The following is a 72,089-nucleotide window of genomic DNA, read 5'->3' as shown; positions in this document are numbered from 1 at the left end:
TTTCCTTTTCTTCTTTGCTTTTCGCTTCTCTTCTTTTCACAGCTATTTGTAAGGCCTCCCCAGGCAGCCATTTTGCTTTTTTCCATTTCTTTTCCATGGGGATGGTCTTGATCCCTGTCTCCTGTACAATGTCACAAACCTCATTCCATAGTTCATCAGGCACTCTATCTATCAGATCTAGGCCTTTAAATCTATTTCTCACTTCCACTGTATAATCATAAGGGATTTGATTTAGGTCATACCTGAATGGTCTAGTGGTTTTCCCTACTTTCTTCAATTTCAGTCTGAATTTGGCAATAAGGAGTTCATGATCTCAGCCACAGTCAGTTACTGGTCTTGTTTTTGTTGACTGTATACAGCTTCTCTAACTTTGGCTGCAAAGAATATGATCAGTCTGATTTCGGTGTTGACCATCTGTTGATGTCCATGTGTAGAGTCTTCTCTTGTGTTTTTGGAAGAGGGTGTTTGCTATGACCAGTGCATTTTCTTGGCAAAACTCTATTAGTCTTTGCCCTGCTTCATTCCGTATTCCAAGGCCAAGTTTGCCTGTTACTCCAGGTGTTTCTTGACTTCCTACTTTTGCATTCCAGTCCCCTATAATGAAAAGGATATCTTTTTTGGGTGTTAGTTCTAAAAGGTCTTGTAGGTCTTCATAAAACTGTTCAACTTCAGCTTCTTCAGCATTACTGGTTGGGATATAGACTTGGATTACTGTGATATTGAATGGTTTGCCTTGGAAACAAACAGATCATTCTGTCATTTTTGAGATTGCATCCCAGTACTGCATTTCAGACTCTTTTGTTGACCATGATGGCTACTGCATTTCTTCTAAGGGATTCCTGCCCGCAGTAGTAGATATAATGGTCATCTGAGTTTAATTCACCCATTCCAGTCCATTTTAGTTTGCTGAGTCCTAGAATGTTGACATTCACTCTTGCCATCTCCTGTTTGACCACTTCCAATTTGCCTTGATTCATGGACCTGACATTCCAGGTTCCTATGCAATATTGCTCTTTACAGCATCAGACCTTTCTTCTATCACCAGTCACATTCACAACTGGGTATTGTTTTTGCTTTGGCTCCATCCCTTCATTCTTTCTGGAGTTATTTCTCCACTGATCTCCAGTAGCATATTGGGCACCTACTGACCTGGGGAGTTCCTCTTTAAGTTTCCTATCATTTTGCCTTTTCGTACTGTTCATGGGGTTCTCAAGGCAAGAATACTGAAGTGGTTTGCCATTCCCTTCTCCAGTGGACCACATTCTGTCAGATCTCTCCACCATGACCTGCCCATCTTGGGTTGCCCCACAGGCATGGCTTAGTTTCATTGAGTTAGACAAGGCTGTGGTCCTAGTGTGATTAGATTGACTAGTTTCCTGTGAGTATGTTTCAGTGTGTCTGCCCTCTGATGCCCTTTTGCAACACCTACCATCTTACTTGGGTTTCTCTTACCTTGGGCGTGGGGTATCTCTTCACGGCTGTTCCAGCAACGCGCAGCTGCTGCTCCTTACCTTGGATGAGGGGTATCTCCTCACCGCTGCCCTTCTTGACCTTCAAGTGGGATAGCTTCTCTGGGCCCTCCTAAGCCCACGCAGCCACCGCTCCTTGAACGTGGGGTAGCTCCTCTCGGCCGCCGCCCCTGACCTTGGATATGGGGTAGCTGCTCTGGGCCGTTCCTGCGCCGTCGCAGCCTGGCACTCTCGGCCGCTACACCTGACCTCTGGACGTGGGGTAACTCCTCTTGGCCGCCGCCCTTCGGGCATAGGGTCCTCCCGGCTTCTGCCCCTGACCTCGGACGTGGGGTAGCTCCTTTCGCCTGTGCCTAGCGCGCCGGTCGCAGCCGGCGATGCTTTTACTTACACCACCTCAAAAGGGATCCCAACTATTTTTGTCCATTATTTTATTGCAGGTTAACTAAGTCTCAAAATACTCAATACAAATAATACCTTGAAGACAAAGGGCCAGCCAGAAAGGAAAGGGACTTGAGTGTACCTGGTCCTGGCAGGTCAGCACTCAGAGGAAGGTACAGAGGACAGGCACCAAGGAACAGCTCTCTGTGAATGAGGAGTAAACTCCACACTGTGCTCAGTCGCTTAGTCGTGTCGGAATCTGTGACCCCATGGACTGTAGCTCACCAAGCTCGTCTGTCCATGGAATTCTCCGCCAAGAGTACTGCAGTGGATCGCCATCTCCTACTCTAGGGGATCTTCCGCACCGAGATCCAACCCTCGACAATTGTGTCTCCTGCACTACAGGGAGATTCTTTACCACTAGCACCACCTGCAAGGGCAATCTTTACACCAATGAGTGAGAAACTGTCTGTGGGGCTGTGCCCATGTCAGAGAGCGGAACCTGGAGGCAGACCTGCTCCGATCAGCCAGCAAACACACCAGCCTGTAGGACCACCGGGTCACATGGCAGCGTCTCAAACATCTCCCCCTTTTGGGGGGCGAGCACAGCCTGGACATTGCTTGTGTAGAACCCCACTGCCCAGCCATGTCTGCCCACGTGTGAGCACCAGCAGGACGCCACCCACCGCCCCGCCACCAGGTCACCCTTCCCATGTTTTCTTCACTGCTTCCTCAACTTGAAGTTTAAAGAGATTGCTGCAGATCTGTAGGTCCACCCCTGTTCACCCCCTCTCCCCCGCCCACAACTTTGATAGGACCTCCTTCACTTCATCAGGCCCCTAAAGAGCATCTGAGCAGCATGACGCACCTGGTACATAGGGACAGAAGGAGGTGGGACCCTGTTACCCCTTCGGTTCTCCCCAGAACCCCTCAGCATAATCCTTGCTTAGTTCCTCTAGGAAGCAGGCTAATGTGTTTCATGTGAAAAATAAGCTTTTCTCCACAGGGTCAAGTAAGCCTGACTCTGTCCATAGATGGGGGATGAGTGATCCCCCTTGCATCTGAGGGGATCACACTCAACCCCTGTGCCAGCTCTGAACCACACCAGGGAATGCAGCTCCCACCTCTTTAAAAGTCTCACAGTATTTCCTGGACACAAAAGATAAACCCCATGGAGTTTTTTACTGCCCCCATTTTCCTATTATTTTCTCGTTATCTAGGGATTGCAGAGTCTTCAGATTGGCATTACTAAATTCAGCACAGGATTTCATCTGATTTTCATCTTAAACTCCTCAAACAGCTTTATCTGTACAGAGAGGTTGTATGAAAATGATATGAAAGATGTCAAGGCATTTGCTGATCAAAGAGGTAATTTGCTAAAAGTAGACTTCCATAAAATCTTTCTATCTATTTGTGGTTTCAGAAAACCCCTTGGTTTTTCTTTCAGAGCAAAAGCTACCAATACTCATCAGAAGCCAGTTCATCTCGAGGGTGTGATCGTTCTGAACCATAATGACAATAGTTTCCTTCCTCCAAATTGTGCTTCTGCTTACCCTGCAGTCATGCCCCATGGAGAGGGGCTTCAAGGTAGACCAGAAGGCTCTGCAGTATTCTGCCAGATACATGGTGAACTTGACCTAAGTCTTGGAAGAACATCTATATTGTGTTCAATTGTCTCACTCATAGCTACATAGGGAAAAGCACATTTCGGTGTTGAAAGTTCACCTTAACTAATAACTGACAACATTTTTATTAAAGTTAGGGTGTATCTATACACATATATATACACACACATAGTTATATAAACACGGATAAAGCTTCTGTCTGGGGCCTAGCACACAGTATATGCATTTCCCATCTATTTTCTTATAACTGCATCAATTCCATTAGACATATATAATTGATATGTTCGTGCTGTAGAGGAATACAGTTTCCTGCTTTGTGGCTTCAATGATTAAATTTTGAGGAAAGAAAGAATATATACTAGCTATTATTATTACTACCACCATCATCATCATCATTTTCCTGTTAATTATGTCTCCTGAAACATTTCTCAATGGAAACTGGAAACGTTCCCCCAGAACTTCCTTTCCTTTTTTATAAAGCCCCGGGTAGAGTTTTTAATCAATACTGAAAATGAAACCTCAGCTTTCTGCAGGCCTTGATGTTTTAGGACTCTTTGACAAATTCACCACCTTCCTACTGATTGTTCTCTTCCCCAGCATTATTCAGAAATGCCAATTAGTTTCCTCTGAAATCCAGCTGGTCTGATAGAAACTTGTGAATGTCCTTGTTTCCCTGGTGATGCCTAATGGATTTCTTTGCGTCACACAAGGAGATTAAATGAGGCCTCCAGAGAACTCATGCTACCTCTAGATTTTGGTCAACCAAGAAGATGTTCTCCTGGGGACCCATTAAAAGACCAGAGTGTTCAAGTCCAGAGCCTAGCTGCTTGATAAGGAATGGTAGCTGCTTACTCTCACAACAGTGCTTGCCCTGTAATCTGAATTCTGTCCTACACAGAATGGCATTTGTCCTGCAGCCTCATATTATCACTCCCTTATGAATCCCAGAAGGGACTATGCTTTCCTTCAGCATCTCTTTGGACCAATTTAAAGACTGAGATCACGACCCTTCCTTTTGTCTTTCCAAGTAATGATTTTCAAAGCCACTTACTTCATTTTTCATTTGACATGAAAGGAAAAACAAGTGCTGTTTAAAATACTGGTTGGACAGGTAATAAAATCTGTGACTCATTAAATCCATACCTGATTTCCTGAGGCTATCCCAAGTCTGAGCAGCTACATGCAGTGAAGCAACTTGACGGTCTTTACCCTTGATTGTTGTCTAATAGTGCAAAGCACTCCTCAGTTTCCCTGATTACATTATGCAGAAAGATTGCATCAAATGCATCCTGTGTTTTTGGATAGTTGTAACCTCTAAATGAGTCTGAGTGAACTCTGGGAGTTGGTGATGGACAGGGAGGCCTGGTGTGCTGCGATTCATGGGGTCGCAGAGTCGGACACGACTGAGCGACTGATCTGATCTGAACCTCTAAAATGGTGGTACCTTGGATCATGTGACGAGATCTTGCATCTTGTGCATTACCCACAAAACCATTTAGACAATTTCAAAGTGCCCATCACAGGCCGGTGGGAACTGGAGATCCCTTCCCTGGCCGCTGTGGTTTTGGAAACCCATCTCTGCCTCCCCCATCCCCCTACTTGTCTTTACTCTCTTCTGACAATTTCCGTGACTTATACCACTTGTCATCCCGGCCCAGCTTCCCACCACGATGAATATTCTTTCTTGTCTTTGCCAGTGTTTTACTGCAGACAGGAATAGGCACGCTATAATTTCAGAAACTAGACATACATAAAGTTTGGAATGCCCAGCCTTTAAGGATAATTCTTACTTATTCCTTCACATCCTTCAAGTGGATCTCTGAAGGAACCAGCTTATTTCTCAGTACAGAGTCAATTTTCGTGGCTCACCCAAATTACCCAGTTTACCCTTCCCTAGTTTGAATTTGCATTTCTTCCATAGCCCAAGAAGTCTATGCTCACGTTTGAAACTGGAAACTGGTCTCTTCTCCTGGGTCCTCCTTCATCACATCATTTTAGAAACCTCATATCATGTAGCATCTAGCAGGAGTTCAGTAAACATTTGCTGAATGTTCCAGGACCTGTAAGTTACATCATAGAGCAGGCACAAACAAAATAATGGTTGGGTTGGTCATAGCACTTGAGAAAGTTAAAGTCCCTTTCATGCAAGACACAAACATCCAGAGACTAATGTAGCAAATGGCAATGGATCTAAATAATACCAGATGTGAAAGATGGGAAAGATCAAAGGGAGCTGAGGACCTCTAGAAATATTTTGTGAAAAGGAATAGATTTAAGCCAAATTTGATCATATTTTGATGGGTGCAGAGGAGATAAAAATTCAAGGGAAGAACAATTCAAAAACCAGAGAGAAGCAGAAAGTAGTTTGAAAACTAGTTATTTAACTTACTAGATGTCTAACTTTGGAAACAAGCTCCCTTATTCTCATTTTTCTCATCTCTTAAATAAAAACAATAGTGCTTACTTACATTGTGGGTAGTTGTGAGGAGTTAATAAGGTAATTTACGTAAGATTTAACACAATGGCCGGTAATTATAGTAAATAGTAACTACCATTGTTGTCACTGCTGCTGCTTTTACTAACAGAGATAAGTCTTTAGACAAGGAACACTACCAGCCTGATGAATGAAATGTTTCAAGCAGACCACAGAGGAAAATAAAACCAGTGAAGTAACATGGATGTGAAAGTACTTGAATGCGACTGAGAACGCAGAAAATTGACTCTGTAAGCATGAACTTATTATATGCTCTTGAAAAAGAAATAACACTGTTTCTACCTGAATTGTTTTTTAGAGTGAACTTTATGACATTGAATATAGGGAAAGAATCTTACATTATCTGAATATCTGCTAAGTGATCGGTGTTTTGACTCACACGATCACATTTATTTTCTTGTAGCTAGAACAAGTGCTAGGATTAAAATCCATGCATGTATGATCCCAAACCCAGTGTCTTTCTAAAATGCAATGCTGTCTCCTTACCTGAAGGTCATTTATCAGATCAAAACTTGAGCAGGGATCAGTAAAATTTCATGGGACACAGACACATCCGCTTATTCTGCACTATCTACAGTTACTTTTGTACTTCAACACCAGAATTGAACAGTTGCAAGAGTCATAGATTGGCAAAGCCAAAAGGTATACTAGCTGACCTGCTATAGCAAAAAAAGTGTCCCTATCCCTGAACTAAAGTGTGATCATACCTTTCAAAACCATCTTGCCTTGTCTACACCTTCTATTACTTAATCCAAGGGCATTTTCTAACCTGGTTCATCGTATTTCACTGTAAAAATTCTTGAAAGAGCCATACTGATCTCAACATAAAGTCCAACCTTTCTTGAGTAATACTTGGAAGTTGTCATAATGTCTCTGCTGACTTCTTTCGCTTTCTTCCATGTTACCTCCTTCCTGCGACTGTCCCACCTGCAGATTTAGTCCTACCTTAGTTCCTGTCTACTCATGATGTTCTCATCCCATTTCGGCCTGTTACCATTCTCTCTGTCCTTCAAAGTCCCCATCAACGTCAATTCCTCCAACCAAACTCTCCTGCCGTACCTCGTCTCCAGTCAGTCGCAATTCAAACCTCTTTGTTTTAAAACTTATTTTCACATGTCTCATTTCCCATTAGACTATAAGTTCCTTGAGGGCAGATCATTTTTACCACTCATACGATTAAGAACAGTAGAGGTACATTATACATTTATGTGTATTGATGATATTGATTTCATATGGTAAGTAATATAAAGTCATATTTACTTTAACATAAATATAAAATATGGTCTTCCCTGGTGGTTCAGATGGTAAAGAATCCACCTGCAATGCAGGAGACCTGGATTCAGTCTCTGGGTTGGGAAGATCCCCTGGAGGAGGACATGGCAACCCACTCCAGTATTCTTGCCTGGAGTGCATTGAAGGCCTGTCCTTACTGCCCTCTTTACAGCTCCCTCCACTGCTCTGCTCTGCCCTCAAGGAGCTTACAGTCTAACAAGGGAAATGAGATATGTAAAAATGCAGCAAAGGCCTGGAGAATCCCTATGGACAGAGGAGCATGGCGGGCTACAGTCCATGGGGTTTCAAAGAGTTGGACAGGACCAAGAGACTAAATGGGCTTCCCTGGTGGCTCAGAGGTTAAAGCGTCTGCCTGCAATGGGGGAGACCTGGGTTCGATCCCTGGGTTGGTAAGATCCCCTGGAGAAGGAAATGGCAACCCACTCCAATATTCTTGCCTGGAGAATCCCATGGACGGAGGAGCCTGGTGGGCTACAGTGCATAGAGTCACAAAAAGTCAGACACGACTGAGCGACTTCACTTCACTTCACTTCACTTCAAGAGACTAAACACAAATATAAAATACAAAGATTTTCACATTCCTAAACTATATTCACTATTTCCTCTACTTCCCAAGGAGTCTAAGGAAAATTTTAATATAGCCTCTTGGCATGTTTTAGCTTGCCTAGAATTGCCCCCATTGTCTTAATAAGGAAATATATATCCTTAAAATCGCTAATTGTACTGGACCAGGTATCCTGTTTCTCTTTCCAAATAACAGTAGAGGTGACAAGCATGAGGTCATAGGTCATGGGGAAGATTTCCTCTGCAAAGCTATGATAACTGTCCATCCTCGATAGTAACCCATTCTTGACCAACACCTAAAGCTAATCATCCTTTATTAAAAATATTGGTACAAATAAGAACTGTATTGACAAGCATATTTATCATCTAACATCCTCATTTTTATAACATTTTATTTAACACCTTGCTGCTGCTGCTGCTGCTAAGTCACTTCAGTTGTGTCCAACTCTGTGCGACCCCATAGACCAGAGCCCACCAGGCTCCCCCGTCCCTGGAATTCTCCAGGCAAAAACACTGGAGTGGGTTGCCATTGCCTTCTCTAACACCTTGCTAACTGTATTCTATTTAAGAGTTTATTTTCTTGGATCTGAAATTTCTAAAATTATACTCTATTCTTATGATTTTGCTGTTTATAACTCTGAAAAACAAATGTATCATATTCAGTCAAATTTTCCCACACTGACCAAAGGCTTTATATAAGATGTTTATACATTAGAAAACATTGTAAAAAATATGCTTATTTTAGTAAAAATCTATACATCCAATGGACTTCCCAGGTGGCACAGTGGTAAAAAATCTACCTGCCAATGCAGGAGACTCAGTAGACATGGGTTCAATCCCCAGGTCAGGAAGATCCCCTGGAGGAGAAAATGGCACCCCACTGCAGTATTCTTCTTGCCTGGGAAATCCCATGGACAGAGAGGCCTGGCAGACTTCAGTCTGTGGGGTCACAAAGAGTCAGACATGACTGAGGACAGTACAGTAGATTGTATATTCAGGTACCCAGAAAAGTAGAATTTTTAAATTATTTAGCAAGAAAATCTACTTGTCTTCCAGTTCTGCTGGCAAGGAAATAGAAATACATTCTTTAAACACACACACACACGCACACACACACACACACACACACACACACACACACACACACTCAACTTGGGCTAGGAAACTGTGGGGAAAGGGTATAAGAAGACTTTTGGAGACTTGGAAAAAGGAGTCCCTACACCAATGATAGTTGCTTTTATGCGTGAGTTTGACTAAGCCAAGGGTTGCCCAATTATCTAGCTAAACATTATCTCTGAGGTGCCTGTGAGGATGTTTCTGGAAGAAACATCTGAAGCATCTGAATTGGTAGGCTGAGCAAAGCAGATGGACCTCCCCAGTGTGGATGGGATTCATCCAATCTGTTGAAGAGCCTGAAGAGGACAGAAAAGACAGAGATGCTTGAATTAGAGCTCTGTCTGACTGCTGAGCTGGCCCATGGATCTCACATCCTTGGTGCTCCTGGTGCTCAGGTCTTCTGACCCAAAACAGAATCTGTGCCATCGGCAATCTGTCTTGCAGGTCTTCAAACCATAGCCTTGGCTTTCCTGGGTCTTCAGCTTGAAGATGGCAGGACCTGGGACTTCTCAGCCTCCATAATCATGTGAACCAATATCTTCTAATAAACGTCTTTGAAAGATATATGGATATCCTATTGATTCTCTTTCTCTGGAAAATCCTGACCTATAATTCCCAGAGTTGCTAGAAGCCCAGTGAACCTCCTGTGAGACCCTGACTGCTATTTTGAGGTTGGACCTTGTCAGAGGGTCTCAGTTGATGCAATAACAGAGACTCCAAGACACAAAGGGAACCTGGGACTCTTGATAAGGTCTTGACTCAGGGGCCAGGCTCACCCTGCAGGAGGCCTATAACCAATCACTCACCATGAGGTTGAGGCTGAACCCCTCCTGGATGTGGACTCCCATAATTGTGGGCCTGTCTTGGGGGAAATTGGTGTAAAGGCAGTAAAGGTCAGCAATTTTGGGGAGTCCAGACCAACAGAGGCACAGAGTGAACCTTCTATACAATATCCAGTGCCGAGGTCCAGCCAAGGCTGATCCAGGGTGTTCGAAGCGGGGACGGCGTCAGCGAGGATCAGGATACAATAGCTTCAATTAGATATTAATTAGAGATGTAAAGAGTAATAGAATGAGGATAGCCCAGCAGGAAAATTCAGTGGAGAAAAGAGGCTGAGTAGCTTGGTTTATGCGGGAAACCAATAAAACTTCAAGACAAGAACCTTGCACCACTTACGGAGGCTGCAGGCATCCTTCCGTTCTCCCGAAGGAGAGAGACACTGAGGCCTCCCGGGTCGAATCTTAGAAGCCCAGGCATAATTAGTAAGCATGGCGGGCTCCACGCTCCAGATGGAGACTCAGCCAGAGTTTGAGAGAGAGAACAACATGGGGAGACCAGTATTTCGAGGAACTGATCCCAATTCTTTATTTTCCATGGTCTACTTTTATACACTGAGATGTTATGCAAAAGTCAGGGGTCAGCAGTGCTGACTTTTGTCAAAGTCAGGTGCTTCATACAAATGTATACAGAGGTCTTAGGGGTGTTACATCATCTTCTGGCCAGGGGGCCTGCTGACAATTTATGACCCTCTCCTTGTGACAGCGGTCAGTCAACCAGGACACTTATTTCTCCAGGGGTGATTTTTCTTAAAAAAGACTCCACCTTCTGAAGGTACCAGATAAAGTCACATTCCTATAGGGTGAGGGGGTAGTGGGTTTTAATTAAGGAAAGAATTTACTTAGCCTAAGGTCTAATGTGATTAATATCAAAGGTTAATACTTATTTATTCTATATATTCATTAATGTGTGTAAGGGCAGGGGATGTGGAGACTTAGCAACAAACATTGGCGCAACAAACATTGGCTCAACAAATGAAAAACCCTTCACCAATACAACTTCTAATCAGCCCATTATACTTATACTAATAGTTTTCTAACTTCTCTAAAGAACCTGTTTTTAGAAGGTTTAAAGCATCTCGTGCCTCTCACAGTTGGGAGGCTGTGAGCAATCACATGTGGCTGGACAAGCCTGGCAGGCAGGCTAGAGAACCTTCAGAGGAGTTTGTAGGTTGAAACACTCCTATCACGCCCAAGAATTATCATTAACTGGAGCTCTAAGTTAACTCCTTCTCTGAAAGAGGTGGTGGGGGACAGCCCCCCGTAAAGTCAGAGGTGTAGGTGAGAGCACAAAGTAGTAAAGTAGGCAGGCTCTGGTTATGGGGGTAGATGCTCAAGAATTTCCAGGGGGACTCCTGAGGCTCGATCCCACCTTTGCGTATGTCGAGCCTCCTTCCTCATGACCTTTGCCATGGGTGGAGGTCCTCACGCCGGCTCCCAACAACCCAGCTCACCGTACTCTCCCCTTATCAGATCTCCACACAGAGATCAGAGCAGTTCAGTCACTCAGTTGCATCTGACTCTTGCGACCCCATCAACTGCAGCATGCCAGGCCTCCCTGTCCATCACCAACTCCCAGAGCTTACTCAAACTCATATCCATTGAGATGGTCATGCTATCTAACCATCTCATCCTCTGCCATCCTCTTCTTCTCTTGCTTTCAATCTTTCCCAGCATCATGGTCTTTTCCAGTGAGTCTGTTTTTCCCATCAGGAGGCCAAAGTATTGGAGCTTCAACTTCAGCATCAGTCCTTCCAATGAATATTCAGGACTGATTTCCTTTAGGATGGACTGGTTGTATCCCCTTGCTGTCCAAGGGACTCTCAAGAGTCTTCTCCAAAACCACAGTTCAAAAGCATCAATTCTTTGGTGCTCAGCTTTCTTCATGGTCCAACTCTCACATCCATACATGACTACTGGGACAACCATAGCTTTGACTAGACAAGACCTTTGTCAGTAATGTCTCTGCTTTTTAATAAGCTGCCTAGCTTTATCATAGTTTGTCTTCCAAGCAGCAAGCGTCTTTTCATTTCATGGCTGCAGTCACCATCTGCAGTGATTTTGGAGCATAAGAAAATAAAGTCTCTCACTGTTTCCATTGCTTCCCCATCTATTTGCAATGAAGTGATGGGATCGGATGCCATGATCTTAGTTTTCTGAATGTTGAGTTCTAAGCCAACTTTTCACTCTCCTCTTTCACTTTCATCAAGAGGCTCTTTAGTTCTTTTTCACTTTCTGCCATAAGGGTGGTGTCATCCACATATCTGAGTTATTGATATTTCTCCTGGCAATCTTGATTCCAGCTTGTGCTTCATCCAGCCTTTCTCATGATGTACTCTACATATAAGCTAAATAAGCAGGGTGACAATATACAGCCTTGTTGTACTCCTTTCTCAAGAGAAGCTCCATGCAGAGAAGCTACCGCCTGACCTGGGATGACTGGTGAGCTTGATCACCGTGGGCCTCGCCACAGTGGATACTCAGCAGCCAGACTGGCTAGGTCCTTTCTAGGATGACCGTGGCTGAATTACAAACGAAGGTTGATCTGCTCCCTGGTGGCTTGAGCTAGCCTTCAGGTTTTCCTGTTGTATTAAGCACTCAGTTCTGACACTGGGCTGACCAACTACCCTGAGGAAGAGACAAGAGAAAGAAGGAGGAAATGGAGAATGTCAAAGAGAAGAAAGTCAACCTTGCAGTAGGTGAGGTGGACTCCAGGAATCATTAATCTGAATATTAGATGTTGAATATACACATAAAAGCCCAAAGGGAGGCGTATTGAGTATTTTCTCTAAACTTAGTATTTTACCTAGTAAAAGCAATGTAATTGTTCTTGCCACAAAGCCAACAATTTTAGTGATACTACCCGTGAGGTGTTATTTTGGAATCACCAAGAATTTCTCCCTCCCTATTTAATGGAGCATGACATTCATCCTCCAGACTGATTACTGATAATGGAATGTATACCACTGAATGTGTTACATTAGTAATCATTATTCCCACGTTAATTAGTACTTCACAGTTTACAAACTTTCAATCATGTATAACTTCATTTATCCCATCATATGTATGGGTAAGCTGAGGCTCATTCTCCCAGGGTCATTTCCAGGAGCGGGAGAGCCAGGGCTGAACCCACCTCGGGTGCTTGGCTATGCTTGAGTATCCTTGGGTGATCTGAGAAATGAAAAAGAGGGGAACACACACATGCCATACCAGAGGCATTTTTGACCACCAACTAAAACCAGGTTTAAAAAGAGACAAAAGAAAGACCTGGCAAAGTGGGCAGGTATAAAAGAGCACAGGAAACCAACAGATAGGAAAAGAGGACAGAACCAAAGGGTTAGACAGCAGCAACCATGAACTTCACACAAGCAGAGGCTTCTGATATGAACCTGCATGACAAAAGAGCAGACTTTCTCCATCCTGTACGGAATATTTTCTTCCATTTTTGACAGCTAGACAACCGAGTTCTTAAATAAATACATAAATAAGGTAAAACTTAGTGAGCTTCAGACTTTCATTTAGCACTAACGGGGCTTCTTTCAACAGATATCTCCTTTTTCATCTGTCAGCATTAAGAAAAGAGAAAGACTACCCATTCAAAAGCAGCTGCCATCCAATTAACATATTATTCCAAGTAATAAATCATATCACAGATTTTACTGACACCCCGTAGAACATTATCTTTCCAGTGACACCGGCATGACCTTTAACTCCAAATGGTTTAAAAGAGGCTCCAGTACAAAAATTCAGAAGCTGCCACAACTCCAGAGCATGACACATCCTTGCAAATTATGGGAGTGCCAAACAGAATATGGAAAGGGCATGCTTGCTTGAAATACAATTACTGTTGATTAAGCATCATCCAACATCTCATGTGTACACAATCTATTTTTAACATGCATATTTAAAATCCAGTTGAACTGGGTTTCCTTTATCAAGAGCTCATTATTCCTATCCTTTTTCTTTCCAGAAAGAAAAAATCAAATGTTCTATAATGCATTTCGTGTAGAACACTGTTTTAACACCACAGAAAATTCCGTTAAATGTCAGAAGAATTTAAAGCTTCGTTGTTGAAAATCACAGGCTCAGGATGTTACGAGTATTTAGATCTTTGGAAACTTTAATAACCAATGAGTGTGAAAATCTTTTGCAAGTCCCTGTTTGGCTGTAGAATATGATATGATCCCAGTTTATTAAAAGAAACCAGCAATTATGCATGTGAAACAAGGGAAAGATGTGGGATGCTTTTACTTGGGTGCCATATAAGCATGTATTCCCATGCATTTTCATACATTTCAAGAATATCAGCATGTATTTTCATTCATTCATTCACTATGCTTAACAGCAATGTCTGTAGGGTTGTTAAAATAATTTGCAATATTGCATTATCCTCTGAGTACTTAAAATATTGAAAAAACACAGAGGCAGAATTTTTAATCTAGACAGGAGACTTCAACTCGGGTTAAACACACATACACATGCGTGTACTTGCACACATATGCTCACATACATAAACATGTGTGTACACACATGTACACACAGAAACATACATCATGCAGAGTTATCTAACACTGAGAATAGAAATTTTGGAAGACATTTTTTCCTTCTGGTTAAACACTAGATTATTTTAGAAAGCATTCACATCCTTAACAAGTATTCACATTTTCTTTCAAGAATGTTCTAAGCCTCACGAAATACTGCCTTTCCTAGTCCTGCAATAGTTACAATGGTGAACGTATGGAGCCTGAGTGCAGACAGTGAAATACTTAACAAAGAGGTATTGCTCAGGCTGAATAATTCATCTCACAATTAATAAAAGCAAAAAGGTAGGAAAGAACATGATATGAAAAAGACATTTGAACTCCATACAGAAAATGCAAATGTAACTTAACAAAGATGGCAACATGACCAAAATCCGATGTCCACGCTACTTAATGTAAGTGCATTACAAATATAAATATATATATAAATGTGTGTGAGTACATCTGTGTATATGTACATGGAGGGAGGGGAGGAAGATTTCTATTTGCCAGGCCCTCCCTGGACATTAAGCACAGAGAAGTAAACACGACTATTCCTGCTCTTACAGAGCTCCTATGATCCACTGCTCACATAAACAGAGTGCTGAACAAGCACAAAGAATAATCCTGATGAAACGTTCGCCAACAATTATAACTATCCTATGTCCATGCTTAGTTGCTTCAGTCACGCTCGACTTTTTGTGACCCTACGCACTGTAGCCCACCAGGCTCCTCTGTCCATTGGATTCTCCAGGCAAGAATACTGGAGTGAGTTGCCGTGCCCTCTTCCAGGGCATCTTCCTGACCCAGGGATCAAACCCGAGTCTCCTGTGTCTCCTGCATTGGCAGGTGGGTGCCTTACTACTAGCAACACTTGGGAAGCCTCCAATTATTCTATAGATCAGATATTTATTATATGTTATATATATATAAACTCAACAATAAAATTTATCTGGGAAAGCTTTATAAAACAGCAAATGTTACCTCCAATTTTGAAGGAGTAAGATACAAGATTTGGTAGATGCGATTGGAGTAGGCAAATGAGGAAAAATCTATCACTTGATATATTAGAGAGGCAAGAGATTTTGAGCTGTGTGCAAAAAGTAAATGCTTAAAATTACTGAGTCAGATACATATAAAAAGTTTAGGTAAAAGGAATAAAAACTCAGTTCATAAAAGGATCTCTTGCTTCAGTTCAGTTCAGTTCAGTTCAATTGCTCAGTCGTGTCCAACCCTTTGCGACCCCATGGACTGCAGCACTCCAGGCCTCCCTGTCCATCACCAACTCCTGGAGTTTACCCAAACTCATGTCCATTGAGACGGTGATGCCATCCAACCATCTCATCCTCTGTTGTCCCCATCTCCTCATGCCTTCAGTCATGCCCAGCATCAGGGTCTTTTCAAATGAGTCAGCCCTTTGCATCAGGTAGCCAAAGTATTGGAGTTTCAGCCTCAGCATCAGTCCTTCCAGTGAACACCCAGGACTGATCTCCTTTAGGATGGACTGGTTGGATCTCCTTGCAGTCCAAGGGACTCTCAAGAGTCTTCTCCAACACCACAGTTCAAAAGCATCAATTCTTCGGCACTCAACTAACTTTCTTTATAGTCCAACTCTCACATCCATACATGACTATTGGAAAAACCATAGCCTTGACTAGATGGACCTTTGTTGGCAAAGTAATGTCTCTGCTTTTTAATATGCTGTCTAAATCTCTGTTCTTACTTCCTCAATAATTATTGATATGTTTGACAGTAAAATATAGAGAAAGAACATAAGTTTTAGAATTAATTTAGTAAATATGACCTGGGAGAAGACTTTCTCTCCCTTCCTGGTGTGAAAAATAGGCAAACAATTCTAAATTAAGAGACACCTTTGAGAATCAAGTGAGATAAAACATATAAAGGGCCTAACATAAGGCTTGATACCTACAATACACGAAACAAATGTTAGTTCATTCACTTCTCTAAATATTAGCTCCCTGATCACTTTGGTACAGTCAATTCTTGGCCTAATTTCACGAACACAGCATAAAGCACTGGAACATAATGGTATTTGAAGACATGACTTTTATGTTTAAGATCCACACTGCTCTAATAAAAGAAAATTCTCCAAGTCATGACTTGATAAATCTGCTTTGCAACAGGCCCTGCAGAAATTAAATAAAGCAAATTGCACATGGTTTAATCACAGTCGAATGTATGTTCCTCTGCATTAATGATTGTGCAGTATTTAAACACACTGTGTGTGGCTGGTATAACAGAGTTTCACGTCTGAAGTTAGCAGTCAGGGAGAAACTGAGCCCCTCATATGCTCTTTAAAACAATTCTGCTCCTTACAGTATGGAGCCAGATCCTCCCTCCTATTGACCCTTACAGTTTGGCCTGTAATTTGCCCTTGATAATGGCACACATAACCCCTAATAAAGAGCTGTAATGTAGCTGAATAATCCTCAATGAAGCGGAAGGGGCTGAGGCAGGGAAGGGGAGTTTCTCTGGCCGCTCTGATCTCAAAGGGAGACTCACAGGGCTTTCTCGCTCCTTCCATGGAGCCAGGCAGGCTCCCTCCTCTCTGAAGCACTGTGCAGCCTGCCCCGACCCCACCCCACAGTCTACGCTCTTACTGTTTCCCAGGAGACAGGGGAGACAGGGGAGTTCAGTGTCTAAGCCAAGGTCATCTCCAGGAGAAGGCTGGGGTCCACAGGCTGAGACATGAAAGGTCTGGAGATGCACAATGGCTTTCTGCCCTCACCCCCTCCCCTGAAGGGGCACCGAGCTTCTTCTGTGGGACTTTCATGAGACACTTGCTGTCAAAATTCATGTTCTTACGAATAGGTACTTGATCTCTGCAAAAACGGAGCAGCCTGCCTCAGTAAACAGCACATTACCAGCATAGCAATGAGTGAGAAACTCGAATTTTGGAAGCAGGATCTTCAAACTAGGAGCAGACAATTTAAGGGCAGGAACTACAAGATAATGAAAGAATTCTGACCTGCCTTGGCTTTATCAGCACTCACAGACATTGACTGTAGTATTTCTCAGGCGATAATAATACCCCACGGAGAAAGCAGTGGCACCCCACTCCAGTACTCTTGCCTGGAAAATCCCGTGGACGGAGGAGCCTGGTAGGCTGCAGTCCATGGGGTCTCGAAGAGTTGGACACGACTGAGCAACTTCACTTTCACTTTTCACTTTCATGCATTGGAGAAGGAAATGGCAACCCACTCCAGTGTTCTTGCCTGGAGAATCCCAGGGACAGAGGAGCCTGGTGGGCTGCTGTCCATAGGGTCGCACAGAGTTGGACACGACTGAAGTGACTTGGCATGCATGCATGCATTGGAGGAGGAAATGGCAATCCACTCCAGTGTTCTTGCCTGGAGAATCCCAGGGACAGGGGAGCCTGGTGGGCTGCCATCTATGGGGTGGCACAGAGTCGGACACGACTGAAGCGACTTAGCAGCAGCAGCAACAATACCCCAACACATGGCGCTAAAGCTAAAGTACAGCATCAAGGCACGTTCAGTCCAATTCCATAAGTGTTTATTAAGCAAAACATTATTGAGTCTCTATCATATGACTTTTTTCTATTTGCTCATGACTAATATATTCCCTGATATAATACTCCTTTTTGCTCACGCTGCTACACTCTGCTTAATTTGCCCTCCTTCCCACTTCATAGGTATTTGCTTCATTAACTACATGCAGCCAACCTGCAGGACTTCCCTGGTGGCTCAGAAGGTAAAGAATCTGCCTGCAGTGTGGGAGATCTGGGTTCGACTCTTGCATCGGGAAAATCCCCTGGAGAAGAGAATGGCAACCCACTCCTGTATTCTTGCCTGGAAAGTTCCATGGACAGAGGAGCCTGGCGGGCTACAGTCCATGGGGTGGCAAAGAGTCAGACACAACTGAGTGACTAACACATACAAACAACCTGCAGAGTTGCTAAAAGGCGGTATATTTTGGAAATACAGGTCCTTCTTGGAAAGCTCTATTTCTGAAATCCCTGGACACTTGTGCCTATTTTTCTTTCTCAAAAAATGACTCCGTAGAAGACTGCATAAGACTCATTTCTCTCACTCACTCGTCATCCATTTATTCATCCATTCGTTCATCCATCCATTCATTCATTCAGCCAGTATGGATGATTATGATAGGGTAGGCTCTTAACTAGGAACCGGGGTCAGACGGAACCAGCAAGATAGGCTCTGACCCCTATGAAGTTGGCAGTCTATGATCCCCTTATGTCAATAAGAGACTTCTGGGGCGCCCAGGACATTCTGGCAGGCTCACAGGGCACCGAAGCAGACCTCAAGAGCACACTCCTAGGGTTTCAAATAGGAATTCCACCACAGCCCCGGGAACTCGGGGACGTTATCTCACCCTCTGATCCTTGCTCACCTCATGGATAATTATAGAACCTTCATAAGGGTGACAGGAGAAGTGAAGTAATAATTCAAGCGAAGCACCCACCGCCAAGCATGTACGTGCTCAAGAAATGTGAGCTACTATTATTTTGTCTCTTTTTTTTTTTTCAGCTGAGGATTGAATTTTTTTTTTTTTTTTTTAGACCCAGTACTGGGATGACAAGCTGCCAGCCTCCCGCCAGCTGCCACTGCTCATAGCAAGCATACATGCCATACTTCTTGTATGCTATAGTGCTGATTAAAAATAGATTTTCATTCCCCACAGGACAAAGCTAAATCTGTGCACCTGTGCTCTCCCGTTTCACTAGGTAAACCCTGTCAGCTCCCTGACAATATGCTCTTCACATGAGTCTTTGTCCCTAACCCCTGGATCACGCAGTCTGCAACCACCAGAGGGACTCAGGACCATTCCCCGCGGAGCAGGGCGCCTTGCTCATTGGACGAGAGCTACGAAGTCGCTTTTGCCACAATTGTCGTAAACCTATCTTATTAGTTCTAAGAAATCAATTGCAATTTTTAAAAAACCTCCAAGAATCATGAAATCATGAGAGAGGCTGTCTGGCATCCAAATTTTTCCCAATACAAACTCTTTGGGGTCAGGGAGGAGGGGGGTGGGGGGAGCTAGGACATTGTTGGCTCAGGCAGGGGACATTCCAGCCCTGCCCCATGCTCGGACACTGGGTTCTTTATTCTAAAATTAGAATGCCCTTGGCATTTCTGGGCATTTACTGTCCTGCCTTCCATCTCTCTCCTGTGAATTCTGCTTGCGTTTATTTTAACTTACAGAGACAATTTAAAAAGCTTAACCTGCAGTAGTTTTGTTCGACTCAGTCTAATGATTAGCAGTGAGAGGGAACAGTCTAATGATATTACTATGGTTCATTAGAAGTCAACTATTTCAAACTCTCAAACTAGATTCCAAACGTCCTGAGAAGGAATTGGGTCTTTTTCAACTTTCAACCCTACAGAGACATGTGTGTCACTTGGGAACACACAGGAGTGAGTGAATGGGCAGAGGAGCACACAGCAAATCCACCTTCCCTGGTAGGAGCCCGTGGCCTCGGCCATGTGGCACTATGGTTCTCACTGCTTTCCAGGCCCAACAGAGCCAGGGGCTGGCTCCCAGGGACACTGTGAACCGCTGGCCACAGGCGCTCTGAACTGCGGAACTGGGAGCTGATGGGGAAGCGAGAGGCTGGACTTGGGTCGTATCCAATCACAGCTAATCCTTAATCCAGGATTCAAAATCAGGAAAGGATTACGGCAGGGCTATATACTGTCACCTGCGTATTTAACTACTATGAGGAGTACATCATGCAAACTACCAGACTGGATGAATCACTAGCTGGAGTCAAGATTGCTGGGAGAAATGTCAACAACCTCAGATGTGCAGATGATACCATTCTAATGGCTGAAAGCGAAAAGGAACTAAAGAGTCTCTTGATGAGGCTGAAAGAGAAGAGTGAAAAAGCTGGCTTGAAACTCAATATTCAAGAATGTAAGATCATGGCATCCAGTCCCATCACTTCATGGCAAATAGAAGGGTGAAAAGTGGAAGCAGTGACAGATTTTATTTTCTTGGGCTCCCAAATCACTGTGGATAGTAACTGCAGCCACGAAATTAAAAGATGCTTGCTCTTTGAAAGGAAAGCTATGACAGACCTAGACAGATTATTAAAAAACAGAGACCTCATCTTGCTGACAAAGGTCCATATAGTCAAAGCTATGGTTTTTCCAGTAGTCACGTATGGATGTGACAGTTGGACCATAAAGACAGCTGAGCTCCAAAGAATATCGATGCTCTTGAACTGTGGTGCTGGAGAAGACTCTTGAGAGTCCCTTGGACTGCAAGGAGATCGAACCAGTCCATCCTAAAGGATATCAACCCTTAATATTCATTGATAGGATTGATGCTGAGGCTGAAACTCCAGTACTTTGGCCACCTGATTAAGAAAGGAAGAGAAGTTGCTCAGTCGTGTCTGACTCTTTGCAACCCCATGGACTGTAGCCCATCAGGCTCCCCTGTCCATGGGATTTTCCAGGCAAGAATACTGGAGTGGGTTGCCATTTCCTTCTCCAGGGTATCTTCCTGACCCAAGGATTAAACCCAGGTCTCCTGCATTGCAGGCAGATGCTTTACCATCTGAGCCACCAGGGAAGCCACCTGATACAAAGAACTAACTCATTAGAAAAGACCCTGATGCTGCGAGAGATTGAAGGCAGAAGGAGAAGGGGGTAGTGGAGGATGAGATGGTTAGCAAGCATCACCAACTCAATGGACGTGAATCTGAGAAAGCTCCAAGAGATGGCAGAGAATAGAGAAGCCTGGCGTGTTGCAGCCCATGGGCTCTCCAAGAGTCGGACACAACTTAGTGATTGAACAACAACAGGAGCCAATAATGGAGTAACAGAGGCTGGACCTTCAGACCCAGGAGGACACACTCACAGGCTCCCCTTCTTCCCCCTTCTCCCAGTGAGTCCCTCCTCGCTTCCCAATGCCCCTCCTCTTTGTCCTTCGCTACCTCCCTTCCTTTCCCGTCCCCTTGAGTGTGAGTGTTTCCTTCACAGACTCATAAGAAACCATAAATATGGGTATTTTCCAAAATTCCATCCTCCTCCTTCTTCTTTTCCTTGTCCATTCTCTCGGAAATCCTTTCTAAGAGCACATGTTTGCTTCCACATTAATGGCATGATTAACAGTTCTGTGCCAGACTGCTCTGCTTCATTCTAACTGTAGAAGTACAGGAAAGGTATTTAGAATCACTGCCTCAGCTGTTCAGTCTTTAAAATAGGGAGACTAATATTGCCTTTTTACAAGGGGCCATTGTATGCATTGAAGGAATTTATACAGGTACAATGCTAAGAAAAATGCCAGTAGAAATATCAGACATTTCTTAAAGTACTGGCATTGTAATTTCTGAATGCAGATGACTCTCAGATCCTTACCCACACTGAGAACCCTCACCATCAACTCAAGGTCCAAATGTCTAAGTTTGTACCCGTTACATTTGCATGTCTCAATCCTGCTATTTTGCATATATTCCCCAACTCAGTCCTCATTCACTCAACCACCAAGCCCAAGCCCAAAGAGTATGACCCTCCTCCTTGCTTTCTCCAATCACAATGCAAAAAGGAGAGAAAATGAAGGTAGGAAGGGGATCTTGGAGATGCAGGCAGAGTAAGATTCCAGTGATAAGTCGATCACTCTCACCACGGCCTGGAGGAGGCACCCTGACGTCAGCTACTTCAGTGTTCTCCAGCAAACCAGCATGCTGCAGAAAACACTGCTTCTTCACGTCCCACAGAGACTGGCAGCTTACCCCCAGCCCAAGAGTGAGCAGTGTGGTCCTTGCAGAGGCTGATGTAGCAGAGGCAGAAACAATGCCCACAGAAGCCAGCTCGAATCGGTGCCACCTTTCTGTTCCCCAAACCCCTCCTCAGCTGAACTTCCTCTGCCACTGCATCCAGGCTGGTGTCTCCTCCCCTCTCTGCTCTTGTGTGTGTGTGTGCATGTGTGCACATTTGTGTGCATATGTGTGCTTACATGTCTGTTATGATCACCACTCAGCAGCAAAGCTCTCTTGGTCGCCTGGTTCTTGTTGCTTTCACAGACCTTGGGCGGCTCATGTTCTGTCTCAAGTCCTGATCACAATGAGTCTTTCTAACATCCTGATCTCCTTTCAGGAATATTGGTGAACACAGTGTTCTCCATCTGAAAATATAGCTTATCTCCCTCTAACACCTTTGGGATAGCTCCCTTCCTGGGAGATGAGTGGAACATTGCAATATTATGGGTCATGTTGTAATGAGACCAGGGGAGGTGTTTTCTCCTGTAGCAGCCCCCACCTCACAATGGTTCCACATTAATACTGAGATCTTCCCAGGCTTGGAGCTCTCCCATATGTTGGTAGCTCCATGTGGAATATCTCACTTCCTTCTAATCACCTTGGTAAACCCTATTCATTCTACCATCTTATTTCCATTTCCTGTTGGCATCTCTCCAGAACTCCTCTTGAGAAATCTTTGCTCATCTCTGGACCACCATGTTCAGTTGCCCAGGTTGCTCACTGCACAACTCCAGTGGGTGCCATTCCCATAACCGTTCACATTGGAATCGATCTGAATCATGCCCCGTGGGGTTGTGCAGGGTACAACCAATACGACTTAATACTCTTTGATACCAAAGAGTACCAATAAAGAGAAACCAATATATTCTTTGGTTCTTTTAGAGAAGCACACTCCTCTTTTTGTGTAATTTCTTCTCTCCTCCTGCTTGTCTTCCCCCTACTGAATTCCATGCCTCTAATTAGCAGGGTTGGATGGCATCACCGACTCAATGGACATGAGTTTGGGTAAACTCTGGGAGTTGATGATGGACAGGGAAGCCTGGAGAGCTACAGTTCATGGAGTTGCAAAGAGTCGGACACAACTGAGCGACTGAACTGAACTGAGCTGAACTGAATCAGCAGGGAGCACGTTTTCTTTCAGTCTGTCCAACACCACACAACTCCAGGCACAAGTGGCTCTCCGTAAATAGATAAGTGAATTCATTGATGGGTTCGTGGTAAATGAATCACAAACTCCCCACTTACTCCTCAACCACACTGGTCACTTAATGAACACTTTTGAGCAATTGTGCCATTGATAGGAGTGAGAGGGAAAGAGAGAGAGAGGCTGCTCAAATTGAAAGCCACAAAAAGAAGAGTGTGTAATTAAAAACCGAGTAGACTCTGATGAAGAAAGTCTCCTAACCACCAAGCCTGATTCTGATCAGACATGCGGTCCTCTACCCGCCTGAACGAACAAGAGGATGAGAAAAGCCAAGTAAAGCAGGCAGATAAACAAACTGTCCAGAAGCAGATATCCTGTGCTTTGTGGGGAGACGTAGGCATTCTGTCACTTTACCCTGGAAAGGTCAACGGCGTCTCTCCGTGGAGGCCTTCTAACAAGAGTGCCCTGCCCTCTATCTGCAAAGATAAAGCTTCGGACCAAGGCTCAGCCTGCGGGCGGATCTGGGCTCTCGGATGAGCGCGCCCCGCCCTGATGGAGTTGAGCCTTTTCCTCTGCGCAGGAGGCTGCAACTAGGAATTAGCAAATGACTGACCCAGCTGGGAAAAGTGTTCAGTTTAAAAAAAAAAAATACCTTAAATATTCTTAGTCTATTTTTAGTAGACTTCCGGTTGACGAAAGGCAGATCCACCGAGCTTTGGCTCCAAGGTTCCAAATTAGAATTCCTCACGCGCCGCTGCAGAGCGCGCAGAGATGGTCCCGGACTGGGTCCCCGAGAAATAAAGACTGCCTGCGCTCTGGGGTCCTCCGGCCTTATTCCCTACGTATTGTTTCGATTCAGACTATTTCTGGAAACAAGATAATGGTCTCCTGGCTACCGAATTCTCCCCAGGCGCTGCTGGGAAGCTGGGGAGCGGGGATATGCTAGGAGCAGCTGTAGACAGGAATCTCTCCCCTGGGTCTCTCCAGCTCCTGGGAGCAAAGATATGCTCTTCAACATCCACCCCAGAGAGTTCTTTTCCGTTTTAAGGGAGGATGGAAGGACCACTTTAGCATGTTTACAGTAGTCAAAAACCGGGAGGTGAAGGAAAAGAGTTCTGTTAAAAGAAGAACAAACAGGATCTTGAAACATCTATTTGTTGAAAGTCTGGCTAAGGAGCCAAAAGCCAGAGTTTTAAGATCACTCATGTAAATACCTCCCAGGGTGTCTTTCCTGATTAAGGATGTGTGAGGGTTATTGAGTTTTGAATTAGATGCACTTTAATAAAACAGTAGAATGTTCTTATCTGATTGCACCTGTATTGATTGTGTTAAAGAGGTCTCTCCTTGGATCAGGGTCAATGACTTGACATAAACTTACTAGGGACTCAGGCTGGTATTAGTTTTCAGATTCTTGTAAGCTATCCAGTTTGTTAGATTTCAGTAATCTAAGGAACATGACAGCATGCCTCTTGTTGAATACTTTTTTTTTTTGCCTATGTTTTATCTTGCTTAATCTTTCCGACTGCATACTCAATTGAGATATTAAAAAATAACTTGCATTAAGTAACAATGTATTTCAATTGTTTTTTTTTAATTTTAAGAAGTCTGTCTTACAAATAAAAGATGCATAGTTAATATTACATAGGAAAACTGGTTACATATCTAATTAAAATGGAATGCATTTTTCACAATTAAATATGTGTTCAATTGATATACATTCAACAGTGTACTTCAAATTACTAGTTGTATTGTTTCTGATGACTTCCAGGAAATCAATATACATGAGTAAATTCATGGACAACCTACCTATTAGTACGTTAAACCTCAATTCTGCAAGAAAAGACATTCAATGAGTTGAAATGTGTAAAGTTTTCAATGGCAATGTGCATAATGTAAACATTATTATATATCATGAGGATATTAGTAAAAACATCTTCAAAGTTTTTCCTAGATGGTACAGAAGCTGTTTTGACAAGGTTTTAGATTTTGCAAAAAATCCAAAACAAACACCTCAAAGTTAGAGTTCATTAATTCTGTCATTCAACAATTTTTTGTTTTAGATCTTGCTCTACTCTGCTACTGTTCTAGGAACTGGAGATTTGATGGTAAACAAGACATATGAGGTCCCTGCCTTTATGGAGCCAAGGAGCTCCTGCACAGGCAATATAAGTGAACAAATAGAAACATGTGAATTCAGATGAGATGGAGAAAATGATGCAGGGTGGGGCCTTGGAAAGGTTGGGAGAGGGTGGAATTACCAGATGGTAGGAGCAGAGTGTGGTCCTCTTAGAGAAGGTGAAGAATTAGCAGCAATGTGACTACAGAGGAGAGGAGAGTGTGAAAATGCGTGGGAGGAGTGTTCTAGGTAGAAAATCAGCAAGTGCAGAGACCAGATGTGGCTCTGAGATTGCGTCTTAGAAGCTGTATGACTGTAAGGGAGTGAGCAAGGAGCATGGTGCAAAAGAAGAAGCAGAGGCTTACTTGGGGGCCGTAACTCGAAGCCCCAGGACAGACCTGGTAAGGAGCTTTCATTTTTCGTTTTATTTTCAATGTGATGGGAAGCTGGCTAACAATTCACATAGGAGCAACGTTCTGTTAGGAGAATCGACTGGTGAGGAGTATAAATAGAAACACTGATGCAGAGGCAAAGACGCCTTGAACGTTGCTGATGCCCGCCCAGGTCTCTTCTCCTTTCTCACACAGGGCAAGAACCCAGCCTTCTCTGGACAGTCACGTGACTTCCTAGGACGCTCTTCTTACTTGCTATCATTCCAGAAGGAGTTGCCAGTGGGGTGTAGTGAGAAATCAGAGAGGGAGTCAGACACGGGGCCTGAGTCCATTGGCTCTTTTTTTCCTCCTGGCTGTGTGGTCAGGGCTATGGATGTGACAGCTGGCCAGAGAGGCAGGCGTCTTGGGCCATGGGGCAATGCTATGCTGGCAGAAGAAGGTAGAAGGATGTATACCTCTCAAATACCATGTGAAAGGATATAGGCATACTTTGTTTCATGGGAGCTTTGTTTTGTTTTGTCTCAAACATGTTGCACTTTTATACAAATTGAAGGTTTATGGCAACCCTGCATTGGTCAAGATGATTGGTGATATTTTTTCAACAGCATTTGTTCATTCTCACAGTATATCAAACTTTTTTTTATTATTACTTTTTTTGTTATGGTGATCTATGATCAGTGATCTTTGATGTTACTGTTGTAATTGTTTTGGCACTTTTTAGCAATAAAGTACTTTTTAACTGAGGTATATAATTGTTTTTAGACATACTACTATTACAATTTAATAGGCGACAATATAGTCTCATAACTTTTATATGCACTGGGAAACAAAACAAAACTGTGTGACTTTTTGCACTACTCATTTTATTGTGGAGTCTGGAGCAGAACCCACACTATCTCTGGTGAATTCCTATAAACATTTTTGTTTAAGCCACTGATGTTTTGGGATTTTTAGCTCAAGCAAATATAATTCCAGTTAATTCAGTAGACAACAATGGCTTAAGGAGACACAAAATTGCTTGGATTAGGTACATAGGGTAGAAGGTGGGAATTTTTGGATATCAAAGCGTATTCTGAAAGTAGAATCATGAATGTTTACTGATCTGAATTTTCTGGATGAATGTGGGTGATGAGAGAAAGAGAAGAACTAAGGACGGCTCCCAGGGGTTTTGCCTGAGTAACCAGTTGGATTGGAAACATGGATAGCAAAACCAGCTCCTGGTGCATGATTATAAGGGGGTGGATTTGTAACAAAAACAGGAGCAACTTCCCTATGAAGTACTTCTGTTTTTGCAATGAAAAGAAGATCTTTAGCTGAGAGGGAATGATAGATAGGCTGTTGAATGCTTAAGGAGAGAGAAAAGATGTGGAAGGGAGGTCTGATAGAGAAGGTGAGTGAGCTGGGAGATGTGTTGCTACCTAGCACTGAAAATTCAGTCTTTGTGATAAGAAGTTTCAAGTAAGACCTTCTTTTACCACCAGCAGCATCACTGGATAATCTTTCCCAGATCACATTCAGCTGGTCAGATGTGGACACACAGAGTTGGATTTAACCATAACAATAGTCTTACTTGGAGAATGCAATAGGGGATGGAGGGGTTAAAGCCCTGAGGATGTGTGAAGGGAGTTGCCATAGTAACGGACCTGGAAATCTACTCTGGGTGAGCAGGGAGGGATGGACATGAGCAAAGAGGTAGAACAAATGAGGTGGAGGTCTCAGGGCAGAGGAAGTCATATCCGTGTAGAAGTACCAGAGTAAGTGAGCTGGAAAAAATGAGACACTGGGCCAGGGAATGTTTTAATTAAAGATTCTGTAGGGAGTGTGGAGCTGGTAATAATAAGTACAAGTAAATGGTCACGTGAATGGAAGGCAGAAGTGGAGGAGGAACGTCTATACTGGAGGTGAGGGAATTGGACAGCAGGGCAGGTGTTAGGGTTAGGGTTAGAGAGAAGGCAATGGCACCCCACTCCAGCACTCTTGCCTGGAAAATCGCATGGATGGAGGAGCCTGGTAAGCTGCAGTCCATAGGGTCGATAAGAGTTGGACACGACTGAGCAACTTCACTTTCAGTTTTCACTTTCATGCATTGGAGAAGGAAATGGCAACCCACTCCAGTGTTCTTGCCTGGAGAATCCCAGGGACGGTGGAGCCTGTTGGGCTGCCAGTCTATGGGGTCGCACAGAGTGGGACACGACTGAAGCGACTTAGCAGCAGCAGCAGCAGCAGCAGGGCAGGTGTTTGATGACCCTTTACCTGGGTGTGCAAGTCCCTGGGGACAATGATCAGTGCATTGATGGGGAGAGATGGAGTCATGTGGGTGCAAGCTCTGGACTGCCCAGAAGAGTGGTGGGGGATTTTTCGGAGTAAAGGGGGCCATTCGTAATAATCTCCGTGTGCTTTAAGGATGCTGGTGGGTCATCTGCTTGGTTTCACTTTACGAAAGAGAAATGGACAGTGGTCTGGGAAACAAGGAGGATATCATCCCATCTCTGGGCCCTGCAGAACTCATCACATGGATGAGAGCCATCTCTTGAGAGGACTTCCCATGGAAACCATGTCTTCAGAAAGTGGTTGGGTCTGTGTGAGAGCTGGAAGGAGACGCATTGATAACCAGACTCCACCAAAAACAAAGTCAGACAGAAATGTGGTGTAAAGAGAAAGCAAAGCAAACTGAGAACACTCGTGCTGACCAACCTCTGGAGCACTCTTCAGACTTGAACACGTGCAAAACATCTTCCGTGTGGGAGGTGGGACTGGGGAGTGTGAGAAGGAGTGAGCGCTCCCTGTCCTAACCTTGTGAATAAATCCAGCTGTCCACTGAAGCCCTAAGGAGCATTCAGTAGTCGTAATCTCTCAGAGGGCATACTTGAAAGTCAAGTTTGGACAGGCTGGGTCAGATTGTCTCTGTTTCACTCTCCCTATGCCTTCCCTGGGCTAGAGGAAAAGTCAGAGGATTGTCACATGGGTGCCCTGTAGTGATTTAGTAATGCCTAGAGCAAAAGGTCCGTCTAGTCAAAGCTATGGTTTTTCCAGTGGTCATGAATGGATGTGAGAGTTGGACTATAAAGAAAGCTGAGCACCGAAGAATTGATGCTTTTGAACTGTGGTATTGGAGAAGACTCTTGAGAGTCCCTTGGACTGCAAGGAGATCCAACCAGTCCATCCTAAAGGAAATCGGTCCTGAATATTCATTGGAAGGACTGATGCTGAAGCTAAAGCTCCAGTAATCTGGCCACCTGATGTGAAGAACTGACTCATTGGAAAAGATCCTGATGCTGGGAAAGATTGAAGGCAGGAGGAGAAGGGGATGACAGAGGATGAGATGGTTGGATGGCATCACCAGCTTGATGGATATGAGTTCAGGAGTTGGTGATGGACAGGGAAACTTGGCATGCTGCAGTCGCCAGGGTCACAGAGAGTCAGACATGTACGAGCGAACATGTCTGAACTAAATGCCTAGAGACCCTGAGAGGTGTATCCTTTAGATCTAATTCCTGAAGTGTGAAAGTGGAGCTCAGATGCTCTTTCCAAATCCAAGAATTGATTGTTGTTCATTTGCTAAGTCATTTCCGCCTCTTTGTGACACCAGGGACTGCATGGCAGGCTTCTCTGTCCGTGGGATTTCCCAGGCAAGATTCCTGGAGCAGGTTGCCATTTCTTTATCCACAGGATCTTCTGGACCCAGGGAATGAACCTGCATCTCCTGCTTGGCAGATGAATCATTTATCCCTGAGCTACCAGGGAAGCCCCAAGAATTGGTAACTTCAAGCCATTCTTAATGTTTAAGACGTACCAGTGAGTTTTCAGAAAGAGATATTCTAAGAACAAAAAATGTTGATACCACCCCTTCCTGGGCTGCGTGTACACACACATATACACATACACCTGTCATTCAAACCTCATCATGTCGCCTCTTGCAAGTACCCTTGGTTCCACACTTATCCTTGTTGAGTACTTACAAGACTATGTAATTTGCCTCTGTTCTTATCTTCTTACTAGACTTGAAAACAGAAGCTGTTTTGTTTTGGTTTTTTATCATTGTGTTTCCAGGGCTTCCCTGGTGGCTCAGCTGGTGAAGAATCCACCAGCAATGCAGGAGACCTGGGTTCGATCCCTGGGTTGGGAAGATCTCCTGGAGAAGGGAAAGGCTACCAACTCCAGTGTTCTGGCCTGGAGAATTCCATGGACTGTAGAGTCAATGGGGTCACAAGGAGTCGAACACAACTGAGTGACTTTCACTTTCACTTTTCCAGAACTCAATAAGTGGTAGGTGCTTAAGAATTGTTTATTGGCTTTAACAAAAAGAAAGAATGAATATACAAATGCCCTGAGATCCCTTACAAAGTAGGAGGCACTGTTTTGTTTTCACTTGAGGCACATCATACAGGTCTCGTTTCCCCTTATCCTAAATTGGGCCAGCACATCTGAGTTCCCTTTGGCTGTTTAAGCGAAGCCACCCGGTGGAGGCGATGAAAACGGCCGCAGTGGGGTCCATGGATGTGATGCATCTTCAGTATGAGGCTGACCCTTTGCAAGTTAGGGGTGGTCATGGGAGTATCCGTCAATCCAGTGAATGGACCCTGATGTAATGCAAGGCCCTCACAGACATTTGCTCATCCATTAAAGTAATTTACCTGTTCAACTCTGCCTGCCTTAAAGAACAGAAGGCTGAAATATAAGTATATTTTAATGAATCCATTTGAGCTTCCCTGGTGCTCAGCTAGTAAAGAATCTGCCTGTAATGCGGGAGACCCAGGTTCAATCCCTGGGTTGGAAAGATCCCCTGGAGGAGGGAATGGCACCCCACTCCAGAATTCTTGCTTGGAGAATCCCATGGACAGAGAAGCCTGGCGGGCTACAGTCTATGGGGTTGCAGAGTTGGACACAACAGACCAACTAACACTTTCACACTTTCAATGAATTCACTTACATGTTTCATGTATGTTCTTGGATAGGTTCTTCCAAAACCAAAGAGAACCTAAGTGTATCAGTGAAGCAAAACAGCACAGAAATAGCATCAGTGATCAAAGCCCCATTCATACTATAATTTCCTCCCACAAACGCATTGCTCTCTGGTCACAGTCACCTTATAACGTACCCATGCAAATAAGTGCTTCTGTGTGCTGAAGGCAAAGACCATATAAAACCCAGTGGTGTTAGGGCAGGAAGAGACTTGGCCTGGTCTCCACAGGTAACAACCTACTGTCAAAGGGGACTCTTGTTCCAGTGATGCTGTTGTTGTTCAGGCTCTGAGTCATGTCCGACTCTTTGCAGCCCCGTGGACTGCAACACGCCAGGCTTCCCTGTCCTTCACCATCTCCTGGACTTTCTTCACATTCACGTCCATTGTGTTAGTGATGCTGTCTAACCATCTCATCCTCTGACATTCGCTTCTCCTTTTGCCTTCAATCTTCCCCAATTTCAGGGTCTTTTCCAATAAGTTTCCCCTTTGCATCAGGCAGCCAAACTACTGGAGCTTCAGCATCAGTTCTTCCAATGAATATTGAGGGTTGATTCCCTTTAGGATTGACTGGTTTAATCTCCTTGCAATCCAAGGGACTCGCAAGACTTCTCCAGGACCACAGTTTGAAAGCATCAATTCTTTGGTTCCCAGCCTTCTTTATGGTCCAACTTTCACACCTATACATGACTGCTGGAAAAACCATAGCTTTGACTATATAGACCTTTGTCCCAAAACTAATATCCCTCAAAAGAGAGAAGTTGAGTCTACAATTTAAGCAATTCACAAAGGATTGAGAAAAGAGTAATTGCCTGTGAACAAGACAAAAGAAGGAGTTTCATTTCATACTTTCATTGCCATCATAAGGAGGCAACAGAGAGCCTGAAAGTGCCTGAGTGTAGGCTCATGTCACACTCCAAAGCCACATGCAGACTGCAAAAAAATCCCACAGTCAAGAACCTGCTGATGAAACTCAGACACACTGCCTGGTATGATTCTTGTGCAAACTATACATTTGGGAGCTAATGTGGAAGGAGTGTGCAGAACAGCTAAGATTCAGTGTTGGCTTAGTATCTACAGATGGGGGTCATCAGTTCAGTTCAGTTCAGTCACTCAGTCATGTCTCTTTGCAACTCCATGAATTGCAGCACGCCAGGCTCCCTGTCCATCACCAATGCCTAGAGCTCACTCAAACTCATGTCATCGAGTCAGTGATACCATCCAGCCATCTCATCCTGTCATCCCCTTCTCCTCCTGCCCCCAAACCCTCCCAGCATCAGAGTCTTTTCCAATGAGTCAACTCTTCGCATGACGTGGCCAAAGTACTGGAGTTTGTGCTTTAGCATTATGCCTTCCAAAGAAATCCCAGGGCTGATCTCCTTCAGAATGGACTGGTTGGATCTCCTTGCAGTCCGAGGGACTCTCAAGAGTCTTCTCCAACACCACAGTTCAAAAGCATCAATTCTTCAGCACTCAGCTTTCTTCAGAGTTCAACTCTCACATCCATACATGACCATGGGAAAAACCATAACCTTGACTAGACGGACCTTTGTTGGCAAAGTAATGTCTCTGCTTTTGAATATGCTATCTAGGTTGGTCATAACTTTCCTTCTAAGGAGTAAGCATCTTTTAATTTCATGGCTACAATCACCATCTGCAGTGATTTTGGAACCCCCAAAAATAAAGTCTGACATTGTTTCCACTGTTTTCCCATCTATTTTCCATGAAGTGATGGGACCAGATGCCATGATCTTCATTTTCTGAATGTTGAGCTTTAAGCCAACTTTTTCACTCTCCTCTTTCACTTTCATCAAGAGGCTTTTTAGTTCCTCTTCACTTTCTACCATAAGGGTGGTGTCATCTGCATATCTGAGGTTATTGATATTTCTCCTGGCAATCTTGATTCCAGCTTGTGCTTCTTCCAGCTCAGGGTTTCTTATGATGTACTCTGCATAGAAGTTAAATAAGCAGGGTGACAATATACAGCCTTGACATACTCCTTTTCCTATTTGGAACCAGTCTGTTGTTCCATGTCCAGTTCTAACTGTTGCTTCCTGACCTGCATACAGATTTCTCAAGAGGCAAATCAGGTGGTCTGGTATTCCCATCTCTCTCAGAATTTTCCACAGTTTATTGGGATCCACACAGTCAAAGGCTTTGGCATAGTCAATAAAGCAGAAATAGATGTTTTTCTGGAACTCTCTTGCTTTTTCCATGATCCAGCGGATGTTGGCAATTTGATCTCTGGTTCCTCTGCCTTTTCTAAAACCAGCTTGAACATCTGGAAGTTCACGGTTCACGTATTGCTGAAGCCTGGCTTGGAGAATTTTGAGCATTACTTTACTAGTGTGTGAGATGAGTGCAATTGTGTGTTAGTCTGAGCATTCTTTGGCATTGCCTTTCTTTGGGATTAGAATGAAAACTAACCTTTTCCAGTCCTGTGGCCACTGCTGAGTTTTCCAAATTTGCTGGCATATTGAGTGCAGCACTTTCACAGCATCATCTTCGGGATTTGAAATAGCTCAACTGGAATTCCATCACTTCCACTAGCTTTGTGGGTAGTGATGCTTTCTAAGGCCCACCTCACTTCACATTCCAGGATGTCTGGCTCTAGGTGAGTGATCACACCATTGTGATTATCTGGGTCATGAAGATCTTTTTTGTACACTTCTTATGTGTATTCTTGCGACCTCTTCTTAATATCTTCTGCTTCTGTTAGGTCCATCCCATTTCTGTCCTTTATCAAGCCCATCTTTGCATGAAATGTTCCCTTGGTATCTCTAGTTTTCTTGAAGAGATCTCTAGTCTTTCCCATTCTGTTGTTTTCCTCTATTTCTTTGCATCGATCACTGAGGAAGGCTTTCTTATCTCTCCTTGCTATTCTTTGGAACTCTGCATTCAGATGCTTATGTCTTTCCTTTTCTCCTTTGCATTTCACTTCTCTTCTTTTCACAGCTATTTGTAAGGCCTCCCCAGACAGCCGTTTTGCTTTTTTGCATTTCTTTTCCATGGGATGGTCTTGATCCCTGTCTCCTGTACAATGTCATGAACCTCCGTCCATAGGTCCTCTGGCACTCTATCAGATCTAGGCCCTTAAATCTATTTCTCACTTCCACTGTATAATCATAAGAGATTTGATTTAGCTCATACCTGAATGGTCTAGTGGTTTTCCCTACTTTCTTCAATTTCAGTCTGAATTTGGCAATAAGGAGTTCATGATCTCAGCCACAGTCAGCTCCTGGTCTTGTTTTTGTTGACTGTATAGAGCTTTTCCATCTTTGGCTGCAAAGAACATAATCAATCTGATTTCAGTGTTGACCATCTGGTGAAGTCCATGTGTAGAGTCTTCTCTTGTGTTTTTGGAAGAGGGTGTTTGCTATGACCAGTGCATTTTCTTGGGAAAACTCTATTAGTCTTTGCCCTGCTTCATTCCATATTCCAAGGCCAAATTTGCCTGTTACTCCAGGTGTTTCTTGACTTCCTACTTTTGCATTCCAGTCCCCTATAATGAAAAGGACATCTTTTTTGGGTGTTAGTTCTAAAAGGTCTTGTAGGTCTTCATAGAACCTTCAACTTCAGCTTCTTCAGTGTTACTGGCTGGGGCATAGACTTGGATTACTGTGATAGTGAATGGTTTGCCTTGGAAACGAACAGAGATCATTCTGTCATTTTTGAGATTGCATCCAAGTACTGCATTTCGGACTCTTTTGTTGACCATGATGGCTACTGCATTTCTTCTAAGGGATTCCTGCCCCCATACTAGATATAATGGTCACCCGTTCCAGTCCATTTTAGTTCACTGATTCCCAGAATGTCGACATTCACTCTTGCCATCTCCTGTTTGACCACTTCCAATTTGCCTTGATTCATGGACCTAACATTCCAGGTTCCTGTGCAATATTGCTCTTTACAGCATCGGACCTTGCTTCTATTACCAGTGACATCCGCAACTGGGTATTGTTGCTATGGGGGTCATAGGAGCCATTACAGACCACCTCCATGATTGGTCCTGCCTCAGCGAGGGACCCAAGGCCCACAGAGCCTGTCAGGAGAAGGGCAGGAAACTGTTTCCAAGATCTAACAATCATGTGAGCACACAGAAGTGTTTTCAGAGAAATGGGGAAAGAAGGAAGATGGACTCATTTGTCCAGGGAATGATGCAGTGCTTTGGTCCTTAATAGTAGCTGTTTGCTATGAATAGTTACTACAGACCATCATCTAAGGAAACACAAGATCCTTCCTGTATCTAAGTTTTCAATTCTGAGACCAGACACAAAGTCCATTTTCAAGAACTAATACTGATGTTTGCCAAAACTTTGTTCTTGGTTCATGGTGAAATGGGAAAAATAATGCTAGTGTAGAAAGCTTTGGGTCAAGCTAAATATAGTCATAAGGTCCAGTTTTGCTTTTTCTAATTAATTTTCTACCCTTTATTGGTGCTAACATGTCTTTTCTTTTATAGATTATAATGATATATACGGGGCTTCCCAGGTGCTGCTAGTGGTAAAGAATCCACCTGCCAATGCAGGAGATGCAAAAGACATGGGTTCGATTTCTGGGTTGGGAAGATGCCCTGCAGTAGGATATGCAACCCGCTCCAGTATTCCTGTCTGGAAAATTCCATGGACGGAGGAGCCTGGTGGGCTACAATCCATGTGGTTGCAACGAGTTGAACACAACTGAGAGCCACCAGCACCAATGAACTGTATGAGCTGAGAGCTGAATCCACTGGGATCACGTCCTTGTTGGCACAGTAAGAGATGAGTAACCCTACCAGACCTCCACTCTCTTTGGGGATTTTCACTGCTCCAGAAGGAACAGAAGCAGCTGCCCCAGAGGGCGGTCTTGACTCTTCCATGAAAAACTTGGCATTCTTGCAGCATCCTAAAGGTCAGGGGAAGGTCTGCTCCCTCTCTCTTTCCTAGAATGTGTCTGCCCAAGACACAGTTCTAAGAGCAGAACACAGAAGAAGCATTCTGCTCATTACTCATAAAAGCAGGGCATTATGAGTGATTCATGGTTGTGTCATTTCAGAAAATGATGTCCTGAGGACTCCCTCTCTCCGGAAGTCTCTCTTCAAGGGCCTTTTCCCTTTAGTCTTTTAGGACATCTTGGTCTCATCCACCCCAGCCCTTCCTTTCTTTTTCTTTCCTTTTTTTTTTTTAACCTTCCTGATCCACAGCACCTTCTTTCTCCAGTTGGGATCATTCACAGTAGAGAAGCTCACACAGAGACCACAGGATGTCGTGGAGAAACTACTGGTCTGATCCTAACAAGGACGTTTTCGAAACTAGACTCTTTGGAGGCTTTCATTTCTGTTGAAATTATGTTTAATATCTCTTCTAGCTTTAAACATCTGATCTAGGATTGCTCATAGGTAAATGTGTTTTCTTTCACCATAATCACATGAATTCTCCCGGAATCCAGCCCATGAGTCCTGCTACTCCCCTTTGTTTGTATGAGGCCATGTCTGGTTGAAATCCCATTTATCCACTTTTTCATTAAACTGTTCGTTCACTCAATCTTTTCTTATTCGTCAAATGCAATTGAAAAATTACCTCCTGTTTTTCTCCACACGTGTGAATGGAAAAGCAATAGCCTGGTTTCTGCAAGGCTAGCTTTCTCTTCTCCCCTGTAAAGTTGTCATCTCCCTTTCCTCTTAAGTCTCCCCCCACTTTGTGCTTTATTTAGAATTCTGTTGTAAAACGTGTAGTTCTGTGTCATTTTTCATTGTTCATGTACCTCCCTCTCTGAATGCAGTGTGAGCTCCTTGAAGGTGGGAACTTGGTCTTACCATTTTAACTGCCTAGACTAGATTGTGGCCTACAGCAACCTCAACTATCCTTCACAAAGTCGGTGGGAATGCAAACTAGTACAGCCACTATGGAGAACAGTGTGGAGATTCCTTAAAAAACTGGAAATAGAACTGCCATACAACCCAGCAATCCCACTGCTGGGCATACACACTGAGGAAACCAGAATTGAAAGAGACACGTGTACCCCAATGTTCATCGCAGCACTGTTTATAATAGCCAGGACATGGAAGCAACCTAGATGTCCATCGGCAGACGAATGGATAAGAAAGCTGTGGTACATATACACAATGAAGTATTACTCAGCCATTAAAAAGAATACATTTGAATCAGTTCTAATGAGGTGGATGAAACTGGAGCCTATTATACAGAGTGAAGTAAACCAGAAAGAAAAACACCAATACAGTATATGAACACATATGTATGGAATTAAAAAGATGGTAATGATAACCCTGTATGAGAGACAGCAAAAGAGACACAGATGTATAGTACAGTCTTTTGGACTCTATGGGAGAAGGTGAGGGTGGGATGATTTGAGAGAATAGCATTGAAACATGTATATTTTCATCTGTTAAATAGATTGCCAGTCCAGGTTTGATGCATGAGTCAGAGTACTCAGGGCTGGTACACTGCGATGACCCAGAGGGGTGGGATGGGGAGGGAGGTGGGAGGGGGGTTCAGGATGGGGAACACATGTCCACCCATGGCGGATTCATGTCAATGTATGGCAAAACCACTACAATATTGTAAAGTTAAATAAATAAATAAATAAATGGGGGAAAAAAATCCTTCACAAAGCCCTTTCTAAATTCCAGGAACCGTCTACTCATTTTACTCGTATTTAGTCATTTAGTCCTGACAATGATCCTATCAATGATTTACTGGCATCACCTCTGCTATATAAAAGAAACTGAGACTCAGGGAGTTGAAATGTTGAAATGATTTGGTCAAATTCACACAAATAATAAGAAATAGAGCTGGGGTTCAAGTCCAGTAGACAGGTTCCTAATTTCATGCAATAAGTATTATACTACATGGCCTCACCATTTATTAAATAAATTGAAAAATTGATTATACTCATTGGCTTCACACAGAAAAAGTTGGGATGACATAAAATACAGAAATTATATCTAATATGTAAAAATAACCCCAAAGCAGAATTTTTGTAATGATCTTCAGATTCTGAAATCCCATTTTTATGCACAATTTTAAAAGCTTATGTCTCTGTTTGTTGTATAATATCTGTATTATATTAATTGCATAACTCTTTGGGAGCACTCCATGATAAACTCCTCCATTGAACTGAGCATATTTCTTGCCTCCTGAGCCCTGTTCTAATTCTCCTTCCAAATCAATCTGTTAAGTTTAACTTGTAAATACATTTGCTTGAATAGTTCCAGTTCTAATCAGGGAAAAATAAATGGCAATTAGGATGAAAATTCATGATTTTGGAAATGAGAAACCAATCTCAAGGTGTAGCCTAGACTGAAAATATGTCAATGAATCAATGGACGGATTTCAAAAAATGTGCTTTCAACCTTTATTATTCACTGGATATTGACTAAATAAATGCTGAGCTGTGGGCTGTTCAGAGATTAATTTGCCAGTTCGATGTGCAAACTCCTCTGACGTTTCCTCAAGCTGGACTTGGCCCTCAAGTTAATTTCATTACAGCTTGAAGAGACCAGATAAAAAGGAAGATGAATGATATTTGAAATTAGTAGTTCCCCCTTCAGGGCTAATCTACAAATCAGATATTATCAATTTTTTATCCTGTTCCCAAATCAAATAATTTCAGAGACTCTACTCTGGCTGAGTTTGAAACAGAAATCCTGGGTGAACTGAGACTCACAGCTGCGGTTTACTTGCTTCGCCTCAACTTAGAAACACAGTCATTAATTTGGACTAGATTCCAGCTTGGCTCTCGCGCAAAGGGGTGGGGAGGCGGGGTAGGGTGGGGGGTGGGTGTCTGGGGGCTGGCAACTTCCCCTAGGCCTGGAGGAGTTAGGCCTAAATACACCAGCCCTTCTTTTTAAAAGATACAATAGGAACTTGTGAAGATTCCTTTTTTATTGGTCACTTCATTTTCCTGCCTTTAAAGACATTCTTTAGTAATGTGGTCCTCTTAGCATCTTAAACATCCCACAGGCTGTTACAAAGACACCATTCAGGGCTTCTGGGGAGCAGAGCTCTGTGATATCACAAACACAGGAACTGGGGAGCTGCAGCCGGGTCCTGGGGAGGGACTCAGAGCCGCAGAGAGCTGGCAGCGGGCAGCAAGGCTCCGAGGAGAAGGTGGCAGGAATGCCCTTGAGACAAAGGGTTCAGGGAGGCTGAACTGCTTTCCCCCGAGGATGGAAAGCCGCCACCAACAAAACCAGCTCGCTCTATTCCCTTTCCGTCGCCCCTTCTCTAATCTTCCTGTCCACATAATCGAATAAGCCACCCATTGTATGCTGTGGAAATGATGTGAACGGCAGAAACGTGACTTTATTGGGGAATGTAAGGCCCAGCTTGACAGCTCCTCCCCATATAGTTGAAGGAATTCTTGGCAGAGTAACCTGGAAGGCAAATAGGCATTCGATCTAGTGAAAACCCAAGTTTCATTTCCAGATGACGTATCCTCAAGACCCCAAATACTGCTATTATTCAACCACAGTAGTATCGTTGCAGTGGTGTTATATGAGCTTGCTTCCCTTCCAAAACACAGAAACACAGTTAGGGAGGCTGAATGAGCTGCCATGATCAAAAAAACCAAGAATTTTTTTTAATGACTTTATAGTATCAGTAAATGGACCCAGACGTCCTCAGTGATCAGTAAACCACTATATTCTTTAAATCAACCACAAAGAGGCTAGTATAACAACCTCCCTCCCCAGCATCTCCAGCAGAGCTACTGGGAGCCTGAATGCCGCTTGGCATCATGTCATTGCTCCTGTACAACACACACTGTTCTCACTTCATACCACTGGTTTAAAGCACTATTAGAGTAACTAACACGAAGGCCATTCAGTTATGTTTATTCGATAATGAAGAATCCCTAGCCTCTCTCCTACAGGACAAAAGCAAATTGTAGAAACCTTTTTCTCTAAAGGCAATACTCAACAAAAGGCCATTTCTTTTGTCAGTCCAATCTAATTATGGTCTTTGAAAGGCAGTAGGCATTTTGGTATTTCACTTAAATCCAATAACCGTGGCAGAGTATTTGACTTGTGAACAATATTATTAAGGTCTAGAAAATTGCCATGAAAATCCCCAAATTTCCAGTTGTGTATTTCAAACAAAGTTCTTGATAAGCAGGATGGTGTCTTTCCAACGAAGCATGGCTCACACGCCTTTCTAAGAATGCCTTGGAAGTGCAACTTTCATAAAATCTTCCCTGAGGAGAAGGAAATGGCAACCCACCCCAGTGTTCTTGCCTGGAGAATCCCAGGGACAGGGGAGCCTGGTGGGCTGCCATCTATGGGGTCGCACAGAGTCAGACACGACTGAAGCGACTTAGCAGCAGCAGCAGCAGAGGTTGTTTGAAAGCAGGGGATGTCCTACAAAGGTGTCTGCAGCTTTTCCTGAAGCCTGTCTCTCGGACTTGACTGGGATTGCAATTCACGCTCACTCATGGAGTCCTGAAACTCCTGGCTGAGATGTTGTTGTTCAGTCATGACCTCCCAGACTGTAGCACGCCAGGCTTCCCTGCCCTTCATTCTCTCCTGAGTCTGCTTAAACTCATGTCCACTGAGTTGATGATGCCATCCAACCATCTCATCCTCTGTTGCCCACCTCCCCTGCCTTCAGTCTTTCCCAGCATCAGGGTCTTTTCCAATGAGTCATCTCTTCACATCAGGTAGCCAAAGTACTGAAGCTTCAGCTTCAGCTTCAGCACAAGTCCTTCCAATGAATATTCAGAGTTGATTTCCTTTAGGATTGACTGGTTTGATCTCCTTGGGTCCAAGGGACTCTCAAGAGTCTTCTGAAGCACCAGTTTGAAAGCATCAGTTCTTCAGAGCTCAGCCTTCTTTATGGTCTAGCTCTCACATTCGTGAATGACTATTGGAAAGATCATAGCTTTGACTATATGGACATTTGTAGGTGGAGTAATGTCTCTGCTTTTTAATACTCTGTCTAAATTTGTCATAGTTTTTCTTCCAAGGAGCAAGAGTCTTTTAATTTATGGCTGCAGTCACCACTCAGAGTGATTCTGAAGCCCAAGAAAATAAAATCTGCCACTGCTTCCATTTTTCCCCATCTATTTGCCATGAAGTGATGGGACTAGATACCATGATCTTAGTTTTATGAGTGTTGAGTTTTAAACTGCCTTTTCACTCCTCTTCCACCTTCATCAAGAAGCTCTTTAGTTCGTCTTTGCTTTCTGTATTAGGGTGATATCATCTGCATATCTGAGATTGCTGATATTTCTCCCAGCAATCTTGATTCCAGCTTGTGATTTATCCAGTCCAGCAGGTGTTCAGTTGTTCTGACTCCCATAAGGTGTTCTGCCACCCCCTTTGAAATGTACCCTCTCTGTGGGTACTAACTCTCCACATTACGATGTGCCGTGTGACAAGGTCAACAGGAAGAGTTGTTCTCCTCTTATTCTGTGTGACCTCAGGAAACAGCATCCATTTCTCTGGTTTTCAGTTTCTCACCTTTAAAGTGCACACAACAGAACCCACTATTCATATCACAAGGTAATTTTAAGGTTTAAAGAAGGCCATGCATGTTTAGCACTTAACAGAGCACCTTGGACCGAGCAAATGTGAGAGTAGCTGTTATTTGGAAAGTTAGGAGCTAAGACTAAACAGCCGGGAAAAATCTAGGAAAATCAAGAAGAAGAAAAATGATGAGTGATCTAGAAGATGGAAAGAGATGAAAAGACACGATTACAGAGAGGTTTGTCACGGGCTCCTTGTGCTTCTCTGTAGAAAGCTGGGTGCAAAGGGTCATCTCCCTCATTATTGCTGCCATGCGTGTTCCATGACAATGACTTCAATCTGATTGGAACAACAGAGAGTGTAAACAAATAATGAAATGCTGGCTGTTGAGAATGAACGTCTGGGAAGAAGAGTCACTGGTGGGTCTGCAGGCCCCGCTAGGCAGGCTTTGCATGTCTTATCATAATTGTGACCAGAAGCAAGCAGCTTCAGCTCAAGGTAGTTGACCAGAGGTGATGAATGGGGCTTCCCTTGTGGCTCAGTGGTGAGGAATCCGCTTGCCAACGCAGGTAACTTGGGTTCAATCCCTGAGTCAGGAAGATCCCTTGGAGAAGGGAATGGCTTACCCACTCCGGTACTCTTGCCTGGAGAGAAGACTTTGGATAATTTAGCTGATAATCTCTAATGGTCCAATTGAAGGACTTCTTATATAAATGAAGAATATCTGGTTTTAGGGTAAATGCATTATCCCTGTATATATACATCTGACCTTACCATGTGTTGGCTATGGAAAATTCTAGAATTCAGCTCTAGGATTCAACTGCATAATCTGGCAGTAAAGTGAGGACTAAAGCAGCTTCACCATGCTGATAGACTGACTGGTGTTGCAGATTCGCTACATGCAGTGTAAACTGAACAGGCTGATCAGTGACAACTTTGTCGTCCCTGGGAGCACACAGGGGTGACGACAGACAAGGTCTCACGGACATCCCTGGGACAGATGTTTTCAGAGATACGACTGAAGAGCTGTGAGGGCTTTGGAGAGGGAGAAATAAAGTTCTGGAGAAGTCAGGACTAAGAAATAGCACCTGAGCAGGTAGGAAAGGGTGACTAGGAGTACCCAGTGAAGGAAATCACCGGGCACGCCCAAAGCTAGGAGCACACTCGCTGGTCTCTCAGGCTGCTACCTTCCAACCCCAGGTGGCTCAGTGGTAAAGAATCTGCCTGCAATGCAGGAGATGCGGATTCAATCCCTGGGTCAGGAAGATCTCCTGCAGAAGGACATGGCAACCCGCTCCTGTATTCTTGCCTGGGAAATCTCATGAATAGAAGAGCCTGGCAGGCTACAGTCCATAGGGTTGCAAAAGAGTTATAGACACAACTGAGTGACTAAACAACAACTTTAAGTGATGGTTGAATTTGCATACACCTTGCAATATTGAGCTGCTGCCCTCTTAGTGATTCATCATCAAGTTTTTGATTTGTTTTGGACTTGGCTTCTTGCAACATCTTCGGCCACTTGATTAATTGGAAACTATTTGACAGTCAGAAGGAGGCTGACACCCACACTAACGTCTCTGTTCAGACTGGTTCAGTACCTGGATCCGCTCCCTCCTGGCCTGTAGGCCAAGCCTCAGGCACTCTAGGGAAGATTGGCTCTACTTACCCACCCATCGCGATCTCCCTAGAGAGAGGGTTGATTGCAGCCCCTTTGTCTCCCTCTTCTCTTCTGTCCATTTGTATTTGAAACTTTGCTCAGAGCACACTTTTGGTATCAAGCTCTTCTTCTGTTTGTGGATACCACACACCCAGGTACATCTTGACCCCTGCTCTCAGCCCTGGCCACACTCAAGAGCTAAGTCCTGACTGCATAAGCTGTTTAGAAGGAGGTCCAGAATCCAGGATGTGAAGATGCTGGGATAACGGTAAGTAGAAAAGGAAGTTGAGACTGATGCCAGATAATATATGCTCTGTCTCTGATTCCACAAGAATCAGTCCATGTCGAGGACACATTACATTTTAACCACTCTCCTTTATAGCTTTGTCCTCATTCTCATCACTTTCCATGTACCAGCTATTCAGACTCCACTAAGCACATTTCATCCCCTTTTGCAATTAATTTTAATTAGGTTTTGCTGTGTAGGCATTTTTACCCCTGATGTATAGAGCAGGAAGCGGGAACTCAGGACAGACTACATGATGAGCCTCTCACGTTATCAGTGGAGCAGAGGCTGATTGAGAGGAGCGGGGCTTGTCCTCCTGGCCATGGCCCAACTCTCAACCCAACTGTTATCTCCGGGACCTTGCTCTGGTAATCACAGATGCTCTTGCATCTTCCCTCTTTTCTCTATCCGTGTCCCTTTTCCCACTGCCTGCAAATAAGCTTAAGTACATTAGGGGGGGAAAAAAACAAACTTATTTGGATCCTGCTACTCCCCTTTTCTTTTTTCTTTCAAGGTCAAACTTCTTTTTGAACACTCCTGACCCCCAATTTCTTACCGCCTGCTTGCTTCTTCCTCAGCGCTTTACTGAAATGACTATCTTTGGACTTCAGCACTGACCTTGGCATCACCAAATCCTCAGTTAGCTTATTTGGCTTCATTCTCTTTTATTCTCTAAGCATGATTTATCTGGACTCCTCTGCTCCCTCATTCCCCATGGCGATTACCAAGCTCCTTAAAGTTCGCTTTCATTTTTCTCGCCTTTAACTCTGCATTCCCTTCCCATGGCCACTGTCGTTACTGTAGGCTCCCACTGTCTTGCGCCAGGAAGACACCAACAATTTTCCACTTGCCTCTCTACAATTACACCCATTTCCTCGAGAAATTCCAGCACTGGTGATACTACTTTCCCACTGATGCCCATGTCATCCCCTCTTCCTTGTTGGTGCTCAGTCACCCCAGTCGCTTCCTAAGGCTCCCAATGCTGCACTTGACTTCAGAGCCTCTTTCGTTCCTCCCTATCCTGACTCTGGACTTCAAGCAATAGAGTGCCACAGACGAAGCCAAGCTGAAAGTCTTGTTGCACAAAATCCCATGAGAAGCTCTCTCAGTGGGTTGGCTGTGCAGTGCTTTTCCTTCACCTGGACCTTTTAAGAATATAAAAAGATGTTTGAGATCTAGAGGATCTTGAAATGTATGGATAGAGTACATGATTCATTCATCCACCAGTCTCTGTTCTACCATAATAGAATTAGGGGACACTCCTTGAAAAAATCTGGAGAAGAAAATGGCAACCCACTGCAGTGTTCCTGCCTGGAGAATTCCCTGGGCAGAGGAGTCTGGTGGGCTGCTGCCCATGGGGTGGCACAGAGTTGGACACGACTGAAGCAACTTAGGAGCAGAAGCAGCCTTGAAACGTAAAGGGGCAAATTCGGTCAAATTGAACACTGATAATCTAAGAACTGGGCTTCCCAGGTGGTGCTAGTGGTAGAGAACCTGCCTGCCAGTGCAGGAGACGTGAGACTTGGTTTCAGTCCCTGGGTCGGGAAGATCCCCTGAAGGATGGCATGGCAGCCCACTGCATTATTCTTGCTTGGAGAATCCCATGGACAGAGGAGCCTGGCAGGCTACAGTCCGTACGATTGCAAGGAGTCAGACACAGCTGAAGTGACTTAGCACACAGCCTAAGAACTGGAAATATTGAAATGCTTTTTTAAAGGACCAAGAAAAATTTGCCTAAACCCACACTGTGGCTGTCTGAGTGTGGGGCGAGTATGATGAAGACCTGCACCCAGCGCTGCCCACTTGGCCTAGTGCGTCCCTCTCTTATTCAAGCTCCTTTGTGCTGAGTTTCCACAGGACGGAACGTTCAGTACAAAAGGCTATCACTTAACTACATTTTGTCTTGAAATGTTGTGTCACGAACACCCATTCCATGACTTCAGCTAGGTTACAAAACTCCTTGAGTTCATAGCAATGCCTGCACTTGTCTTTCTATATCCCCCACAAATCCTATCATTGTAACCATCCAAACATTTTAAAACAGAATTATAATTAATCCTCAAAAATTTGAGATATGTGCCATCTCAGAAAACCACGTATTTTATATTTTAAAAATGTTGAAACCACTTTCTAGGCAGATAAGCGGGGTGTCTGGATTATTGGTCTAATCAGTTACAGTATTTCTTTGTGTGTGGGGGGTAAACTAATTCATGCTCACAGAATTTATCCATTCAGAGCTGTATATGAGCACCTCAAACCAAGCACGCATGAGACGGATAAGTCAAGCTTAAAATTTCCTAACACAACCGAGAGCAGTCTTTGGTATTGATTTTAATATTGACAACCACCTACAACATTAAATCTGAAAACACTGTTTGCCTTAAGCTGAGCCTAATTCTTTCATAAGAATTCACTTATTTGTTTCTATATTATGAACTTTCTGTAACCTAATGCATCATTTATATGCACTTAGAAGACCATATCAGTTGTTATTTTTTTCAAGGATCGCAGGAATTTTGTCAATGCTCCATTGCAACAAAACTTGTAGGAAATAGGTAATTATTGACATAATTAAAATTCACAAACATTGACTAAATGGAAAAGAATCTGTGGGGACTCATCCATTTTCTATAAAATTTCTCAATACTCACCTCACATACTAACACTCGAATTCACCAGTTCAATGGCTACAGCATTTACAGTGAATATTCATCAGAAGGAATGATGCTGAGGCTGAAGCTCCAATACTTTGGCCAGCTAATGCAAAAACTCATTGGAAAAGACCCTGATGCTGGAAAGATTGCAGACAGGAGGAAAAGAGGACAGTAGAGGATGAAACTGTTAGATAGCATTACCGACTCAGTGGACATGAATCTGAGCACACTCCAGGAGATGGTTAAGGACAGGGAAGCCACAGTCCACGGGGTCACAAAGAGTATGGTGCAACTTAGCTACTGAACAACAAATAAAAACAAAACTTAGACTCTACTGACAGTGTTTCTACTCTGTGAAATTATAAATGGAAAATCTAAGGGATTCTGTAAAAACTCTGTAAAAATGTAGAATTAAACATATCCATTTTCTCCAAATTTGGATGCAGTGAATTTTCTAGACATCAGTGAAGTGAATCTGGGTTCATACAACCACACTTACTCGACAGAAGACAGGATAAGCTGTCAGCCCTGCATGGCTGGTCTCCCTGTGGAGATGACCCATTTCCTTGATGACCATGTTTCTGAGATGACTTTCTAGACAGAGAAATATCCCAGGACAACACTTCAGGCCATACAGTAAAGCATGGCCACCAAACACCACAGGACAAACAGCGTCCTCTTGACTCCCAGAATTTGGCTCTTGATCAACTTAGCACTTAAATCTCACACAATTGTTCAGTCCTAAACTAATGGTGCCATTTTCCTATCTCTAGCAAGTCTGTGAGCTCAAAATTCCAAAAGCTTAAAGTATTAAATGTCTGGACTCCACCACAACTTCCACTTGCTTTTTGTTTTCACTGTTTTTACTTGGAAAAAATAAAATCTTGAGCCTTAAAGGAGAAATAGTCAAAAAGACCCGAGTGCTTGAAAAACACAGTTAAAGTAGAATATGTTTCCGCTTCCTCTAGCTGTTCCTACAGCAAAGCTAGTGCTTTTACTCTCATCTCTCCTCTCTTACCTCTCTGCTTTGAAGAACGGAGAGCTTTCCAGAAGGTTTGATTGATTCAAGGAACCAAATATAGAAGATGTTCTCCCAGCAAAGCCATCTGCTAAGCACTCAGGTTCCCCCAGGCACTAGCCTGCAGCAAATATGACACTATACCTCCAGGCAAAATGCATGACCCAGATGTCAACAGATTTGCTGTTCTTGAACCATTTCTGTGTGGTGAGGATTGTAATTTTGGCAGTCATAAACATGGCTTCTGATTTCCTTCAATATAAGACAGTTTTCCTTTCTGTCGAACACTAGGGAGTCACATTCTTTTGATAAATCCACACTCTCCTGGAAAGCGAGACCATTCCCCATCATATAGTATGGTAACCTTTCTTTGCTCTTTGCTTGTACTCACAACAAAACATCTTGAAAGACACTTAAAGAATTCCTTTGACCTACTATAGAAAGATATCCACATGTATGAAAAAATAAAATATAACAGCCTCCAGTTTCTGAGCAGCCAATGTGCTCATCTCTAACTGAAATTCAAGAACAATATAGCTGTAAGCCATACTAAGCAGCTTCTAGGGAAAATGTTTTTTACAGTCACTCAGCTGGTTATTCTGTATTAATGAATGCCTTCTGTAGGTTTCCTTAGATAAAGCGATGATGCACCCAGCAGATGCACACAAAGTAGCACAAAGGTCAGGAAATGACAAGGAAAAACATTAAAAATAGAAACGCCGATTGATGATTTTTAAACTGCTATTCCCGCCTCCCCATCCCTCTCAACTCCTTGCGTTTTCAGACCAAAGCAGTTCCATTTGAAAAGCGTCCCAGCCGGGATGTTGCTGAATGATTAAACACAAATCCTTAAATGGAGAGAGCTGGTTTTTATTAAATATCCTAGAGCAGTGCTGTCTGCCCACACTTGTGCCCATGTCTGGCTGCTAGCTGATAAATGTGGTGGCTTTAAGATACTACTTATTAGCATGCCTGTATATTTCTACCTCACACAGTCACCAAGGATGATTGCTATCTGTTAATTGAATTCTGTGCCAGCAACTGTGTCTTTGTGTGCTTGCCATTATAATTTCAAGGATTCTAACTTCATTTGCTATTTACAAATAACTGTGATAAAAATATAAAGTGACATATTGATGTACTCCCAAGTGTGTGTAAGTATGCACATATGTGTAGGCATATATGTGTACATTATATGTATATATTTACATATATATATTTGCATATATATACTGGGGCCTCCCTGGTGGCTCAGATGGTAAATAATCTGCCTGCAGTGCAAGAAATCCAGGTTTGATCCCTGGGGCGGGAAGATCCCCTGGAGAAAGGAGTGAATACTCGCAAGCATTCTTGCCTGGAGAATCTCATGGACAGAGGAGCCTGGTGGGCTACAGTCCATAGGGTCGCAAAGAGTCGGACAGGACTAAATGACTAACACTACATACACATTAGGGAAGATTGCTTAAAGTCACAATGTACTACAGAAAGACACAACTTAATGAGCTAAGCATTTCTATATAGAAACACACATATCCAACCACTTGACAGCTTTCTGCTATTGAGCATGGCTGGTGAGTCTAAAAAATAGAAATAGGCATTTTTTTTTTTTTTTTGCACAATAACCAAATCTGACATAGTGGGCAGAATAATCAGTGAACAGTTATAAAACTGGTCATTTATAAACCTGACTTTTTCTAGAGCATATAAGAATAAGCCACAGTGATTTGGTTAGCCCTCTTTGGATTTCAGAATGTCTGCCTCTAACTCAGGCATTGCATGAAATGAACCTCTGGTGAAGAATGAAATTGGATCCTGAATCAAGACAGCACTTGGTCAGCTGTGGTGAATCAGGGCAGAGGCCAGTGGCCATGGACACTTGAGTCAAGAATTTCAGCTTCTCTGGTGCCAACCTGACCTCAATTCCCCTTCATTTACTCCAATTTTCTGAGTTTAAGGGAATTTCCTAAAATATGGTCAAGTTTTAAGTCTTCCTGCAGATAAGTAAGGGCTTCCCTGATAGCTCAGTTGGTAACGAAACTGCCTGCATGCAGGAGACCCCGGCTCAATTCCTGGGTAAGGAAGTAGTATGCTCCCATCATATGTTCTGCTGGTCTTTGGTACGAACAAAAGATACTGATCGTCTAATCCAGAAAAGTGTTCCAGATGTCATTAACAGCCTAAATATCTTCAACAAATCTTACCATAGGTATTTCCCAGTCCATGCAAGACAGGAGGAGCAGTTTAGATTTTCTAAAGATAAGTCGTTGATTCTCGGCGGTTCAAACCACTACCTTCAGTGGAACACCTATTTTTATTCCATGACCCCTAATTCTGGGTGAGACTTTCTCCTTTAGAAGTGCTAAGGGACATGGTAAGGCATGATACAGTCCAATGCTAAAATGCATCATGAGTTTCATGTTTTCATTGGATTCCTGGGATCTCAAAATACTTGGATTAAAATTATGATACATTTTGACTCCTGGACCAAAAGTAGAAAAGTGGTAATAAGCAAAAAATAGATTAATCAAATGAATGGACACAGTTTTGCAAGGAATCTACTTTGATCTGGAGATAATTTCTAATTTCATAGAAACTGCTGCTCCCATCCCTGGAGTGAGCGGTGGTCTGGAGGGTCATGGCAGAGTAGACAAAAGCTTATCATTCTACACCACCAAGTCCCCACTTTCTCTCTGCCCAACTCCTAGCATTCCTGAGATGCAGACCTGTGACTGTGCTAAGCTTCCTCCAGAAGGGAAGTGCTCCGGGCCCAGAATTACTCACTTAACAGGCATATGGTGTTAGTCAGTTAGCTGTGTCCAACTCTTTGCAACCCCATGGACTGCAGCCCACTGTTCCTCTGTTCATGGAATTCTCCAGGCAACAATACTGGAGTGGATTGCCATTTTCTTCTCCATAATACAATCTATGGTACCTTCCCCACAAACAAAACAATTCGTAATTCTATTCTGGGACTGCAAGTGATGTTTGGGGTCACTAGGGGAGGTATATTTTTTTCAACTCAATTCAGATAAAAGTTGTGACCTTACTTTGTAATGTACTGACTTTCAAACTACAGAAAACACAGAGAGAAAATAAGCATAAATTCAAGTATTCAAGAGTGTTTGGGGAGAACAGAGTGAGACTGATGGGAAAACAGGAAGAAGACAAAAAAAAAAGTGTCATGAATTTACAAAAAATTGAACGGTGTTGAAAGGAGGGAAATATCATAATACTACATGATGCTGAAAGAATGGTAAAGGATTCATGGAGAGATAGTATCAAGGATGTATCTTGAAAGGTATTTAGGGTTTTGAAATTTGGCAAAAAAAGATGAGGCAGATGAACCAAGCGGATGAAACAGTATGAGCAAAGACATGGCAAGCAGAAACTCTGAGTGCATTTGGGGTGTGCCAGCACTTTAGTTAGACTGTAATCTAAGCACAGAAACAGAGAGTCAGCTGGCCCCTCAAGTGGAGGATGAGCCATATTGAGCAGGGGTCTTGCTGACCATCTGTGGAAGTGGACCACACAGGAAGTCATAGGGAGCCACCGACAGTAGCGGAACTGCTCCTGGAAGTTATGGCTACAACTGTGCTTTGAGAATAGCAGTCCACAAAGTGTGCAGGAGAGGGTGGAGTAGAGACAGAGAGAAAGCAGAATTACAAGCAGGGGTGATTAGACTAGAAACAGAGGTGTGACCAGCTCGCTACGGCTGCAATAACGTTGCATAAAAAACACCCTGAAAATTAATAGCAGCAAGAAGCCTTTATTTAGGTCACATATCTGTAGGTTTCTCTTACCTTGAACATGGGGTATCTCTTCACGGCTGCTCCAGCAAAGCACAGCCACTGCTCCTTACCTTGGACGAGTGGTATCTCCTTATCGCCACCCCTCCTGACCTTGAACATGGAGTGACAGTAGGTGTTGCGAGAGGGCATCAGAGGGCAGACACACTGAAACCATAAGCACAGAAAACTAGTCAATCTAATCGCACTAGGACCACAGCCTTGTCTAACTCAATGAAACTAAGCCATGCCGTGTGGGGCCACCAAAGACGGGCAGGTAATGGTGGAGAGGTCTGACAGAATGTGGTCCACTGGAGAAGGGAATGGCAAACCACTTCAATATTCTTGCCTTGAGAACCCCATGAACAGTATGAAAAGGCAAAATGATAGGATACTGAAAGACGAACTCCCCAAGTCAGTAGGTGCTCAATATGCTACTGGAGATCAGTGGAGAAATAACTCCAGAAAGAATGAAGGGATGGAGCCAAAGCAAAAACAATACCCAGCTGTGAATGTGACTGGTGATAGAAGCAAGGTCTGATGCTGAAAGAGCAATATTACATAGGAACCTGGAATGTTAGGTCCATGAATCAAGGTAAATTGGAAGTGGTCAAACAAGAGATGGCAAGCGTGAACGTCGACATTCTAGGGATCAGTGAACTAAAATGAACTGGAATGGGTGAATTTAACTCAGATGACCATTATATCTACTACTGCAGGTAGGAATCCCTTAGAAGAAATGGAGTAGCCATCATGGTCAACAAAAGAGTCCGAAATGCAGTACTTGGATGCAATCTCAAAAACAACAGAATGATCTCTGTTCGTTTCCAAGGCAAACCATTCACTATCACAGTAATCCAAGTCTATGCCCCAACCAGTAACACTGAAGAAGCTGAAGTTGAATGGTTCTATGAAGACCTACAAAACCTTTTAGAACTAACAACCAAAAAAGATGTCCTTTTCATTATAGGGGACTGGAATGCAAAAGTAGGAAGTCAAGAAACACCTGGAGTAACAGGCAAATTTGGCCTTGGAATATGGAATGAAGCGGGGCAAAGGCTAATAGAGTTTTGGCAAGAGAACGCACTGGTCTCTTGGAAACACCCTCTTCCAACAACACAAGAGAAGACTCTACACATGGACTTCACCAGATGGTCAACAACAAAATCAGATTGATTATATTCTTTGAACCAAAGATGGAGAAGCTCTATACAGTCAGCAAAAACAAGACTGGGAGATGACTGTGGCTCAGATCATGAACTCCTTATTGCCAAATTCAGACTGAAATTGAAGAAAGTAGGGAAAACCACTAGACCATTCAGGTATGAGCTAAATAAAATCTCTTATGATTATACAAGTGAGAAATAGATTTAAGGGACTAGATCTGATAGAGTGCCTGATGAACTATGGACGGAGGTAAGTGACATTGTAGAGGAGACAGGGATCAAGACCATCCCCATGGAAAAGAAATGCAAAAAAGCAAAACGGCTGTCTGGGGAGGCCTTATAAATAGCTGTGAAAAGAAGAGAAGTGAAATGCAAAGGAGAAAAGGAAAGATATAAGCATCTGAATGCAGAGTTCCAAAGAATAGAAAGAAGAGATAAGAAAGCCTTCCTCAGTGATCAATGCAAAGAAATAGAGGAAAGCAACAGAATGGGAAAGACTAGAGATCACTTTAAGAAAATTAGAGATACCAAGGGAACATTTCATGCAAAGATGGGCTCAATAAAGGACAGAAATGGTATGGACCTAATACAAGCAGAAGATATTAAGAAGAGGTGTCAAGAATACACAGAAGAACTGTACAAAAAAGATCTTCATGACCAAGATAATCAGGATGATGTGATCACTCACCTACAGCCAGACATCCTGGAATGTGAAGTCAAGTGGGCCTTAGAAAGCATTACTACGAACAAAGCTAGTGGAGGTGATGGAAATCCAGTTGAGCTATTTCAAATCCTAAAAGATGATGCTGTGAAAGTGCTGCACTCAATATGCCAGCAAATTTGGAAAACTCAGCAGTGGCCACAGGACTGGAAAAGGTCAGTTTTCATTCCAATCCCAAAGAAAGGCAATGCCAAAGAATGCCCAAACTACCACACAATTGCACTCATCTCACACGCTAGTAAAGTAATGCTCAAAATTCTCCAAGACGGGCTTCAGCAATACGTGAACCGTGAACTTCCAGATGTTCAAGCTGGTTTTAGAAAAGGCAGAGGAACCAGAGATCAAATTGCCAACATCCGCTGGATCATGGAAAAAGCAAGAGAGTTCCAGAAAAACATCTATTTCTGCTTTATTGACTATGCCAAAGCCTTTGACTGTGTGGATCCCAATAAACTGTGGAAAATTCTGAGAGAGATGGGAATACCAGACCACCTGACCTGCCTCTTGAGAAATCTGTATGCAGGTCAGAAAGCAACAGTTAGAACTGGACATGGAACAACAGACTGGTTCCAAATAGGAAAAGGAGTATGTCAAGGCTGTATATTGTCACCCTGCTTATTTAACTTCTATTCAGAGTACATCATGAGAAATGCTGAGCTGGAAGAAGCACAAGCTGGAATCAAGATTGCTGGGAGAAATATCAATAGCCTCAGATATGCAGATGACACCACCCTTATGGCAGAAAGTGAAGAGGAACTAAAGAGCCTCTTGATGAAAGTGAAAGAGGAGAGTGAAAAAGTTGGCTTAAAGCTCAACATTCAGAAAATGAAGATCATGGCATCCAGTCCCATCACTTCATGGGAAATAGATGGGGAAACAGTGGAAACAGTGGCTGACTTTGTTTTGGGGGGCTCCAAAATCACTGCAGATGGTGATTGCAGCCATGAAATTAAAAGACGCTTACTCCTTGGAAGGAAATTTATGACCAACTTAGATAACATATTCAAAAACAGAGACATTACTTTGCCAACAAAAGTCCATCTAGTCAAGGCTATGGTTTTTCCAGTAGTCATGTATGGATGTGAGAGTTGGACTGTGAAGAAAGCTGAGCACCGAAGAATTGATGCTTTTGAACTGTGGTGTTGGAGAAGACTCTTGAGAGCCCCTTGGACTGCAAGGAGATCCAACCAGTCCATTCTAAAGGAGATCAGTCCTGGGTGTTCTTTGGAAGGACTGATGCTACAGCTGCAACTCCAATATTTTGGCCACCTCATGTTCAGAGTTGACTCATTGGAAAAGACTCTGATGCTGGAAGGGATTGGGGGCAGGAGGAGAAGGGAACGACAGAGGATGAGATGGCTGAATGGCATCACTGACTCGATGCACATGAGTTTGAGTGAGCTCTAGGCATTGGTGATGGACAGGGAGGCCTGGTGTGCTGTGATTCATGGGGTCACAAAGAGTTGGACAGGACTGAGTGACTGAACTGAGCTGCCAGTACAGTCGAGTTAAAAATTAAATGAGATCTATAGTTGGCTGGGGGTCCATGATCTGGGCTTCCCTCTGGCTTCCATCACTCTCCTAGGACCAGGGGACTAACACTTGCCTTCTTCTGGGTGCACACCGACACACACAAGAGCACAAGCCCAACTGTGTGAGCACAGAGCGGATCAGACCTGTCAATATCCTTCGTCTGATTAAGTCACATGGTAAGCCCAGGGTGAGGACAGCAGCGATTTCTACTTCTCCTGTGGAAATGAGCAAGAGAGAGAGAACAGTCTGTGTGATCATCTAATCCACCCAAGGGCATCAACCCAGAGGGTGACACAGAAAATGGTAAAAAGGAGTCTTATAGAGGGAAAACCTGAAAAAAACCCAGCCATAATGTCACATACAGGACAGATTACACGACAGTAAAAAGAGATGCATTTCAGGCTTCAAACCTGGGAAGTTATAATTATTAGGAGGTCACTCGCCCAAGTATTGAGAAGAAATAAAATCTGGGAGAGGAACAGAATGAGTTTCATTTGTGATATGTTGGATGCGAAATGCCAGGAGAACAGAGCCCAGATGTCCAGCTACTTCGATAGAACTGAGACTCATGTCAGCAACGTGTTGAGCAGCAACTGTGTGAGTCCTCTGTACAGAGGCTGAGCTTAAGGAATGAACATTATCAAGGGAGATATAATTTCTGGAAAAAGAGAAGAGGGGCCAAAGGCAAGTCTCCGAGATCTGTGCCCACCTCTCAGAACACTCAGCTGGCTGTCTCTGACAAGTCCTTCGCCCCACTGGCCACGTGGAGCTACTTTTAAAGTTCTAAGTACTCTTTTGCTGGAAGATCCGTCAAACTTTTTCTTAAAGTTTCATTTCCATTGTCACTTTAGTGTTTGATATGATAGTAGCACATCTCATACCTCTTAGGAAACTTAAAATATAGATTTGGAGTTTGCATAAAGTAGAAAGAGCAAAGCTAGTTGGAGAGCTGGGAGAGTCGGAGGTCTAGGAATTGGCTGAGATCACAAAGAGATTAAAGAATGGATAAGGAAACACGAAACTCAGGATAAAAAGTCCCTGCAGATCAGAGGTGCACAGGGTGTGATATAGGCAGAGAAGAGGGTGACTGTCTGAGGTCAAGACCTTAAGGATCCAGAGAAATCTAAGAATGAAGGGTTGCACCTGTCAAGTGTGACAGAGGAACGTGGGGAGGTGCAGAGACAAGACATAATGTGGCCAATGGGAAGTCCTGAAGGTGCGGGGGAGACCCAAGAAGATGCAAGTGAAAGCCAGAGGCCCAGGACGTAAGGGGTAAATGGGAGGCGAGGGGTGAGGACCACATTCCTAAGTTTGATGGTAAGGCCAGAGGGACCCAGAGGGACCCAGAGGGACCCAGAGGAAAGAAAGACAAGAAGCAGTAATCTGGGGAAGCTTTCTTATTTTTGAGCAATTCAAGCAATTCCATTATTCTCCAACATAGCCTTTGCATTGAAGAAGACTTAGTCCTTGAGTTGACTGAAGATGTGTGAAGATTGGGGAGAAGCAAGGTAGCCCTTTTCTTAGGTCTCATTGCCCAGGCTACACCTCCATACACAGGCAACCCCACCCTTCTACCAGCTGACAAGTCACTGAATTGGGGCTGGAAATGTGGCCGGTTTTCCAACATAATGGAAATCTCAACCAAAAACTAAATTTTCCTTTTCTATTCTTTGGGGATGAAAATTCTTCTGATTCTCTTATCCAGTTCTATTAATTGTTCTCCTTGTCTGCATACTTCCAGGCACCAAGTCATAACACCTTGATTGCTGGATCTCAGCACTCTTCTCTGCCAAAAAACATGGGTACACAAGTGAGGTACTGGAGGTTGTTATGGTGACTCAAATGTGTTGGTCTCCAATCTGGTTGAATTTTAGGGCAACTGGAATATACTAATCAAGAGCACAGGAGAGTTAAAACAAAGTTAAATATTTGTATTAAATATACTATCAAATACACCTGTTTAATAAGGCATGAAGGTTTCCTGTAGAAGCTATCAATTATTAACACATACATGTGCCTAGGAAGCCAGACTGGGGCAAGGGGAGTGTGGAGTGTGTGTGTGTGTGTGTGTGTGTGCGTGCATGCACGCACGCAGGGGACCTGTCATTTTTAAAGTGGAACACTTCCTTCTTCTTCTGCAAAATAAGAGATGATAACCTCAGGTACCATTTTTGAGCATTTGCTATGTGAGCTTTTTACACAGATCATCTCACTCGAGTCATTTAGCTTTCTGATAAACAATTATTATCTTTGAGTCCCCAGAGCAAAAGGCCCCTCTTCTCTGAACACCAGTACCTTTATAATGTCCCTCACGCTCCCTCCATCTTTCTTTTCAGTGCATCTTTTCTAGAGTGGTCTTAGAGTGGGCTATTTCCATTTCCACCCCTTCCTGTGGTTATAATTTACTTTGGACAATCACAGTTTATCCAGAAGCCTTAAAATCAGAGAATGTCGGAATGCCAAAGAACTCAGGAGAGCTTTTCCTCCTCCCCTTGTTCCGTTGATAAGAGAATCAAGGCTCTCAGAGGCTGAGCTGTGATGCTTACAGAACAAGAGCTCCAGCTTCCTGGACCCAAGTCTAGCCCTGGGCACGGAAGCTGTTCTCCCCATCCATTGCTAACACCCCCTTGACCTGCTCCTTGTCCAGTCCCCCTCTGATTCTGAGTCAGCAGCTGGACTTCCCAAAGCTGGTGTCACCCTGCAGCAGGTCTGGTAACACAAACAAATCCAACACAAAAGCGGGCAGTTCTCAAGAATGCGTGAGTGACACCTCACTTGCCTCAATACAGGATTAGCAGTGATCTGCAGAGCAAGCTACTGGCCTCAGCTTACCAGGGTTGTTGGTGGGTTCTGGGCTCTCAAGTGGGCCAGGCCGCACACAGACTCAGAACTAAAGTCGTCTGAGGCACAGACATTGGACAGCCCATAAGCATAATCAACTCTTCTTCTGCCGAGGTTTCTACCACCTGATGAAAGATGAGCAAAGCTGAGGGTGATCACCTGGGGACCAGCACCATACTCCTGATCCAGTAGGATCTGCTGATCCAATACTCTGGCCACCTTATGCGAAGAGCCAACCCATTAGAAAAGACCCCGATGCTGAGAAAGACTCAGAGCAGGAGGAGAAGGGGGCAACAGAGGACGAGATGGTTGGATGGCATCACCGACTTGATGGACATGAGTTTGAGCAAGCTCCAGGAGATGGTGAAGGACAGGGAAGCCTGGCGTGCTGCAGTCCACAGGGTGGCAAAGAGTCGGACACGACTGAGCAACTGAACAACAACTACTACATTAATTCAAAGTATGAGCACTATTATTATTTCTTAATTTCAAAAGTTAAATGTGATTGATTTAGACTTTAATTTTTTTTCACTAGATATTTAACACAGCAGTCAACATCAAGGCATCATTTTCGTTCAGTGACTGAGTGAAAGTTTCCATGAAAATAAATATCCAAGAATTTCCTAAATATGTATTTACATAATGAGCTATTTAAATGCAAGGGATTGTAACATATGTAAGCAATTGCAAATGGCATGTATATGAAACTCCAAAGCAAAAATGTCCACTGTTATTTTGAATACATGATTCATAATTTAGCCAAAGTGTATTTCTACGTTTTTTATATAAGAAAGAGCTATACACTATCCCACAAGCATAATACATTTTTCAAAGCAATTAGATCAGCAAAGTGCAAGAGTTAAAATGTAGCATGACAATGTTGAAAAGTTAAGTGTCAATTAAACATTTTTCCCTGAATTATTTAGTGTATAGTGTATTTAGTGTACCAGAGGACTATATTTTACAATCATCAACATCAATTCTGTTACAACAATGCTCATAGGAGGTGATTTCACACTTAATATTTATTAAAATCAAATTTGCAGAACCAGCTCAGTAGCGCAGCCTGAACTCTATTGGTTCGTCCTTCTTCTGTATTTTTCAACCTTTTCACCATCCTCCTTTTTTCTGTTTATTTCCTGGAAATGAAAATGGGAGAAGGATACAGAGGCAAAGATGGCGAGAGTGAATGCTTTCTGCTTTTGATGAGCAGTCGAGGGAGGAGGCAGGGGGTCCAGGTGAGCAGTTGTTTAGCATTTGGCTGTAGGATGACTGAATCTGCATTTCACGTGGACTACACATTAATCAGTGGCCAGGAAAACCACTGTCCAGACACAAAGAACTGAAACCAGTTAAGCTCAGAGCTAATTAATGGGTGACATCGATGGCAAGGACATGGGAAATGTAAGGGAAGAAAAAAGTATCTGCTATCTGCTAGTAGACTATTTCCCTCTCCCTTTCCACATTCCGGATGATCCGAAATAACCCAGCTATCGAATACACGTGGCATGATGGCTTCTTCCATGTAAGCAGATGGAAGCCATATATATGGCATTTCAAAGGCCAAATGCAAATTAAGCCTGGAATGTTTTCATTACTTTCCCACTCTCACCTTATTCAAGAGTCAAGGGATCTTGAAGACTAATTTCTACTAAGAACTTAAGAACCCTGCGTAGTTACTTCAAATGAACGGAAGAGAGCAGGACGTCATCTGTGATGTAATGCTGAGACTCTAACAGGGCACGAAGGCCACAGGAGGGAAGACGATGCCTTCCTTTTCAGGAGAAGGGGCAGCCCAGATAAAGGGCACCATTAGACAAGGACCAAGGTCCTGGTCATTGCAAATTTTAGGGTGTTTTTCACCTAAAAGTAGTAGAGCTATGAAATTCCAATATTTGTAAACTGGAAACACACACATGCATACACATCTATGAGTGTATATATATATATAAAATATATGCATACTATATTCCCTTATATTTTATTGCTGCTGTTCAGTTGCTCAGTCATGTCTGACTCTTTGCCAACCCCTAGACTGCAGCACAACAGGCTTCCCTATCCTTCACTATCTCTCGGAGTTAGCTCAAACTCATGTTCACTGAGCCGATGATGCCATCCAATTATCTAATTCTCTGTCACCTCCTTCTCCTCCTGCCCTCAATCTTTCCCAGCATCGGGGTCTCTTCCAACGAGTCAGCTCTTCGCATCAGGTGGCCAAAGTATTGGAGCTTCAGGTTCAGCATCAGTCCTTCCAATGAATATTCAGGGTTGATTTCCTTTAGGATTGACTGGTTTGATCTCTTTGCTGTCCAAGGGCCTCTCAAGAATCTTCTCCAACACCACAGTTTAAAAGCATCAATTCTTCAGAGCTCAGGCTTCTTTATGGTCCAACTCTCACATCTGTACATGACAACAGGAAAAACCATAGCTTTGACAATGGACCTTTATTGGCAAAGTGATGTCTGCTTTTAAATATGCTGTCTAGGCTTGTCACAGGAGCAAGCGTGTTTTAATTCCGTGGCTGCAGTCACTGTCCATGTATATGTTATATATATTACATATACATATATATTTCTATATATAAAAATATGTGTGAAAGGTCCATTTGCTGATCACAGTTCTCAACCATAAGATGAAGACTCTGAGACTGTGAAATTCCCTCCCACTGTGTAAATTCAAGAGTGTCTTTTCCTGAAGAGGAGATAATAGAATCAATAGGGCCTACTCTCTTATGATGGATTTGACACCTCTACCACTTAACTGACCAACTGAAAAGAATGAGACAGACCTTTCATGGATATGCACAATGGTTTATGTTCTGTAAGTTAAAATAACAAGAGACTATCATTTTCCCTATTAAATTTTAAGTAAACTTCAAAGTAACAATCAAAGACAAAATACAAAAGTAGAACACGAAAGGCTTCAATAACATTTCAAAAGATGCTTACAGAAAAAATTACGGAATCAAACCAACAAAGCAGCTGCAAAAGCCCCTTCTTCCACCAATTCATAGTATTTTCACAGCAAGCTCCTTTTATAGAAGCTACAAGTTTGCGACAGGTCGCTTTTCACCAGTCTGTGTCCAAGTAAGTCATTTGTCACATCTAAGTGCATATATTTCGTTCTGACCCATAAACCCCAGAGAAGGTTCACTTTCTTCTTCATTGAAATTCTTCCCCATGGGTATTTTTTTCTTTTCTTACAAAGTAATTTCATCCTGCCAATAGTGCTGGCAATTATATATTAAAAGTTAAATTTATGTCAACATCCCCAGATCCACTATCAGATGTTGCTATTAACACTGACATCAAAATCATTAAGAAATTTCCATCATGTAAATTAATTATCAGAATTGTATTGTCATGAATACATAATGACATTATTCATGCAAATAATTAAAAATATGCTTCCTGAAAACAAATTATAATAGTGGGATAAAATGTCATTCCTGGAGCTTTGTGACAACCCAGTAGGCCTGGTTTTAGGCATTCGAGTCTTAGAGATTATCATATAGAAGGGGAACAAAATGAAGCTGTGTTATTAGCATCATCAATACCAAAATGGAAACCAAGAACAAGACGGCAGCAGGCAGGACTGTAGTGATGACCTGGCAATCCTTTCATGGTACCTCTTTACTGTACAATTATCTCCACAATTACTGCTAAAAAGAAGATAGTTTATTTTATTGTTGCCAATTTTGAATCTCGAAAGACTTCTCACATAAAAAGGTTGTGTAGGTATTATAACTCTGGTGTTATTCTAGAACACAGCAGAAAAAAAAAATAATAATTAACCTGAATTCTCACAAGTTATCTGTTGCCATCCCACAAAAATGTAATTACTATTCATCAGAGAGCACAGGGAGAGTTTGGTTATGGAATTTGCAGAGGTCTGCAAACTTTCCCTATAAGAGAAAGACATGTGATGATGGGAATTAAGTTCCTTTGGGGGAAAAATATATCTAACCCTGTTGAATTAATACAGCCAACAACACGTACAGCTGAGCCCGGAATCAGTGGTGGTTCCCACTAATGAATACTGTTTATGACACCGGCAACATCAGCTGGGAGGCTACGTGAGCAGAAGCAATAAAAGCACCACCGAATAGATCACATTTTCACCCCTCCCTCACAGCCAGACTCGCTAAAGAATCTTTTGTCCATAGAAGAATTAGAACCTCATCTGAATCCACGTTTAGTCTGGGACTCTCATTCAGAAGACAGACGCAAAAATTCACAAGCATGAATTGCAATTAAACCACACAAGAATGGAGGATATTCCCATTGAAAAGTCAGCCATACTGTTATCAGTAGAATAAGTTGCTAAGGGGGATGGAGAAAAGCAAAATTGTATCAGTTCAACAGAAAGTCGCTTTGCTAGAAAATAGAAAGCAAGTGCTCAATGGAGTTTGCTTAATGAGGCATCAAAGCTTCCATGGATGTTTGGAAGCCCAGGTCCTGCAGTTGTTAATCCAAAAACACATCAGACCTGCACCCTTAACTTGATGTTATATTAATAAGGCCATGTCTTGGGGTTTCTCAATGATAATAAATCACGTGCTGTAAGTATAGTGCTTTTTGCAAGGCCACTGCTTATACATAATTCACATGAAGTACTGCAATTTTAAAAAGGCATATTTCACAAAACAAAACCAAGAATAATTTTAATAAATACCTTTCATACTTAGTCTTTTAGAAGGACCATGTCTAAACCCACAACTGGGATTTGAGATGTTCACCCCACACAAATCTACCCAAAGATTCCAGATTTGTCCAGGAAGGGAAGACCCAGGCCACAGCCATCTGGAGAGAAGAGGAAACCGTCTGCATGTTCCCGATATTCCTGGAGGGATTCCAAGGTAGGTGCAAGGAGATCAAGCCAGTCATTCATAAAGGAAATCAACCTTGAATAACCATTATAAAGACTCTTGCTGAAGCTGAAGTGCCAGTACTTTGGCCACCTGATCCAAAGAGCCAACTCACTGGAAAAGACCCTGATGCTGGGAAAGATTGAAGGCAGGAGGAAAAGGGAGTGGCAGAGGATGAGATGGCTGGATGGCATCACAGACTCAATGGACATGACTTTGGGTAAGCTCCAGGAGATAGTGGAGGACAGGGAAGACTGGTGTGTTGCAGTCCATGGGGTCACAAAGTCGGACGCAACTTAGCAACTGAAGAACAAGAATATTCCTGGAGTCAGGAATCCTTTCATTTCCCAAATGCTTCAGTTCAGTTCAGTTCAGCTGCTCAGGCATGTCCAACTCTTTGTGACCCCATGGACTGCAGCACGCCAGGCCTCCCCCTCCATCACCAACTGCTGTAGTTAACTCAGACTCACATGCATTGAGTCGGCGATGCCATCCAACCGTCTCATCCTCTGTCATCACCTTCTCCTGCCTTCAATCTTTCCCAGCATCGGGGTCTTTTCAAATGAGTCAGTCCTTCACATCAGGTGGCCAAAGTATTGGAGTTTCAGCTTCAATATGAGTCCTTCCAACGAATATTCAGGACTGATTTCCTTTAGGATGGACTGGTTGGATCTCCTTGCAGTCCAAGGGACCCTCAAGAGTCTTCTCCAACACCACAGTTCAAAAGCATCAATTCTTTGGCACTCAGCTTTCTTCACAGTCCAACTCTCACATCTACACATGACCACTGGAAAAACCATAGCCTTGACTAGACACATCTTTGCTGTCAAAGTAATGTCTCTGCTTTTTAATATGCTGTCTAGGTTGGTCATAACTTTCCTTCCAAAGAGTAAGCATCTTTTAATTTCATGGCTGCAGCCACCATCTTCACTGATTTTGGTAAAGAACTGTAAGTTGGATTCTGTTCAGAACTGGAAAGCCTAGTATTGCACCACAGAAATCCATGAGTCACACAATTAAAACTCTGGAACCTTGGTAAAAACTTAAGTGTTCCTCTTGGTGGCTCTAAGTCAGGAACAAGGATGTCTTCCTCCTAGAATTTACCTCTAACCAAAAATTGTTATGCATGGACTCCCCACCCCCCCAAAAATGAATATTCCCTATAAAATATAAGGTCTTCCCCTATGCCTTACAGCATTAATTGCCCTCTGTATTTTAAGAAAACCAGTTTTAAGATCATCTAGAAACCAAGAAGAAAAAAGATACACATTATTCTTTCTTCTTAGTAAGCATTCTTTCCAGTCAGGGCAAGAAGAAAAATGTCATTATTAACATTAGTATGTAGCAAGACGAATAAATAAATAACCCTGCATGCATGCATGCTCAGTCAATTCAGTGTTGTCCAACTCTTTGCAGTGCTGTGGACTGCAGCCTGCCGGGCTCCTCTGTCCATGGGATTTTCCAGCAAGAATATTGGAGTGGGTTGCTGTGCCCTTCTGCAAGGGATCTTCCCAACCCAGGGATTGAACCTGAGTCTCCTGCGTCTCCGGCATTGCAGGTGGACTCTTCACCCACTTAGCCACCAGGGAAGCCCAAATAAATAACCTGAAGCCCCCGTAACAGTCATCAGCATCGATCACATTGTAGTTGTGGGTCCCCCTGGCATAGAAGAAGAAATGGAGTGAAGTCGTTCAGTCATGTCCAATTCTTTGCGACCCCATGGACTGTAGCCCAACAGGCTCCTCCGTCCATGGGATTTTCTAGGCAAGAGTACTGGAGTGGGTCACCATTTCCTTCTCCAGAGGATCTTCCCGACCCAGGGATCAAACCCGGGTCTCCTGCATTGTAGGCAGATGCTTTACCGTCTGAGCCACCAGGGAAGCCCCTAGGAAGAGGCATGAAAAGAGGAACATTCACTCATTCTTCTCTTGTGTGCTCTGTGGTCTGTCTGCAGAGTTGCCCTGACAGAGTCTGTGGTGACCGGGATCAATGAATAGATTTTGTCATGATCGCCTACTAAGGAGGTGGGGAACGGGGTGAAGGGTGAGGATGGATGAGGACGAGGTTGAGAACACACAAGAGAGCAGAGCCAGAAACCACAACCAAGTCCGACAAGGACACGGCAGAACCGCCAATGTTTAAGTCAAGCCTCGGGAGCCCCACCGCGAGAGCAAAGCCACAGATGAGGCTCATTCTGACAGTGGAGGCACTGGGACTGTGCAGCCCTAAGCCTGCCAGCCGAAATGTGCACTCAGGCAGGAGAGGGGTGAACAGAAGCACGTCTGGCCCCCCATGGCAGGGAGCTGGCCCTCCGTTCAAAGCAGGTACCAGTCAGCCAGGGACCAGACAGGAGAAACCCTGCCGATCAAAGAATTCGGAGAGAGAGTATGGGCAGCATTTGACCATCATGCATGGAGAAATACAGCACAGATTAGAGGAGGGCCTTGGGTCTCTAGAGCGTCCACCAGCGGACCCAAGGCCGAGTCCACCCACCGTAAAATGCGCTGGGGAGCAGGGAGACTGGAGGGTTGGGGGGTTGGGGGTCGGGGTTGGGGGGTGCCAGCCCTGCCCTCCTCCAATTAGTTGGGATGAAGGAGCATCAGAACCCACAGTCAGCAGCGTGTCTTTGCCTGCACTGCGGACGGAGCCAGAGCAGGAGCCAAAGCTGATGCATTTGGACACACAGGCCAGTTAATTAAGCCTTGGATGCTTGCCTGCAAGTGGGGTGCTGTCAGTCCACACAGAGCGGTTTTTGTCACTTGGCGTGCTGGCTCATAGCACTGTCCCCCCAGGAGAGATGCCTCCCGAGGAGCAGAGCGTGGCAGGTGGGGTAAGTAGAGCGCTTCCCCCAACCCGCCAACCCTGCTCCCTCCTGTAAACACATACCTCCTTTTCCACACACCAGAATAAATATTTACAGTGATCCCTGATTGAATGCACTTGGAGAAGTCCTCTTCCAAATAAACAAAATCTTGATCTCGTTTGCTCCCAGTTTCTCTCTTTCCTCCACGGATGCAGTTGGTGCTGAGTTGGGTGGGAAACCTGGATTGAACAAATACAGATGTTTCCTAATGTCACCAAACGCTTTTGATAAAAACAGGCTTTGGGGAAATTGCAAATGTAATAAAAAGTACCCAAAAGCCCATCAGTCGAATTAATAAAAGCAGAATCATCTTATATACTTTTGGACTTTTTCTTTTACATGTGTGCCTTAAAAAATAAATGAGTTTTTTTTGTACCTTGTTTTATACCCCTAGATATGTTCCAGGGTCTCTTAGTTTATAATCTATGGGAACTTGAATAGAATTTGTATCCTATTGTTGTGTGAAAATTGTGTAAATCTTAATTATGTTGAACTGGTTCATGGTACTTTTCAAGTCTACTATATCCTACTTTTTCTGTATATTCATTCTGTTAATTTTTGAGAGATTGATATTGAATCTCCAACTAAAATCTTAATTTATTTACTTAAGAAATTGTAATATATGCTGGATCTATATGTAACTCTCTCTGTATTTCTCAAGTCTCCTGTAAATGTGTTATCATACTTTAATAATTTAAAAAATAAAAAAGAAAGAGAAAAAAATGAATAATAGATTCACATAACCTCATCTCGAAAATAACAGTATTCCAGGAAAATCCCTTTTTTTTATGCCCTGGTCCCACTCCTTTCCTGTTGTTAAGGCATAAACCCACGGCCTTAACAAGAAGTCTTTCCAGATTATCTGCAAACCCTTGAATTTAACCAAATGTAAACCCAGATTTGGTCGTGCGACAGGCAAACTGCTACAATCTTCCCACCTTGCCACTCTCGGTCTCATCCTTTTATTTCCCTCTAAAATCACCATCGTCACCTGTCTTCCTGACTGTAGAACTTCCTTTGTTCTTCCTACACGACAACGCAACTGCTGCAGCACTCTAGTTAATGTCGGTGAGCGTCATCTCTCTCCGTCGTCCTCTTTTTAATCAAATAAGCTTTCCTCCAAGTGGCATGAACCTCTATCTACCACCCAAAACACTCCCCAACATGTGTCCTGTGAAAAGACGCCCATGTCCTTTACCACCCCTGTGATAGCTAATGAGAGACGCTTAGCACGATTGTCACACTGCAAATGCCGATAAACATAGTCGGATGGGCGCGGGAAAGAAATCACGTAGGTAATGGCGTCCTGAAACTGACATGACATGAACTCACGCCATTGTTCATTAAATACGTATAGACTTTTGAGGTCACAAACACACAGACACTCACCTCTGAGGCATGATGTTCAAGACATCAGCACCATTGAAGGTATTTCCTCTGCAGCCCCGGAACTAAGGCTGTGGCCGGCTTGAATTCCTCACCATCAGTCACACAAAGACCTTTCTTAATGTGAAAATATGTACATATGGTATGTAAAAAAGACAACAGTCAGATTAGCAAGATGGTACTGAATGTGACCCTCAGATTGTTCACAGGAAGACTAGGTATGTTGAGATGAGAAGACAGGCCAGGTTACTTAGAGACCATGGCTTTGGAAGGGAGGGCACATCTCAAACACTAAAGTAAGGATGGAGGTGATCAGGCAATGATGGGCCCAGGGCCGCATGGAGGTAGGTGAGCCGCACTGGAAAGGCTTTTGAATTAAAGAGTGGGACTCCATGCTCCCTCAACCCAGGGAAAGGAGGAGAGAGGAGGAAGACTGGAATGCAGCAAGCCACCTGGGCCTTTTCCAAATAAGTCATCCCCACGGTGTCTATGTGTGGCCAACAGTAAACGCTCGGGTCTAAGTTGCCTTGACAATAGAGGTACTGGATGTGCATAAAACACCACATTTCATTTCTCTTTGGACAGCAAACTTTCTGCCATCAGAGGCTGTAACTTTGATCTCTGTTGAGGACCTTTTGGTGGCAAGTGAAGGGAAAACACTTTAGAACAGTTTAAGATGTAAGGGGGATTTATTAGAGATGATACAGACTATTTCTCAGGACCTAAAGGCAGGCATGCTTCACTCATGCCCACGTACTGTATGTAGGGTGAATGACGCCAAGTTACCAATATTCAACAGGGTCCATCCTTACACATGGTAATTTCATAAGGTGCAATATATATAATTTTTCTTCTCTTCCTGCCCTTCCCCTTCCACTCCTCCCCTGCTCCAGACTCTCTTGAGGATTATAATGTCTCCCAGGAAGAGAAAACGCTCAACATTGTTAGAATCATCTCATCTGAATTCCAAATACTCAGGTGAGGTCATCTCACTGGTACTCAATCCTGTTGTCAGGGTCTGGGGTTAGAAACTGCAAAACATGGTTGCCAATGGCTACTGTTTTAGTAAGATGTATGTATGCGTGTGCATGTATGTATAGCCATGTGTGTGTATGGTGGTGGGGTGAGTGGATGGAGGGTCTGCCAGGGCCAGTGCTCCAGGAAAAATGATGTGGGATTGGAACACCACACTGGGGTAAATTTTAGTGCACTGAGTATTTCTCCAGATAGCCAGACCCTGACAGGAACCTAACAAAAATTAACTCAATGGTGAAGATGATGTTTCAGTCCACTTATTGCACCACTGACTCATTGGATGGTTGCATGCAAGCTTCTATTTGGTCTTTATCATCCAAACATCTCCCAAGATGCTTGTAGGACAAAGTCCATCTTTCTGAACCACTTGACCTGACCCCACTTGACCTGACTCCACTCCCTCCTGAAGCCCCATCTCCCATCACCCCGAACTTAACATTCATCCATGTGCTGGTCTGGACTCGTTTTCTTTGGTCACAGCTCCTGAATCTCAGGACCGTGTCTCTGCTGACTCCATTTACCCAGGGAATGCCTTCTTCCTCTTCATAAAGTTTGCAAATTTGACTTCTTCAACATGCCTTTCAATCCCACCCTCCTCTCTGCAGACACTTCTCACCAGAGAGTGACGACAGCAACACCTAACTTATAAAGACGATGTGGGCAGACATCAGAGCACACAGCACACAGTATCTGGCATTGATAACTGCTGTCAATACTGTTCTATTATCAGTATTATCTAACAACAGTGCTAAGATGGCAAGCTCAGTCTCTCAGTCGTGTCTGACTCTTTGTGAGCCCCATGGACTGTAGCCCACCATGCTCCTCTGTCCACGGGATTCTCCAGGCAAGAATCCTGGAGTGGGTTGCCATGTCCTCCTCTAGGGTATCTTCCCAACCCAGGGATCAAACTGGCATCTCCTGCATTGCAGGCAGACTCTTTACCACTGAGCCACCAGGGAAGGCAGTACTAAGATGAATACTATTCTCTCATTATTTTCTTTCCCACACACGTCTCTGTTTTCCAGGGTCTTAAAGCTTTCTCTGGCTTGGTTTGCTTTGTGCACTGCCTGGCATTGCCATCCAGCTGTTTTGCACCTTCTCAGAAGCCTGTCTTCTCCTAAAGAACAGACCCCTGCTTTGTGTTTCTTGTTTCCTAACACTGGGCGAGTCAGAGCAGGCCCAAAGGATACCTATTAAATTGCCTGGAGAATGAGTGAAAAAAAAAGAATAAATAAATCATTTTAGAATATCAGATTTTGCAGATTTTACATGAAGAAAACACTAAAGGGTAAATAAGACAAATTCCTAATGGTAGCAGGAAAATGCACTAAACAGCAGAAGCAGAGAACATTGTAATTTATTTTCACATAGCATCTCTTATTCAAAGCATTACCAGACATTTGCTGAAAACCCTTAGCTGTACCAAGGGCAGATGACTCAACGAAATATTTTAAACACATTTTATAATTGGGGTGAGACTCTCCCGAGACAGCGTTTGAGACCCAGCAAATGATCAGTAGGCGAGAAAGCAGCAGTGCGGGAAATTCATAGTATAAAAGAGGCCTTGGAGTTTAACCAGATGACACGATCAATGCAAGGCAGAGCGGCTTCTTGCAACTCAGTGTTGGGGCGACCTGAAGGGATGATGAGCTGAGATTCCAGGAAGCAGCCTCAGCCTACCAGGGCTGCTCCCACGGATGAGTGCCTTCTTTCAGGGGCACCAGGAAATTGGAATTGATTTAAGTCGTACGGGTAAGGTTCTGCAGAAACCCAAGAATTCCAAGAGGAATCCAAGGGGCAAATTCATTCTGGATAAATCCCCACACAGGCAACAGCTACACATGCCGCTAATGAAAGACATGTTTAGTGCATTCATCTGGGAAAATATTAACGTTTGAAATATTGGTATTAGTATTGTAAAAGACTGAGCTATTTATTCAGCTCTGAATCCCCTACCTTTGATTGCAAGAAAGTGGTAACAAGAGATTCATTTTCGAACCACCAGTGCGCCCTCGTCATCTTTCTAGAAATATTAGTCAACTAAACGACCATGAGCAGGGAAAGGAAGGAAGAGAAACAAGGAACTTTCCCAAATATTTGCATTCAGCAGAGCGAGATTTATGCATGAGATGCAAATTACTATGCGTTATTTACACATCTGAGGAAAAACAAATCTTGAATGTAAATGTTTAGAGGGCATATTATTTTTAAATATGAAAGAGGTAAAAAAAATTATTAGAGTGTTTGCAACTCCCACTCAGTTAAAGACACATTCAAATGAGTTTTTAAAAGAACTATTGTCAGAAATACAAAAACTATACCAACAAGGCATCTGAAAAACAGAAAGCACAAAATATCTGGCTGTCTGTACTTCTGCAAGTTTTTAGAATGTTTGGTTGCATTTTCAAGTGATTTCAGGATCTTCCCTTTACAAATATTTTGTTATTGATTAAATATCAAACGTAACATTACCCACTTATTCTCAAGTCTTCGTTACTTCTGTTGGAATTCAAATGAATAGAGCACTGTCTTACCTAGCTTCCTTGGTCTCATCTCTTTTATAGATTTCATTTAAAAAAAAAGGGGGAGGAGAAACAAGAGGAGGAAATGGAGATCCACCGACCTAATTCTCTGACTGACCAGTAGTTTATTCAGGAAATTATGCCAAATACCACACCAATACCAAAGTTCTATGCAGGGCAGGGTTTACCTACAAGCAACAGGATAATTGTTTATACTTAGCACTTATTTAAGTCTCTGTTCTAAGTGTTTTACATATTGTGTGTGAGTGCTCAGTCATGCCCAATTCTTTGTGACCCCATGGAATGTATCCTGCCAGGCTCCTCTGTCCTTGGAATTGTCCAGGCAAGAATGCTGGAGTGGGTTGCCATTTCTTTCTCCCGGGGAATCTTCCTGACCCAGAGACAGAACCCGCATCTCCTGTGTCTCCTTTATTGGAAGGGAGATTCTTTACCACTGAGCTACCTGGGGGGCCATTTTACATATAATTTCATTTAATTCTCCCCACAATCATATCAGAGCTTCCCAGGTGGCATAGTGGTAAAGAATCAGCCTGCCAGTGCAGGAGATGCAAGAGACTCAGGTTTGATCCCTGGGTCGGAAAGATCCCCTAGAGTAGGAAATGGCAATTCACTCCAGTATTCTTGCTTGGGAAATTCCACGGGCAGAGAAATCTGGCAGGCTACAGTCCATGGGGATGCAAAGAGTTGGACATAAGTGAGCAAACACACACACACACACACACACAATCATATCAGACAGTATTACAGTAGTCTCCCTCCAACCTTATCCACAGGAATAGTTACCTTCAATAACCCCAGTGGATACCTGAGACTTAGTTAGTGTCAAACACTGTATATACTACATTTTTATATACAAACATACATGTTTATGCACATATGTGCATATGTATGATAAAGATTAATTAATAAAGTAGGCACAGTAAGAGAATATCTGAATTGCCAGCCCCCCTACCCTTACCTTTGAGGCCATTAAGAAGTAAAATAAAGCCGACTTAAACACAAGCATTGCAATACCAAGACACACAATCTGATAACCCAGACGGTCACTAGGTGACTCTGGGTGGGACACGCCAGACAAAGGGAGATTTCTGTCCTGGACAGTGTGAGGTTTCATCAGGCTGCTCAGGACAGCTTGAAATTTAAAACTTATGACCTCAGGCAACTGAAACCATGAATAAGAGGGATGACTGTACTATGCTTATCATGAAAGCAAAAGTCGCTCAGTCGTGTCTGACTCTCTGCAACCCCGTGGACTATACAGTCCATGGAATTCTCCAGGCCAGAACACTGGAGTGGGTAGCCTTTCCCTTCTCCAGGGGATCTTCCCAACCCAGGGATGGAACCCAGGTCTCCCACATTGCAGGCAGATCCTTTACCAGCTGAGCCACAAGGGAAGCCCAAAAATACTGGAGTGGGCAGCCTATCCCTTCTCCAGGGGATCTTTCCGACCCAGGAATCGAACCTCCCCTGCCTCCACACACATTGGTTATTAGCCCAAAGGCCGAGCTCCATGCTGGGAACTTTGTGTATGACTCTCGTGTGGAATCTTCTCTCGCATTGAATTTTCTCAACAGCCTTGTGAGGCCGAGTTAGGAGATGGGGAAGCTGAGCCATTCAAGGTCACAGTCAGAAGTTGGAGCAGGATTCAAACCCAAGTCCTCTGACTCCAGGCCCACGGCTTTCCCCAGAGCTGCTTCCGAAATAAGAGCCCCAGCTTTGGATGAGGGACCAGTTAGCAGAGATGGACTAATCCAAGCACGTCTGCAAAACGCCCTGCCTGGTGTGAGGAGCCTGGCTCAGTCATATCGGCGCCCTCCTCTTCAAAGACATACTTTGTAATTGTTCCTTTTAAGCAGTCTTACTGAAGTATTATCGACAAACGACACACTGGGCACGTGTCAAGATTCTGTTTGGATTAGTTCGGGCCTGTGTCTATCCAGATGAAAGCATCCCAAAGTCGAGGGGTGGACCCACTGATCCCTGGGAAGGCTGGACCAGCCCGTGACCTGCAGGCTTGTTTTACTGCTCTGTTCCAGAGGGCTGGGATTCTGATGACACATAATCCTTTCTGCTTCACAAATTACGTAGCCAGTCCTGCCATCACCCCCAAAGTTGCCTCGTGGCCTTTTATTTTATTGTGATAAAACATACAGAACATACAGAACATTCAGGTCACCTTTACCCATTTTTAAGGGTCCAGTTCAAGGCTCTTCACGTAGCCGTGAAACTGTCGTCACCACCCATCCACGTCTTCATCTTCCCAAACTGAAACACTATTCCTGTTAGACCAGTAACTCCCACATCCTCTCCAGCCCCCAGCATCCACTCTTCTACCTTTTCTCCATTAGTTTGTCTCTGGTACCACATATAAGTGAATGCTTATGGCCCTTAGGATAACGACCTCGAGGTTGAGCCACATGGCGGAACATATCAGCAGTCCCTTCCTTTTTAATGTTGAACCATGTTCCATGTGGTCCATCATGGACCATGTGCTGCTTCTCATTCTTCCCTGGATGTTGTTACCTTTCATAACTTCTCCTTTTTGCCCATTTCCTCTCCTCATCTTGTCTCCAGGGGCCTGGTGTGTCTCAAGA

The sequence above is a fragment of the Bos indicus x Bos taurus genome, chromosome 9, assembly GCF_003369695.1.
Source record: "Bos indicus x Bos taurus breed Angus x Brahman F1 hybrid chromosome 9, Bos_hybrid_MaternalHap_v2.0, whole genome shotgun sequence".
Taxonomy (NCBI): Eukaryota; Metazoa; Chordata; class Mammalia; order Artiodactyla; family Bovidae; genus Bos; species Bos indicus x Bos taurus.
This window is presented reverse-complemented; position numbering follows the sequence as displayed.